Consider the following 72089-nt stretch of genomic DNA (forward strand, 5'->3'; position numbering starts at 1 on the left):
TCCTGAAGCCCTATTTATTGAGGGGAGATGTTCGATAGAACATTGCATCCCAAAAAGGTAAAGGGTAGTATTACAACAAAAAAAGTGGGTGTAACTCAGTCCAATCCCGTGAAGCACAATCCCAGAGCTGCACCTCTGTGGCCCAGCAGAGGTAAGTCCACATGCATCGCAGCGGGTGCAATGCCAGTTCAGTACCTCTTTACTCAAGACTTAAAGACCTGTGCTTAGCTCCTGTTCAGGGTGAATTCCAGCACTCCTTGTTATGTTAAACCTTCAGATTTAAGTTCAGGACTCTAAGGTCTCTAAGAGGTTTCATAGATTACTGAGATCTACAGTAATGGTTTGATTCCAATAAAGACACAAAAATGTGTGTCCTTCCAGGGAATAGTATAGCAAACGCTTCCAGGAAATTAATACTTTATATTACATAATTAAAAATGCCATTTCTCTTGAGATTAATTCCCACTTCTTCTTTCCTCTTTACAATTACTTACTGAAGAAAGAGAACAAATCTTACTTATCATTTAAAATAGGTTTCTCTCAACCAACCACAAAATATCCACAACTTTTTTTAGAAACTTTTTCTAACTGCCTTTCAATGTGAGGATGAACACAGGTTTGGTATCTAAAATCAAGGCTAATTTCAAGTTTATTATGGTAAAATTTCTATGTATTCATCTAGGTTTTTTTTTTGGAACCACCTTTTATTTATTTTACTTTTTATGTGGTTTATTTTTTTATTTACATATGACAGTGGAATGTTATAAATATAGAGTACAATTGTTCATATCTCTGGTTGTATGCAAAGTATATTCACACCAATTTGTGTCTTCATACATGTACTTTGGATAATGATGACCATCACATTCCACCATCATTTCTAACCCCATGCCTTCTCCCTTTCTCTCCCACCCCTCTACCTTATCTAGAGTTCCTTTATTCCTCCCATGCTCCTCCTCCCTACTCCACTGTGAATCAGCCTCCTTATATCAGAGAAAACATTTGGCATTTTTTGGGGGAGGGGATTGGCTAACTTCACTTAGCATTATCTCCTCCAACTCCATCCATTTACCTACAAAGACCATGATTTTATTCTCTTTTATTGCTGAGTAATATTCCATTGTGTATATATGCCAAGTTTTAAAAAATCCATTCATCTACTGAAGGGCATCTAGGGTGGTTCCACAATTTAGCTATTGTGAACTGAGCTGTTATAAATATTGATGTGGCTGTGTCCCTGTAGTATGTTGTTTTTAAGTCCTTTGTCTATAAACCGAGCAGGGGGATAGCTGGGTCAAATGTTGGTTCCATTCCCAGTTTTCTAAGGAATCTCCACACTGCTTTCCATATTGGCTGCACAAATCTGCAGTCTCACCAGCAATGTATGAGTGTACCTTTCCCCCCACATCTTCACCAACACGAATTGTTGTTTGTCTTCATGATAGCTGCCATTCTGACTGGAGTGAGATAAAATCTTAGAGTGGTTTTGATTTGTATTTCTCTAATTGCTAATGATGATGAACACTTTTCATATATTTGTTGATTGATTGTATATCCTCTTCTGAGAAGTGTCTGTTCAGGTCACTGGCCCATTTATTGATTGGGCCCACCTTTTAATAATAACTTTATTTCAGTCCACATTGGAGAGTTCATTCTCAGCAGTTATGTGAATCACACTTCTCTTGGGGCTTTCTTCCCCCTTAACTTTTAGGTATAAACATCACTGAAACTTTAATTTTATATCCTGTTTAGTCAAAAAACTGTACTTAAATATTTATGAATTCTGGAAACGGGGATGAGTTGGAGAGCTTATAGTTCATGGTTTCCACTGCTTCCTACGTTGCTTTCTCCTGTTTCACAGTAGTCTGTACTTGATTGTTTGACATTGGCATACCTGATCTCGGGATCCTCTTAACTTAATTAGCAACAGCAACAACAACAACAACAAAAAATTGCCTTCCTCTATAAAAAGGGCCAATGAGATAAGTAAGTAGTGTTACCCAGAAAGAGTATCTGTGAAATTAAATGACATGAATGGTTTTCATCATAACAAGATGAACAGCCTCAAGTATCCCATCTGATATCCATGTTGCAGTACCATTTTTCTCTACCTCCCCTTTTCCACCCCTTCTTTCTCCTCCTCTCTTCTTTACGTATAGCTTTCACTTCCTCTCCATAACTGTTATAGCAACTTTCTTCCTTTGTGAGATATCTTGTCTCTCCCTCTTCTAGTCCTTCTGACTCTCATGTCCTTAGAATCTAATGTGCCCCTAAAGAAAATGGTAATTTATCATCAGCTACACAATAATCCTGACAAAAGAATAAAATGTTAAACACAAAAAGGATGCCTCATCTTAAAACATTTCTTGCAAATGATGAAAATAATGCAACCCAAAACATGACTTCCTTCCAGGAAAGCATGTAACATCCAGGCGAAGAGTTCAACAGTTCCTCTTCAATGGAAAACCACTGCTAAACTAAAGAAGAAAGTTGTTTCCTTCTCTCTTCTCTCTGTTACCTCTAGGGACTATTTGGCTTTATACTTCCCATTCTTAATAAAGGTGTTAGAGTAAGCACTGTCATTTGAGCTTATTGAATGATATTTTCATTTATTGAGCAAACATGCATACCAGAAGTAATAGAAAAAGGAGATGCAAAAATAAGACATTTGCTTTTAAAGATATTACCTTCCAACAACTATCATTTGAATAAATGATACAAATATATACTGTCAGTGCTATGATAAGCCTGTTTTGGGATAGAGAAGGGGGAGTTTTTCACTAAGATTTAGGTGTAAGTGAAATGACACAAGTCATTTTGAAAACTGAACACCTACTAAATGTTCTAAACATGGAAAATTTAATGCTAGGGAAATGCAGAATTTTTTCTAATCACTTAAGGTGGATATTGGTGTAGGATAAGGATAGGTTGGGAGAAAGGTGAAGAATGGTGTAAAGGTAGAATAAAGGTGAAGGAAAACTGAAAGGGAAGAGAAATTTGTCTCAATTCCCTCTGTCTGCTGCAACACATTCAAATTACAGGCAGCATTTTTCTCTGACATTTCTGGTGGAGTTTTGCTGTTTTCCTGCTTTGGGCATAATAGCTCACCAAATTGCGCTGGATGGAGTATGAGATAATGGGGAGTGTTTAAGTGGCTGATCAGCAAATTGACTATTAGTGGTTGTTATGTGGAGTTAGAAAAAGGCAATTTACCTGATGGTGGTGTGCAGAAATCACCTGCTGAACACACAATAGATTCTTGTTTAGCAAAACATTTGCATTGTGTAACGGGTACATTCTGTTCCAACACGAGAATCTTCATAAGCCATACATTTGCTTTTGATACATAATTCCAGCATATTAAATTGCCCTTTTCTAATGCATCTAATGAAAATAAGAACAGCCTGCAGCATTGCATTATGACGCATTACTAAAGTATTACATTGCTGAAGCATTATTGAAATACTACCAAATTTATTCCACATCGCAACTTTGGTCTGGAAGGCAACATGGGGCAGTTTATATAACCCTTAGAACTAAGGGAAGCTCCTGTGATATATCTATCTGTGTGTGTGTGTGTGTGTGTGTGTGTGTGTGTGTGTGTAACTTTGTGACTTTATTACTTGAGGTTCTTTAGATAAAACCACATTAAACTCTTTGCATTGTGGCTTTGCAACTTACAAATAGAGAAAAAAAAAGTTTAGACAATCTCTGAACTTCCTTTAGATCCGACATTTCTGTATTCCAGACAGCAGCACAATAGTATGGGTTTTTGTTTCTCTGCCACAGTAAGGAGGAGGAGGAGGCTTACATAAGTGAAAAGCCCATTTATACTGTTCTCCATTTCACGATTTCCTCCCACACATTAGGAGAGTGTACTAGACTTTTAAGAGGTCCTTGTTGACCGTGTAATATTCCTTCTGTATGGTCAGGAGCCCTCAAAGATTTTTGTAAACATGCTCCAGACTTATTTTCCAGGACATTAAAGGAAGATGCCCCTTTTGTCAAGGATATTCCTTTTACGACACAACTAAAAGCATGGGTTTAGCTTTTGGGTAATGTGAGTAAAGTTGTTATAGTCAAACATTTTCCTGTAATAAATTTTGACTGCTGTAATTAGAACTTTTTTCTGTCATCATTATGTTCTAGAGACTGGGGCATGGGTTCATTTTTAGTAAATGGAAAGGGAAAGTAATCCAGGCAGAATATTCATCTTTGGAAGAGAACCTGGTAGCAATACACATCACCATCCCACCACAGACACTGGATGAATAAATACTCAGATGAGAGAAACAGAAACCACAGGTGGTAGGAAAAGAGTCTGAAGCAGGCAGAATGTGAAAGGAAGAGGCCAAATTCTGACCACAAGAGGAGTCACCAGAATCTCCCTTTGTGTAGTTTCCATGGAGCTTGTCTGAAAGGGAAACAAATGATGGAGAGCTTTTAGTTTCTAATTTTAGTCAAGAATCTGTCCTATTACACGTTGTCCACAGAAAGAAGAAGGAAACTCAAAGTTAAGGATGGAGAAAGCCCTTTTAAAGGGGATGGGGGACTTTTAGCTATTATTTATTCATTTTTCAGTATAAAATATTTGGATGATACAGCAATATGAAGAGTTAAATGGAAACGGTCATTTTCACAAAGAAGCTTAGGAATTTGGGGGACGTGCTTAGAAAACTCTAAGTTAGCATCTTCCTACTTTATCATATAAGGGTTTACACTTAAATATATATATATATATATATATATATATATATATATATATATATATATATATATATATATAAACCTGTCCAAATCACTGTGGTAAATACTTTCAAGGGCAACAGGCTAACCTTGGGACTTAGCCCACCCCTAGCTCAGTCTGACTATACCTGAGACTGAGAGATAACAGGTATTTTTTGTTGTTGTTCCATGTAATTTATTTTTAGAAAACCTATAAATTCTATAATCCATCTGATACTCTTTAATAGTGTGCTATGGAGAAAGAGATCATAACTTTGGGTGATATGGAGAATTATCATTTCTTATGTCACTGCAAAGTCTTGCCAAATATTGTTCTAAATTTATAGAATCATAAATTGATTTGATTTTAAAACTATCCACATCAATGACTTGTGTCATCTTAAATACCTTGTGATATGTTTTTTTTCCCTTTAAATTACAGTGGTTTGCTTTTGAATGAATCGACCATAAATTAATTTTTCTGTCTTTGGGACCACGTTTTTAATTCACTTTTTTTTAACAAAATAGTTATTAAGAGCCTACAATGAGCTCTGTTGTGTTTTAATAGTGCCTGTCCTATATTCCATTTTACAGTTCCAGTTGAAAGTTTGGTAGTTGAAAATTCTCAACTCTGGGAAAGTCCTCAACTTATCCTCTCTGGGCCTCACTTTATTTATTTGTGAAATGTAGATCATAATAGAACTTACTATATGAGGTTGTTGTCAAAATTGTATGTGTTTAAATACATAGAGCATTTGAAACTGTGTAGATACTGAATGCAGAGATATGGAATCTAGAATGGCATGGGAATTATAAAAAAAACCCATAAACAACAACAACAAAAAAACCCCGTCACTTTTGGATTCCATTGATGCTTTTTATTTGGATTGAAGGGCTGGTAGTAAAATATCTTGAACCTCTTCTGAAGCTTGTACTATCTGTCCAGTATTCTAGAACACACACTGAACTCAGAACAACTGAAGCTGTGTCAGGAGTTTATCTATATCTTAGCTGGCATCTATTTTATGCATTTTCCAGTAGTATAATAGTAGTAAATAATTGGATTAGGTGAATACTAAAAACTTCTAATTATATTTCAACTTAGATGTCTCATTAAGGTCTGTAACCCAGGTTTCCACAGGATTCACATTCTACATTGTTCTGAAGTTTAATCTGTCCAATTAAACTCATCATATTCTTTCCCCAATTCATTCCTTTTTCCCAGTACCATTGTTAATTGCCAATATCCTAATTACCTAAGCTGAAAATATTGGAAATCAGTGATCATTTCTTTGCTTTATCTATGATTTTCCAATTTAGACATCTACTCATTATTGTCTCATCCATTCTTTCTTTCATCTGTTATCCATCTACCCACTCTGTTTTTATGTACTATTGCCAAAGATGTTTTATATAGTTTCCTTATCTTTTTAAAACTTCTAGTTACTTCATTTCCCCTTGTAAGTCAGTTTGACTTAATTGGTAGCGTCAGTGTGGTTATTCCTCACTTCAGTTTTCTTTTGTATGTGAAGTCCAGACTCCTCAAGTTGACATTGATTGACTTCTAGCTCTTTCTCTTGTGTGTCTTTCTTTTCTTCCAACTCATTGTAAGATTACTTCAATGATTGGTGATTTCCCCTTAAGGAAGCTGTTCTAACTCTTTCTTATTTGGGGGGAATAAATCAACATTGGATTCTAACTTTAATGCTTCTTGAGCCCTATTTCTAAATTTCAATCACATATTGTCATATGGCAGAGACTGTACTTTCCCTTTGAACTGTATCTTTCCTTAGTGCACCCTAAATATTTTTACACAGAATATTGGTTTAGTAGGTTTACATTTACTGGAATTCGTAAGTCTGCAGTCTAAGGATCTATGGAAACAATTAAGCGAAGCTAGGAACATTGGAGAAAAAAAAATTGTCTTTATTTCACAAGCCCTTAATTGAAAAATTGTATTTCCTTCTGTTTTGAATTCAATAATCATGATAGTATTAAAATACTCATAAGCTTGTTACCAATACTTAGAAAAATAACTTTCTTATCACTTTACAACTGATGCTGCATCATTTATATTCATTATATCATTTATATTCATTCCTGTTTCAAAGTTTTAAGTAGATCTGCTTAATCTTATTATTTAATGCATTCGGAATAAAAATAAAATGCTATTTCTTTAAAAGTATTTTACTGGCTGAATTTAAAAATATTCAGTTTCCTTTGTGGTTCTGTTTTTTGTTTTATGCATTTAAAAATATTATTCCAAGAAGGTACCTATAGGGACTCATAGTTTTTTAAAGATATTTTTTCACAATACCTTTATTCTATTTTTTTTTTAATTTTTATTTTTATGTGGTGCTGAGGATCAAACAAAGGGCCTCACATGTGCTAGATAAATGCTCTACCATTGAGCCACAGCCCCAGCCTCAATTTTCTACCCCCTTACTCAGTTTATTACCCACTGAGTAGCCCTCAGTAAGATTTTTTTGTGAGGGTCTTGTGATTGGGGATTATGACAGTTTTGGGTGATAGGGGAGGGTCTAGGCACCCTGATAGGGTAGGACATGATCTTGAAACAATAGCTTTTCATAAGGGATGTAATTATGGTTGGGAGCAGTTTTTGACATACCAGGCCTCCATCTTCCAGGTGTTTGTCAGATGAGGCTCCCTCTGGTTTTCAGTTGCCCTTCATTGTCTTTCCTTGCTCACACGTTCCTGGCTGACTAGCCCCTAGCATTGGTATTGAGAAACTGATGTGACTCCATTTTTGAAAATAAATAACAGCAGCTTCTATGTCAAGGCCTGTCCTAAGGAAGGGGGTGTGACTCTTGTCCTTGGAAAAACCCACAGAGCCTTTCTAGGCACATACCCACCCTGCTGAGTTGTTTATCTGCAAATAACAGGAGAGATCTGCGGTGCCAGGTGTCCCTGACTAACTTAGGCTAGGTGAGGACCCATAGCAACCCTCTAGTATTCATCAATCAGCATGAGACAGGGAAAATACCTGGGATGCCAGATGATCCCCCAGTAATTTATGGTGGTTGATAACATGTTGGGAAACCATGTAGTTTAGCACATACACCCTTCATGGTTTAAACCAATCAGTTCAAAGGAATCCCCCTCTTGTACTAACCCATCACCCCTACCCAACTTGTTCCCGCCAGTCAATATGCTAATCAGTGTTAAGAGTTGTTGTTTGATTTTCCTGCGGTAAGGAATGATTTACTGTGTGATGTTGTGACGCCTAGAGTATCCCCCCAAAACCTATAAAAATCTCACTGAACAAAGGACCAGGACTCACTCCCTGGGAAAGGTTGTGAGTCCAGGCTCGAGCTTGCAATAAAGACTCTTGTGTGACTGCATGGGATTCAGCTCCTAGAGGTCTATTGGGGTCCCATGAATCTGGCATTACACTAGCTGTCTCAGACTATGGTCAGAGCTGCCAGACACACACACCAGATTATCAAACACCCACCTGAACCATCTATTGATCACATACTTTCTTGGAGTTGTTTTGTCTAGAATATTAACACAATTTTTAACAATGTAGTGTTTAATGTGGCTCTATTATCTATCTCTGAAGTTTTTCTCAGTATCTTAGTCCACTTTTGCTGCTATCACAGATCACTGAAGACCGTGTAATTTATTTCTCATAATTTCTGGAGGCTGGGAAGTCCAGGATCAGGTGCTGGCATCTGGCAAGGACTTTCTTGCTGTGCCATCCTATGGCAGAAAAACAAAAAGAGAGGGAGAAGGGGGCTAAATTGGCCTTTTGAAGCAAATCCACTCCATCCATAAAAACCATTCCCAGGATAAAAGTCTTCATCTATTCATGGGAGTAAAGCCCTCCTGGCCTAATCACCTCTTAAAGGTTTTACCTCTTAATGCTAATGCATAAGGGATTAAACTTTTAAAATGTGTTTTTGAGGGGACACAGTCAAACTTAGTTAATAACACTGGTTGATTTGCTATTTGTTATTATCTGGAAATTTTGAGTCTCATTTTGAATGTATCCTTGTAATGTTTTAATTACTGTCTGTACTCTAATTAGATAATATCTGTCTTGTGGATTATTCCTTATGACTAGCCCCTTGGGATAAAGGATGCTCAACTTTCAGATTCGCAGGAAAAACACAATAATAATAAATACATTTTCGTGAGTAAATTGAGGAAAGATTGTAACAAAGAGACTCCAAAGGCAATGTTTAAACATCTGCAAGTAATGGGGCAAGCATACATCCCTGACTTTCCAAAGTCATCTATAGTCCCAGGCTAGAAGGGCAAGTTTGCTCTCTTCCAGAGCTTTGTCCTCATCTGCATGGTAAAAACTAGGTGGGTACACATCTAGGTTCCAACCAGTAGGAAGAAGAACAAGATGTAGAGACTGCCCCACAGTCTGGGACTATGGAAAACATCATTTCCACTCATGGGCTACTTCAGAGAGCTAACCCTGGCCACACGTGACTACCAGAGTAGGATAAAATAAATTCTGAATATTTAGCATTCATCACCATATTGTTATTTTCCTTTTCTAAAGATATCAGCTTTCAAGTTAAGTGCTTTTATGCATATGTTTATTTTTACCCAGGAAGATTGAGTATATCAGTTTAATAACTGGAATTTCTTATAAATATTTTCAAAGTAAAATCTAATTTAATAGCAGTTATTATTAAAAATATGCTACATGCTTAGGAAATTTTTTAAAAATGTAACCGAGGGACCCCTCCCTGTAAGTACTTCCATGGGACAGAGAAACTCAGAAAAATACTACTTGCTTAAGCCAACTATATAAGACATTAATTAGAATTAATTTATAGAGTTAATTGCATAGAATATATAGGGATTTAGAAGGAGATAAATTAACTGCAATTTCAGTAGTCCCAAAAGGGCTCTAAGGGAAAGAATGATATGGGTGGGATAGCAAAGGAATGTTAAGATTCAGCAGACATTCAGAGATTAAAGTGATTCCATATTAGGAACAAAGACTATCCCAAGTCCTCTAAAACCATGTATGAGACTAACATGGAATCTGGCACATTTATAAAGCCTATTAAGTGAATAAAAATGGAGTAAGAAATTGTAAGATTTACTAATGAGATATTAAATCATCTTTACCTAGCAGATGACTAGCAGATAGGCCATTTGAGGTATGTTGTAAACAAAAAATTTTTTTTTCATAAGGAAAACATTGGGTAAACTGAGTCAAATAGACAATTACTACTGTTAGCAAAGTTACCGCAAATAGTAGTATAGAAATCTCTCCTCCCTCCCCAGCAGAGAGGCTCCTTGTGCTGCCAACTGTACGGCTGTTAATTCAGGTACCAGAGGGCAATGAGGGGATGGAGAAAAGACAAACAGATACACAAATAGAGTGAAAGCTGGGGCCACAGTGGTTGGTTTTCCATCCACTAACAAGGGATGGATAACCCAGAGCCAGTCAGCATATTTATTACGTAGGTTTTAATATCAAAGATTTATTGTGAGAAAGTTTCTTCAAAACAAGCAGAACCAAGGTCACAGTTATGAGCAGTCTAATTATGATTATCAGCTCATGCCCATAATTTTCTATGCCCCTGCCCCTGGCAGCTGGTGTCTGAACCTCAAGGTCAAGAATTGAGAGCTCCGTGACTGTCACAAAAACTCCTATTGAACAGGGCATCACCGTAGCAACTGGGCAATCTTTTAATCAGCACCTTCACACTGAAAGTTCCCAGGAGAGGTATCACCTCTGTCACAGGACAGCTCAAGGACCTTATTCAGTCACTGCTCCCGACATTCTTGTAGGACATTTTGTCCATAGGAGGGATCCTATATTGAATTTCTCTGTTTATGGATCACTTGCCTCTCCACAGTTTTTAAACATCTTGGAGCAGAAACAATTGTCTGATAAATAGTCATGTTTCACTTTTATAGTGTAAATATGTTGCTGTGAAGTGGTTGTCCCACCAGGGGATACATTTCTCAGACTCCCTTGGGGGCTTACAAGACCCTAGGACTAGTTCTGGTCTATAGAGTATACAATAGAATTACCAGATGACTTGTAGGTCTTACCCATGGAGACCTGGATCCCTTCTCCACGGGCCAATTGAATGTGGATGGTCAGGATGACACAGAGTGATGTTGAGGGTGACAGGTCCTAGAATGCTAGGGTAACCCACAGCTTTTCTACCCCTCCTCGCTCAACACAAAAATATAAGTGCGCTGTATGCAGAGGAGAAACAAGCTTTTGTTTTGTTGAGTCACTGAGATTTTATCTTCTCCCTGTTAATGCATGCAGCGCTAACCTTAATAAGGAACCACTGGATGCTGAAAACAATTGTTCTGTTATTTATCTTTGACTGTGCTGAGTAAATTGCTTTGCTTATGGCACATATGAAATAAATTCTTGTGTAAAGTTTCTACATTAAGTTCTCCAAAAGAGAATGTCAAGAATCCATTTTGAGCATTACTTTTTTTTTTTTAGTTGAAACTTTAAATCTTTGGTAATTGATTAAAAGCAAATAGATGGAGTTTATTGATAAAATACTAAAAGTGAAGTTAATTTTCATACACACACAAAACCTAAAGTGGCTTGTAAAGTCCAGATATCCTAGCATTTTTAGGGGAAAAAAAGGCAGGGGGGGGCGGGGAAATAATCATCTGGGTGTGCTGCACTATCCACCAGGTTGATGATCTTATGTCATGGCAGAGTTGTTTACTGGACTCTATTCTTTTCTGCTTTTTTGGGTCTCCTTTTCCCTACCTTGATTCTCTGGCTTCATTCCCTGTTCCTCTGTGCCTTTCCTTGTTCCTAGTTAAGGAATGGGAGGCTTCCCATTAGCTTTGAGATAGGGACTGTACCAGCAAGTTAAATGGCTGTCCTGCGTGCTCTGTTTCCATATCTTTTCTTCTTAGATGGTTTCTCAGTGGAGGCTTGTACTTTCCAAAGCTCCTCACATTTCCCCCTTCTGGTGTTTTCCACAATCCTGGCTAGCTCCCTATTTGTCCTGCTCACCAGTATTTCCAACATTCTTTTCTTACTTTTTTGTCTCTTGGCATTGACTCCTAGTATTGATCTTCAGCCTATTTAACAAGCAAGTGTCCTCCAATCTTCAAGGGAAGTGGCCCCATGTCCCTGTTGGCAATGACCAACAGGTTAGTTACTCTCTCTGGTAAATGTCTCTTACCTCATGTCAGCATATTTCTTCTTAGTCTAACTTCAGAATACCTGCTACCGCAGGGTTGGTTCTTTGTCAAAGCCTAACCTTAGGCTGGGCATGGGAGGCCTGGGAGGCTGAGGCAGGAGTATTCTGAGTTCAAGGTTAGTCTCAGGATTTAGCAAGGCCTTAAGCAACTCAGAGAGTCTCTGTCTGTAAATAAAATATGAAAAAGTTATGGGGATGTGGTTCAGAGGTTAAGGCCGGGTTCAATCCTCAGTACCAAAAAAAAAAAAAAACAAAAAAACAAACAAAACTTAACCTTAGAATCTTGAAAACATAATTCTATATTCTTTACTTTTACAGTTGATTTCTACCAAGTAGATATCCCTCAGTGAAGTAGCAATTTCATAATAGTGGAAATATCTAGAAAGCAGGTGAACAAATAGCTAAGCAGGCATTCTTAGCTATGAAGCTCAAAAGATAACCCAGGACCATTGAATATTTTTTAAAAATGTTTTAAAAGTTCATTAAGAATACCAAGCAAGATGAAGTAAATTTTTAAAATAGCTAACTGATATAAACCTGGATGTCCTTTGGAGGCCTCAGGATTGTGGCTGAGAAATGAAGATCTACCTATTTTGGAGGGGCGGGGGTAGATAACGGGGATTGAACTCAGGGCCACTTGATCACTGAGCTACATCCCAGCCCGATTTTGTATTTTATTTAGAGACAGGGTCTCACTGAGTTACTTAGCACCTTGCTTTTACTGAGGCTGGCTTTGAACTCTTGATCCTCTTGCCTCAGCCTCCTGAGTTGTTGAGATTATAGGTGTGCACCACTGTGCCCTGCTATGAAGATCTTAATATCATCATTCAGATGTACAATAATTATCATAACACTATGAAAAAATTTGAATTTCAAGTAAAAATTAATTCTGCCTCTAGTTGGATAAATTGCTTTACTTGGCTCAACCTTGATTTACCATGTATATGAAAGACATACTGTCAGCTCTTTCTATCTCACGGTGCTGTTCTGGAATCAGAGAATGTATATTAAAGCAGCAAATACTGTGCAGGCTTCTCATTTCTGCTTAGCTATGAACTTGCCATCTTCAAGATGAAACTGTGATCCTTTCTAGGACAGATTATGCATCCATTTGGTCATAGATCTTAACTTAGTGCCAGTCTGCACAAGAGCCTTAATAAATATTTATTGCCAATAATGAACAAAATCTTCCATTTAAATAGCTTTGTCTCATTTCATTTTATTGTATTATATAATGTTCTAAGTCTGTAACCCTACACAAGTTCTGTTTTTTAGAAAGTGAGTGGTTCATGGCTTCTAAACAAATGCATGATATAGTGCATCAGAGGTCTCAAATGATGCTAGCAGGAAACTCGAAATTAGAAAAGCCCTTCAGTTTTGACCCACTTTAGGAAAGAGGGTCAGATCTTTGTCCCCTGCACTGACCACTCATTTCTGCTCCAAAGAGATGTCTAACTGGTGAAGCAGCCCTCTCAGGTCTGGGCAGTTCCTGCAGTGTAACTCAACTCTTCGGTGAGCTGACAGTAGCCAAATTCCTGGCTGCTGGTAGAATGAGCAACTCAGTTCTGAAGTAGGTTGTGCACCAGGGGATCTGCCACTGTCCTTGTATCACTTAGCTATAACTGTTTCATATAGTGAGTTCAATTTCATCTAGAAATGGCTGTTGTAGGGCTCTGGGGGGAAAAACTCATCAAAGGGAGCTCAGTGAAATGAAGTTCACCACCAGAACATTTATTCTTGAAGCGACATCTGCATTCATTATCTTTGTCTTCCATTACCTATTCTAGATTACTAGTTACCCTTACCCCTGTTCCTCTTGGGAAGGATCCTACCGAAGATGATATAGCTTCACTTTGCTTCCTCCAAATGGGTAGGTTCCTCTGAGAGGGAACCCGGCCCACTTCAACATTACCTGCAACCGGATATCAAGTTGATCCAATTCTTTATTAAAATATCAAGTTCTTTTGACTTCCGGTGCCCCCATTCTTTAACCTACCTGTGTCAGTAATATTTTGGCTCCCACCTGAACCTAATTATTTCATTCCTTGAGAGCCCATTCAAGACTGCACACTTCCATAAGGAATTAGGCTACTATAAATGTTTGTTAGCCATGTTGGTGATATGTACTAAGGCAAAACACCTCTTCCAGTTCTCTTATCTAGCCGTGGAGTGGTTTGATGTTCCCTTAAGTGTGCCTTGTCTTGTCGGTGCTTTGATTCTAATTTCAGAACTTCACTCTATCTCAGCAACTTAGGAGGCTGAGGCAGGAGGTTTGCAAGTTCAAGGGTTCAAAGCCAGCCTCAGCAACTTAGTGAGACCCTGTTTCAAAATAAAAAGGGCTGGGGATGTGGCTCAGTGGTTAAGTGCCCCTGGATTCAATCCCCGGTACATAACAACAACAAAACCAAGAAAACCCCCCAAAACAATAGAATTTTACTTTCATCTGAGCAATTCACTGTTCCTGTGTGTTCTCAAAAGGGAATTTGTCCTTCTTGTGTTTAGCACTCTTTCATTGCTCTTTCTTCTCCTTTGGATTCTAGATCTGCATAAAGGGCAATGTTAGTGTCAGGCACCTGTTTTACCTAAAGGAGCTCATTTCCTCTAGCTCCCTTCAACTGTTTTTAGGCCAAATTTGTACACCCTGAGACTCTTCCCATAGGACACATTAATTCATAGGTAATTATTTGGCCTTTCTAGGTAATTGGCCCTGGTGAGTTCATACCTCTAATTTTCCTGGAATGTACTGAATTTGCGCCTCCTGTCTGGATCCCAGTTTAGCCACAGGCACTCTTTCAGATGTACACTACATTCACTTAGAATTCTGACTTGTATCTGATGATTGACAAGTTTTAATCTCAAATATTTCTATTAGAAGGGACAGGAGCTCTAAACTGATTGAAACCAAGTGAGTGGAAAATACACGTTGTATGGCCAGTTTGCTTTCACTTAATTTCTTAATCAGTTGCAAAACTTTCCATCACTTATTCTTTTCCTGCTTCTGGGTCCTCACCTCCCCTTTTCATGTTATTTTTGGCATTTTCTATCCTAAGTTGCATCTGAAATAGGCTTTTCACATATTGTTCTCATCCATGGCTTACATCCTCTTTTTCCAGGCAGCTCTATCTCAAAGAACATCAGAAGGTTAGAGAGATAACCTCTGCCTAATGTGGGAACCAACTAAAACTGCATTGTAATAGAGAAGTCGTTCTGTTCCCCCTCCTACTCCAGCATGGCTCCATGTAACTTTAGAGATGAAATAGGGAATTGCTTTTACAAAGAAAACTTAGATTTATGTGAGTATCTTTGTATTCATCAGAGTAAAATTCCCTAGTCACTCCAACAAATGATTCCCAAATATCAGTACTCTTTTATCCTTCATAAATATGCCAGTGTGGGTGGCATAACTGTTGTGGGTATGGTGATTGCCTCATGTGGCTTTGCAATATCAGGCTCCTTTGCTTCTACCAGTACAATTTTAGAAAGAAGAACTTGGGGATGAGAATAATTGGCATGTGTTGTCTGAATATGGATGTCCCCACCAAAATTCATGGTGAGACATAATTCCTCAAGGTGATGGTATTGAGATGTGCTTGGACTTTTAAGAGGTAGTTAGGTCATGGGGTCTCCATTATAATGAAGGGATTAATGTTCCCATGGGAATGAGTGAGAATTGATTGTTATAAAGCAAGTCTGGCACCTCTCCACACTCTGTTGCATGCCTGCTTTTCTCTTCCATATACCCTCATCTGTCTTTCTGCTTTTTTCTGCCATGTTTTGATACAGCTGGAAGCCTTCACCAGATGTGGCTGCCCAATTTTGAACTTCCCTGCCTCCAGAACTGTGAACTAACTAAATTCCCTTTCTTTATAAATTATCCACTCTCAGGTATTCTCTTATAGCAACAGAAAACAGTCTAAGATAGAGTGTCTAATTGACAGGCTTGGGCCTGGTAGCTGAATCTTCTGCTCACATTCTACCAAAAAGAACTTATTTTTATGGTCCTAAGTATTCAAAGTAAACTATCAAATTCTAAGTAAAATCAAAGTATTAAATACAAGATAAAAGTATGAGAAAGTAAATATCCAAATATTCTCTGTATAGAAGCATCCATAGAAAGTTCTATTTTTGCCATGCATTTTGCCAGGCCTGGGGAATGTCATCTACCTGGTACCCAGGGAGACGTCCTAAGTTTGGTGAGTAGCTAACCATCTTTATTCTATTCTCCCAAAGCAAGACAAAAGTTTTGGACAGTAACAATAGCTAAAATAAAGAGATCCTGATGTAAGCAAAGTAGTAATAGTAATAGGTAGGAAAGACAAAAAGACTTATTCCAGCCATTTTGGAGCTCAATTATGCCATAATTTATACTTACTTGCAAATTTTAACCCTTGCAACCATCCAGTGATAAAGAAGTTCAAAAAGTAATTTGAGTTGCTATGAATTCAGTCCATACTTTTTTGTAACTCTCACTTGTCTGAAGCATCCTTCATTCAGAACAGAATTACTGCTCTCTCCTGGAGCTCCCAATATGGTCATTCCTATCTACCCAATGAAGGTTGGGATAAAATCCTAGAACTCCATGAGAACAGAAGTGGTAGGTAGTCTGCGGTTCCTTGGCTACCTAGCATTCTATAGAGGTTGGTGTCAGTTGCTTTCAGTGCTCCCTTTTTAAATGGGGTCTTTGGAAGGGAGCAGAGGATACCCAACTGAGTTTGTGACAAAAGAGATGAATTGCCAGATTCAAATGTGATATAACTTGGTGCCCAAGGGAGGTTACGTACAGTGCTGGTGGGAAGTTGGAATCTCATTCTCAGTGAACCTGTCAAATATTGGAATATATCTATTTTTCTCAGTTTTTCTAGCTCCAAGCATGGCTTATGGCAAGTAGTCATTACTGGTGAATATATTAATTCATCGATTATTAAATCTTTTCTGAATTACACCCTATAAAATGATCTAAATGTTTTGCCAGGAGCATATAATTAAACCTAGTGTTCCGAAGCATGAATTAAGAAATCTTAAGCAAAGACTACCTTGTGCTTCTTTCTTACAACTCTGGTACTTCCTATTGTGACAATAGATAGTTTTAATTGTAATTATTCTAGTTTAAAATTATGCCAGGTATACATACTAGGAAGTATCGTGTTCATTTCTTAATATGGAAACATTTTCTACCTCTACTGATTACTTCTTCACAGTGGGTCATTTATAAACTCTGAGTTAACTGGCAGACTTAAGCAAAAAAAAAAAAAAAGAGTAGCAGTATAATCTGGTTTTTTTTTACTTATTCAAGCTATGTTTTGGGGCCAACTATAAAAGATGAAATAAGTACAGAATGTGTCGATCTTACTGATTTAAGCCCAGCTCATCAGGATTTTCACTTTCTAGATTTCACTAGAATAGCAACAGATAATTTGGGAAGATAAGAGAATATCTGAACCTTAAGGTATTTCCGGTTCTTTTGCTTCATCCAGAAATAAAGGATAAAAATAACCTCATGTATTTTGAGAAGTTAAAGTAAGGATGTTTGAACTAAAGAATGTGCCCAAAGAGTTAATTACTGGCTACGTCAGTTCTTTTTTGTCTCTGTCAATAAGAAGCAAGCACTAGAACATTCCACCAGTTGCACAGATCCAGCGTACACCAGTTGTAAAGTTCATGGCCAGGTCCTCCATATAAGGAAGTAGAATTCCTGCCCCACCATGGCTTTCATCAATTCTCCCTACTGTCTAGTATTTTTTGCTCCCTGCAGTGGCTTGTTTTGCTTTGACAGCTGTTTTGCCTGTCTTTTGGCCTAAATCCTAGACTTCAGTTTTGTTTCCTATCTTTGAAAGGTCCTTTTGACCCGAGAGCAATTACTTGCTGCAAATCTGTTGAGTCTCTTGGTTCTTCGTTTTTATTCTTAGCCTAGATGATGGCTTATAAGCCTCTGTTTTTGTCCAAAATAAAAGTGAGCTTTGAGAGAAAGCATGTGCCCTGGTTGTGTTATTTTTTTGTCTCTGTGACCAAAAGTCCCAACAAAAACAACTTAGAGGAGGAGAAATTTATCTTGGCTCATGGTTTGAGAGTTTCAGTCCATGGTTGGCTACCTCAATAGCTCTGTGCCCAAAAGGAAACAGAACATCATAGTGGAAAGGGATGGCCAGGAAGCAGAGAGAGATCTTGAGTATAAAGAACCAGTGTTAACATTGTCCCCAAGGGCATGACCCCAGTGCCCTATTTCATTTAGTCATGCTCTACTTGCCTATAGTCTTCACCCAATAATCCATTTAAAGTATTAATCCATAAAATGGATTAATCCACTACTGATCAATCTACTGATCTGGTTACATCTCTCATAATCATTTCACCTGTAAACATTCCTGTATTATATTGCACACGTGCTTTTGGGGGACACCTTATTTCTAAGCCATAACATTGATTCATATTCAAGTTTATTATGAATAAGCCATTATCCACCGAAACTACTATGCAATCTCTTTTGTGTGTGGAACCCCTTAGAAGCTTATAGTGCTCCCATCTTCTATTTCCAAGATGTTTATGTGACTCTGTGTGTGTGTGTGTGTGTGTGTGTGTGTGTGTGAGAGAGATGGTGCTGGGGTTTGAAACTTGGGCCTTACACATGCTCTGCAAGCCATCTACCAGAGCTACAATCCCAGTCCTTTCTCTAAGTTGTTTAAGGCACGTTTTTAGCTGAAGGATCTCAAAGACGATACATAAAAGCCAAGGCCCTTGTTGCAGTTATGGGGAACCCTGGCTAAACACCTTATATTTTCCCTGTGTTTCTTTCCTTATTCATTGTAGCAAATTGCTCTTTAGGTGCTACCTATTCACCCTTTCTTTCCTGTTGCCTTGATTACTTCCCTAGTTTAAGTCCTGGTTCTCTCCCAACAGATTACAAAACTACCTCATATTTATTTGACTTTCTTCCCATAATTAAGTCTTCTTTCAAAACATTCTACACTAAATCTTGTGATTTTTAAAACACAAGAAATCATGACCCTTCTAGGAAGAGAGACCCAGAAATGACAAATCTAAGTTTAATTTTGGGTCTGCAATTCACTATTTAAGTATTTTTAGATAAGTTTCTGTGTTTATTGAGCAATAAAATGGGAATGAAAGAGTTTCTCTTTAAGAGTTTTAGTGTAAAGTAAACAAGTAACAAATGTATCTAGCACAAGGTCTGACCCACCTAAACCACAGAAATATCTTTTTAGCTTTCCCTGTTATATTATGTCTTCTCCCATATATTCTAGCCAAACTGGATAAACTACTGTTGCTGAACACAGTAAAAAGTATTGCTGATTTTTCACAAACTACTCTGTGTACCTGGAATGGCCTCACCTCCTTTTTTGACTGATTGGGTTGTATTTATTCTTCAAGATCTTCTCTAATTCTACCTTCCCTGTGAAAATCAGTCATGAATACTATACAAGTAAAAATGCATATTAAATATAGAACAAAAGCAAATACTTTTCGTGGATGAAGAAATCCAAGGTCTATTATAATGTTCTTCTATTATTTGAATAACTATTTTTTTCCTAAAAACCTTAGAGTTATGAACTTTTTAGACATCTGTGTTTTGAGAAGTAGGAAGGTAGAGAAGTCTATCATTCGAAAATAGGGAGATTGTTTTTCTTTTGTGTGCCATAAAAGAATGTTCATGTGGAATGTCCCTAGAATACATCAGGTGGTCAAACCCATCTGAGAGGATCCTAAGCATCTGTCACTGTTGTGAGTTTGACAGAGGAAAGGAGGAGGATATAAACATAAAATTCTTAAGTGTAATTGAAAGAGCCAACATAATCTCTCAAGTTAAAAAACTTTGCTTACTATGTACCATTTCTTCTTGTTTAAACCAATCAACTCCCTAATTCTGGAAGCCTGTTTCCTTTTATTTGCCATCGAGGCCACCACCCAGACCTTGCCTAAATGGCAATAATCCAAGTGAAGGCTTGGTCTCCGTGAGTGTATAAATTTGGGTTCTGTTGAACTTAGATTCAGATTCTTAGCTTATTCTACCACTAACTATGGGAATTTGGAAGTAAATTTGTGTAAACAACTCTGAATTACAGTAAAATCTCTTTGGGCTTAAAATTTCAATTTGAGAAGGTAAGATACTAAACGCATGGCAGTTCAGGCATCCAAGTTGTCAAAGGACCCAAAAGGAAACACATGTTTAAGATGTTCAAAAATTCTCTTTCCTTCTCCTCCTTTCTGTTCTCTTCCCCTCTGCCACTCCTCTCTATCTTCCCTTCCCTCTTCCTCTCCCCCACATCCTCTCTCTCTTTTTTCCTTTATGTGCTATTTTCAAATTCAAGATAAAGGAGCCACTGGGAAGTAAATATCCAGTCAAATATTGAATATATAGAAACATCCATAGATGGTTCTGCATAAGAAGTTTTGCCACTGTCTTCCTTGTGGGAAAATTTCATTTATATTAGGTCTGGAGTAAGATACAGTATCTGGCCGTTGGGATGATATGTATTTAGCTTTAAAGAATCTCAACAGAAAGGATGGAATTATTTCTGCATTTGACAGGTAATTTTTATTCTATAGGTATGGTTTACATTTTAGTGAACTCTGTATGACAATTCATACCTATAAGATTTCAAATCATGTTTTACTCTGTTAATCTCACAGATTAAAATAAGTCATAAATGATTAGTACTAGAATATTAGAGTCCATGTTTACACACAGAAAAAAAGATATTGAATACAAACTTATCCTATAAGGGCCAAATGGTTGAGTCTTCTTTTTTTTCTGGTGTTGAGGATTGAACTCAGGGCCTTGTACATGTGAGGCAAGCACTCTACCAACTGAGCTATTTCCCCAGCCCAGTATATAGGCCAAATAGGCAATTGTGTACATTTTCCTAGATATATGGGGTTTATTATAACTCATTTTTACTTTCTGGCATAAGCATATTGAAAGTAATGTAAAATAAGTCTGAGAAAAGTAAGTTTAAAAAAAATTTGAATGAATTTTTAACTATGCCTACTGTTTACTACTTGTGACTTAGTGTAACAAGTGAACATGCCTGTGTACTGGGAATTTCAGACTGAGTAGCTGGATTGAATTTCTCTCAATTATAGATGCCACTTGTATGAATCGCATTTCTGTCATATGAAACAGTCACCATAACAAAAAATGCCAATGAAATGAAAATGATCTTTGCAATCATTTTATATTACTTTGAATCTGTGCAGCCAGCATGACTTATCCTCTCCCCCGCCTCCTCCGCCAAATGAAGAGGTATCTTAGGTTCTTGTTTTGACCGTCTGTCCAACATTGACTGACTCTAAAACATGGCAATTTATTTAGAGAAAGACCAGCAGCATTCATTTTATGACCAGTAAGTGTGTTGGATAGTTACACCACTCACTCCTCATAGTCTTATGGGCCTGGATTCTGTTTAATGTGACAGTAATACTTAAAATAGGAGCAGAGTATCCCGTGTTTATGTGGACTGCAGTTCGTCTCCATTAGACACTGGGAATAATTACGTAATGGTATAAGGTGTCATAGAAAGGTTTTATGGAAAAGTTATTCTATGTGGACCTTGAAGAATTGGTTGGATCCCGAGAACTGGAAAAGACATTTTAGACAGGGAGTAGAGGTGAACCAAAGACCTAGAGACGACTGAAATGAGCTCATGCAAGTTACAAGGCCTGTGGGGGAAAAAAAAAAAAAGGTGCATAATCCAGTGTGATGTTAAGGAAGGAAGGATGTCTGGAAGGGAGTGGGAGGTATACTGTGAAGGTCACATTGGGAGGGTTTTAAATTACAAAAGGAGACATTTGAGCTTTATTTTATATGTCATGGGACCTGGTTGGACAACTCTGTATTTTAGAAGATGGCGCATGCAGATGTTTAGAAGATGAATTAGAAGTGACTGGAAACAGACCAAGTCATGAGAATCGGCAAGACAAGAGGGCCTGTTCTAGGGTAGGGTGAATAAAAATGAGCAACTGATGTGCCACCCACAGACAGGGGTATAGGAAGATTGTACCACCAATCTGTCAATCAGTAAAGGGATCCCTAAAGAAGATGATTAAACTGGACTCCCTTTCTGTTACAATATGACCTGCTAAAACCTGCAATAAAAAGGGTAAGTTAGAACTAATTTGGACTTTCTCTGATGAAAACTCAAGCAAGAGTAATGTTTTTAAAACCTGATATATATAGTTTCTTGCCATTGCTGTTGCCTGATGACTAAGCAAGCTTGTAGTGAGAATCTGGTGTGTGGATGATGGATTGTGAAGACACCGCTGCACAAGTTATGCAAGATTATGGGTCATACTGATTATTTTTCTGCTTTCTGTAGGTGATTCCTTCACATGGGATATTATTTTACTCCTCAGGTGACACTTGAGACTGTTACAGAGTTCAGGATTTGGGAAATGTATTCTGGTCAGTGGGTGGCAGTGTTGCATAGTAGAGAGAGCATAGGTTCTGTGGTGGGAGGAGTTGTGAACAACCCTGGCACTGTGACTGCTCCTCAGTCCCCAGGTTCCCAGTCTGGATTATCCAACCACCTTCAAAATTTGCTGGAGTTTCCTTGTAACCATAGATTCCCATACTCTGCCCCTCAGAAATTCTGATTCAGTCAATCTGGGATGGGGCCCCCAGATAGTGGTGTACATATATTTTAACATTCTAGGTAATTTTGAGAGTTACTAGATTCCAAATTTAGCTGACTTAATGTTTTTGAATCTCAGTTTTCATGAACATTAAATGAGGCAATACAATTGAGGTTTATCAACTTTAAATCACAATAAAATATCAATTGTTAATTGAACGACTTTGTGAGATAGCTTTTTCCTCTTTTTTAAAGACTTCATCAATTTCTCATCAGTTGGAAGTTTGCATGAGATCACACTTGTTATATTTTTATGCATGGGGATAGCAGGGAGCAGGAAGAAAACTGATGAGTTCTGTCCAACTTAGTACAGAATATATAGCATTAACTGGGTAGCAGTTTTTAGATATTGAAACGTTTAAAACCTTTACTTGATTTTTTTTTTAAATCAAAGAAACAAACGCCGGTTTCAAAAATAGCAATAAAATGTAAAAAGACTTTTTTTTTGCATAAACTTTTAATACAAAACTCAAATTTATTATTGACACTGTGATAACTTAATTTACAAATATATTCTGACTTCGTTTTAAGAGCAATAGCTTAAGTTAAATACAGTGTTCTCTTTATCACTTCCAAGTCAAATACACTCAAACAAAACAACATTTAAAAACATTTCTCAATAATAACAGTGATTTCTGAAACAGGAGTCCAAGTTAAGGAGATTTCAGCAGCTTAATACAATCTATATGTAATAATACATAGCGTGTCAGTTGACCTTGAAGCTTACAGCGTATTGTAATCAGTCCCATAAATTTTATTCACAGTTTCTGTCACCAGAGTTACCTGACCATTTCAGTGTGAAGGGTTTTCTAATACAGAGGGTCTTCTGTATTTTATGACAGTACCATAGACAGTACCATAGTCTCTCTTTTCTTCTACAGTCTCTCAATTTTAGTCTTACTGTTGTTTTTTCAGCCCTGAATCTGGATGACTTCCATGGTAATCCATCCTGTGTCACTTGTTCCTCCCCTGAGCCTGTCAGGTCACCCCAAACAAGCCAAGTTGTCTACCCAGACAGCCACACTGGCTCGTTCCTTCCGTCCTTGATACCATCTTTCAATTCCCTTCAGTTAGGAATCAGTCACTTTAGGCTGTTAGCCTGAAGGTCATTCAGAAGATTTAAGTAAATATTTGATTTCAGGAACCTGGGATAAGAGTCCTTTTCCATAAGGGTATATATGATTTTTTGAGCTTCATCAAAACATGTGTGAGTTGGTGCTTTAATCTTCTTGGCTGTAGATTCTCGAGTACGAAAGTCAATATTGATCTAAAAAAGAGAACTTCATTAATTCATGTGCATGTCATATTTATGGTGATTTTATGATGCACCTATTGTAATTTTTGAAACACCTCAAGAAAACAGTCTTATGTCCTCATTTAACTCATTTCAAATCTCTTGTTTGACTACTCTAAGCCAGCTCTATGTGAGGTATGGAGGAGATAAAAAGAAATATCACAAGAAAAGTATCTGTTTCAAGTTACAAAAGAGGCAGCCATGAGAAATGTAAATATCTACGAAAGGTGGTTCACATATCAAAGAACAGTGATGTGGACACTTGAGATTTACTAGGTGAGAGGACTTCTTGTGCATCTACTTCCTGTTGGGACCAAGAACGTTTTACAGGAAGAGGAGCACTACTAGTGACAGGACGTATTTTAGCTGCTGCAGTTGCATGCATTATAGGAATCTGCATTTCATCCTTGCCCTGGATAGCTCATTAAGGATCCCCTGATGTGTGGTTCTGGCCCTAGTACCTGTGCTCCTTTCTCTACCCGTCCATCATGTTCAATAGTTTGCAAAGTCAATCTTTCATTCTCTGCACTGAAATCTTCCCAAATCTAGAGAATTATTTTGTAGTTGCACTGAACTATATGAATATGCCTAAATATGCAGAAGTAAAACCATGATACTCAAAAAGGATTTCATCTTTTATGTTTGAAGTTTCATGTTGACTTAATTCTTTTACACATAAGCTGATGATAATGGAGTTAATACTCACTTGTTTAGCTGCATCTGAATGCACAAATGCTTTATATATCTTCTCGGCCTTGCAATGCAAAAGATCAGACTCTGTTTTCTTGTAGTCTTCACAAGCCAGCCAGAACTCAATATTCTCCTCACTGAACTCAGACTTAAGAAAATTTCCAAAGACATCTTGACCAGCTAAAAACAAAGGGAACAATTGAGATAATTAAATTAATTGAGCCAATAAGTGAATAACTTGAAGAAATCTGTAAGAAAAATAGCCACTGCATTCTCTCTCAATAAAATAAGACCTGGAACAGCCAGGTCACAGTTTGTAAAGGAGGAAAGGCCCTAGAGATCCCTTTATTTATAGAAGAGGAACTGGAACCAAACTTGTTCTCAATCACATAGCTGCTTGGTATGCTTTGCTTCCTTTTGTATTTAAATCAAGAATTTGGCTCTGCCGATTTTAAAACAATGTCTTTTCTTATGAAGACCAACATCTTAGCCAGAATGTAGAGCATTTCAAGGAAGCAAACAAGAATTGCAAAGGGCATTAACATCATGTTAATAATTTCCAAATCCAGTTCATGTTAGATAATGGCAGACCTATATATCACCTATGCATCTGATATACTAATTACATTTGCTGCAATTACTGAGACTTATATGGGCTAATTCTGTGCCATTTATTTGTTTAGCTGAGTTGTATACTATGTCTGATAATAATATTGATGAGCTAGGTTGAACTACTTCATCCCCAAACAAGGCTCTTTAGGGTGTTTCTGGGGAGAAGAGGATAAGTTTACTCTTTAGATAGACAACAAGCTGCATGTCTATACCTCTTCACCTTCTCATTCCAGTAGAACTCTAATACCCATAATAAGAAGAAGGGAATATGATTTCATTCCTTCCCTTCTTTGGTCAGAAAATCTCTGCAAGACTCTTTGTGTTTAAACATCCTTTTACATTTTCTATGTTAGAACATGCATCATATAATCTATAAAATGCAATTATTCATGTTTTTCAACAACCTTCAAGGTAGAAAGGGACTATGTCTTTGCTTTTGAATACCTTTGCTTCTAAAATGCCTGTCACATAAATGTGGGATGAATGAGAGAATTAATGAATGTATGAATGGTAAAATACTAACTGTATGAATGAATCCTCTTTATATCCAACTGTAAAAATAGATTCTTTAGGCAACTTTCAAAATCAGAATTCACATATTAAGATACATGGTTTACTTTTAAAACTTTAAACTTCATGAACCCCAGTGTAATTTTAATTTTTTTTTCCTATAATCATCAGTGAAAATGCCTAATTGCCTTGGCAGGTTTGTCTAAAACACTGTTGTAGAATTAAGTGTTAAGTCAGCATATCACAAAGAGGCCTACTATGCTGAAGTTATCAATGTTTATAGAAATGTCAGACTACAACTTTTTGCATATTATGCTATTTTAATGAAGCCTTTCAATCTATTAGGGTATTGAGCTGAATTAAGAAGCATTCAATGATTAATGTACACTTACTTTGGTTGGCAAGAAGTTTTTCTAGAGATTGAGACCACTGTATAACTTCATCAGCAGAAAGTCTACAGAAGAAAAAAAAATTAAGCATGTTAGTAAAATAGTTTTTATGTAAGCCCAAATGTAATCAGAATGGCTGCTGCCCTCTGATAATTTCACAAACTAATATTCTAGTTACAAGACATTTTAGTAACCTAGACTTATAAGGATTTCTTAGAATTACCATAAGTATGAAAAAAAATCTGCCAATTAAGTTTGAAAAATTAAAATAGATAAAAATCTGACAGAACAAAGATAAATAAGCAAGTATATACACAGACATGTTAATATTTAATTTACATTGGTACTAATGTAGGCTAATCTTATTTGGCATATTACCTAAGAGAAACAAAACCCATGATGTGTAGTATTAATCTCTTACTAGGATAGAAATCTGGTCCCTAGACTGATCTTGTAAATGATAGTAAAATGGATTAATGCACATACATGTCTTTGGACTTGGAAGACTTCATTCCAGATTCCGAATGTGGGATCATAGATCTCAGGTATGCTTTCATGTCCATTCCACTACAAAAGACAGAAAGTGAGTACTTGGTATTTCTCCATTAGAATTCGTTTTATTTGTAAAATGAACAAAACATGGTCTAAATGCCTCTAAGGAATAAGGCAATAACAAAAGTAACTGATAGCACATTTTTTTATACTCAGATAGGGCTCATTTTTATGAGTCCATGTCTGAAAAAATTCTCACCTAATTTAATGCCATAGAACGATTTACTTTTTAATACAAACGAATCTTACTTAAAAAGCACAACAGGCAGTTAGTTGCTCTGGTCTGGCTGACCCAAATGCTCATATTCTCTTCCATTCATTCACACTCCCTCTGTCATTAGAGATAGTCTAAGCGAGACACTAGAGGAACTTACAATGTCTTTGGCCTCCTTTTTTGCGTTTTGTCATCTAGAAGTGAATGACGAGTTTCTTTCAAGTCCTTTGGGTTTGCAGAGAAGAACATTCCTGGGATTTTGTCCAGCCTTGGCGTGGAGATGGCTGCTGCTCTCATGGTCCTCTCTCAGCAAATGTCTGCTCGCCAATGTCTCTGCTGCTTTATATAGAGAAGGCAGACAGGCTCTGGCTGCACGAGGGAGGCTGTTTATCAAGTGATGTTACCACAGACACTGCAAGTTCCTCCTTCCTTGGTGAGTTGTGACGTGAGGTTGAAAAAAAAAAAAGCATACAGTGATGTCTTGTGGTTGAAACTTAACCATATGAGAGCAGGTCACTTGATTAGAAAGAAAACCAAACACTCAGAGACACACACATACACTAAAGGGCCAAAGCAGCCCCTGCCTTCGGTTTGAGATGATGCTAGTTTCCTCTTGAAAATTGTGCATTCCCTCAAAAACCTTAACACCAAAAAAAAAAAAAAAAAAAAAAAAAAAAACCAAAAACAATCCAATCAATAAATGGGACAAGGAATTGAAAGACACTTCTCAGAAGAAGATATACAATCCATCAACAAATATATAAAAAAATGTTCAACATCTCTAGCAATTAGAGAAATGCAAATCAAAACTACTCTAAGATTTCTGGGGTTGTGGCTTAGAAGTAGAGTGCTTGCCTAGCATACGTGAGGCACTGGATTCAATCCCAGGCACTACATAAAAATAAATAAAATAAAGGTATTGTGTCCATCTATAACTAAAAATATATTAAAAGATTTCATCTCACTCCAGTCAGAATGGCAACTATCAAGAATACAAACAACAATAAGTGTTGGCAAGGATGTGGGGAAAAAAGGCACACTGATACCTTGCTGTGGGATTGCAAATTGGTGTAGCCAATCTGGAAAGCAATATGGAGATTCCTTGGAAAACTTGGAAAGGAACCACCATTTGGCCCAGTTATCCCACTCCTTGGTTTATACCCCAAAGACTTAAAAACAGCATACTACAGGGACATAGCCACATGAATGTTTATAGCAGCACAATTCATATTAACTAAATTGTGGAACCATCCAGGTGCCCTTCAGTAGATGAATGGATAGGGAAACTTTGGTATATACACAATGGAATATTACTCAGTATTAAAAGAGAATAAAATCATGGCATTTGCAGGTAAATGGATGGAGTTGGAGAACATAATGCTAAGTGAAGCAAGCCAATCCCCCAAAATCAAAGGCTGAATGTTTTCTTTGATTTGAGGATGCTGACTCATAATGGCAAAGGCAGGGGCATGGGAGGAATGGAGGAACTTTAGATAGGGCAAAGGGGAGGGAGAGAAAAGAAGGGGGCAAGGGAGTAAGAATGAATGATGGTAGAGTGAGCTAGACATCATTACCTACATTCATGTATGAAGACACAAATAGTGTGAAAATACTCTGTATATAACCAGAGACTGGAAAAATTGTGCTCTGTATGTGCAATGTGAAATGAATTGCATTCTGCCATCATATATAACAAATAAGAATAAATAAATAATTTAATAATAAAAAAATAAAATTGTACATTCCCACAAAATGATTCATTTGGTGTATTTATTGTATAAATTTAAAATCAACTTTAGAGTTATATCCCCCTCAATCCTTTGGATAGTCATCTGATTTCAATATTTAAAAGGGATTCCCCTTGCCAGGAAATAGTGTGAAGAAAATAATTTTTGTTTATCTGTTAGGAAGAAGAAATGAGAGGCTGTCTTCATCTAGTCCCTCTTGGACTCTCATCTCTTATTTCCATGGCAGAAAGTTTTCATGTTGGAGTTTTCCAAGGGGTGTGCTAAACATTCTACTGGTGGTGTGTAAGATGATTTAAAAGAATACATCATTTTAATATTTATTAGCAATATAACTATTGAACTGTGACTGTTTACATATTTCTGCTTAGGAAAAGAAGAAAGTAAAGTTAAAACAAATCTATAAATAAAAATATAATTGATACACTCATATGGCATAATATATAGATATACTAAAGAATCACACAGTAGCTGGAAAAAACATTCAAGGTAAAATAAGAGTTCATTTCATAGATTGATAAATTGTACTTCTTATGTGTTGATCTTCCATTTCAAATTTTGGCAGTATCTCTGGATACAGCCCGTTTTAATAAACCTTTAGTGGATATTAAAGTCTAAAAAAAAGTCCAAGGAACTAGAAGAGTATCCACTTCTCAGAGTAGACACGTTAGTGTAATATAAGCTCCTGTAGAATTCATAGAGGTCTTTGGCTCATTTATAGAGAACCCAGTTTGACTTAAACTTTCTTTTGGATCTTGTTTTTACTGAGAGAGGCTTCTGTTGGATAATAGTTTTTGCTTAGGCTCCGGTTGGCATTGGGTAGAGCTGGTAAAAAGGAGTATATTCATTTTCCTGCCTTGATTCTATCATTAGAATAAGCAATATTAGAAGGAAATGCATTTGCAATATTATAAAATTTACGTACACACAGTCATGAGCATACATTATATATAACAGCATCCTTTGAGGTTAGAAAGATAGCAAGATGTATTAAGAAAGTGATGAAATGGTTACTTTGGAAGTGACCCAAACAGAACGTATAGGGCCCGTTTTGGCATAAAAACTGGTTTGTATACTTCCTGTGGTTTACTCCATACTTGATTTCCTGTTAAAATCTTCAGCATTGCTCCTGTTGATCTGGTAACCTCTCACTCCTCTAGATAATTTTGGGTCAGTTATGTTAGATAAAAATTATTTAAAGGTTATTTCTAATGTTCCTCTATGATTATCATTCAAATGTACTGACAGTTTCCTAAGTCTGTTTCTGAATAGTTCCTTTGGATGTTAAAATAAGCATTATAAGAAAAAACAGCAGTAGCTAAGGTTATGGAACCAAATAAGCCTGGGAAATGTTGGGTTCCTGGCTTTTTAAAGAATCATACCCTCTTTAAATAAGGAAAATAGTTTTTAGAAAATAATGTTCTCTTGACACCACATTAGGAAACTCTGGTCTAAGACCAGAATAAATATTTGCCTCTTATGTATTAAAGAATTGCTTTAAACCTCCCAAAGTTTTGCTACCATAATGTAGTCTTTCAGGCTCAAGCATTTGTAAGCAATTCCAATAGCCTGCTTCCAAGTTCAAATATAGAAAGAAACCCCTGAGAGTGGAGGAACTTCTGAAATTCCTTTATCCCAATTGACAGATGGAGCCTTCTCAGTGGTACAGCAATACAGATGTTCTTTAAATGACCACTTGCAAGTCCATGCAAGGTCTGTATGTGCCTGAGCAAGGCAAATTTGATTCTGTTCTATCAGCAAGGGCTGAGCAGTCCATGGCAGGACATTGAGGGTTCCCTATCAGTCTCCCGTGGTATCACCATCATCCTTCTTTGTGAAATTTATTAAGAAAAGACAAGCTATGGGGTGGTAAATTTAATCAATAACTTTGGTTGAGGTTGTAGAGGATTTCAATAAAGCCAATAGAAGAAACAAAGAGTCTCGCAAACAATTGCACTTTTTTTTTTTTTAAATTCTGTGAAACTGTGCTTCAGTAATCAGGTTGGAGTCCTAAGAAGATTTATCCTTCATGTAGTCTTATTTATCTTATAACCTTATTATAAAAACAGCTTTCGATTTACAGTGAACTTGAGTAGAAAATGCAGAGTTCCCATCTATTCCCACCCTTTACCATGCCCCAAACTCCACCACCAATGCCATCTCTCATCAATGTGGTTTGTTATAATCAATGAGCCTGCACTGACACATCAATGTCATACAGAGATCATAGTTTACATCAGACTTCACTCTTGGTGTTATGTATTCCATAGACTTTGATAAATGTACAGTGAATATATTCATCATTATAGTATTACATGGAAGTATTCCCTGCCCTTAAAGTCCTAGTGTTATATTTCAAAATACCTTGGAGACTGGTTCAGTAAAACACTTCAGATTGTAGCTATCAAATTTGATGGGAAAAAGGAGGGAGATTTTAAATCTTTGCTGAACTGATTTTACATTTTGTTTCTTGAATATTAGTAGAAAGAGCTTTGTCAATTGACATTATCAGCCTTGCTATCGATCACACTGGTGTTGAATCTTTATATTATTTCTGAAACTTTTGTTGTGGATATTAAGAATTGGGGGGCAAAGAAAACCATTATGAGATTGTCCCTTAAAGATAAAAATATATCTCCTGGACATGTCAGTGATATGAGCAGAAATTTTGATCCTTTGAAGCATAGTATCCTTGATTCAACAAATGTAATTGCATTCCTACAATGTAACAGACATGAAGTTCTGCAAATATAGAGGGAATGAATCTCTGTCCTGGGGGGTTCAAGGATAGCAGGGCAGAGAGCAGGGTGAATTATCAAAGGGAGAAGTTGCATCAGAGAGAAATATTCAGAAGAAGGAATGCAGGAATGATTAACTTTGGAAATATGATAAAGGAAGCAAATTGCTCCTGCATTTACTACAAAATCAGCCTGTATCTTTGCCTCTTGTGCATTTGCATTTATCACTCCTTGGAAAGTACAAAGGATAAAAAAGGTATCAATGGGGAGATGGTCTTCAGCAACTAGACAGCTCATACATGTTTAAGAATTGTGGAAGAGTGGATCCTATGTAAATACACTTTCAAAGGGGATCTGGAAGACTGCTGGATTAGCATAATCATTCAGTAATTAGAGAATTAAACTACTGGAGTCTTTTATAGTTCCTCACTACCTGGTTCACTACCTTGTATCACCACATGGGTCTTAATTTTGACTTCTGTAGACTCCTAGGTGGGTCTTCAAGGTTTATAGTTCTACCTACATGATTTCAGCTGAACTTCATAGAGTTTTTTTTTTTTTAAGTTTCAACAAAGGGGAGTTTGGAAGTTTTCTCTGTGTGTAGGGTTGGTGGGAACATTCATGTCTACTTTGTATCATTTGTGAGTGAAAAGTTAAATATTTTAGTCTGGATCACCATTTTATTTTCGAAATGAAGAAATCTGCTGATAGGCTTTTAATAAAAGCAGATATATGCAAGTTGGTGAATTTTTTTGTTTGAACATACATGTATTTTTTTTTATTGGTTGTTCACAACATTACAAAGCTCTTGACATATCATATTTCATACATTAGATTCAAGTGGATTATGAACCCCCAATTTTACCCCAAATGCAGATTGCAGAATCACGTGGGTTACACATCCAAAATTTTACATAATGCCCTATTAGTAATTGTTGTATTCTGCTACCTTTCCTATCCCCTACTATCCCCCCTCCCCTCCCCTCCCATCTTCTCTCTCTACCCCATCTACTGTAATTCATTTCTCTCCTTGTTTATTTTCCCATTCCCCTCACAACCTCTTATATGTAATTTTGTATAGCAATGAGGGTCTCCCTTCATTTCCATGCAATTTTCCTTTTCTCTCCCTTTCCCTCCCATCTCATGTCTCTGTTTAATGTTAATCTTTTCTTCCTGCTCTTCCTCCCTGCTCTGTTCATAGTTGCTCTCATTATATCAAAGAAGACATTTGGTATTTGTTTTTTAGGGATTGGCTAGCTTCACTAAGCATAATCTGCTCTAGTGCCATCCATGTCCATTCTATGATTTTGTCATTTTTTATTGCTGCATAGTGCTCCATTGTGTATAGATGCCACATTTTTTTTTATCCATTCATCTATTGAAGGGCATCTGGGTTGGTTCCACAGTCTAGCTATTGTGAATTGTGTTGCTATGAACATCAATGTGGTAGTATCCCTGTAGCATGCTCTTTTAAGGTCTTCAGGGAATAGTCTGAGAAGGGCAATAGCAGGGTCAAATGGTGGTTCCATTCCCAGCTTTCCTAGGAATCTCCAAACTGCTTCCCAAATTGGCCGCACCAATTTGCAGTCCCACCAGCAATGTACAAGTGTACCCTTTTCTCCACATCCTCGCCAGCACTTCTTGTTGTTTGACTTCATAGTGGCTGCCAATCTTACTGGAGTGAGATGGTATCTTAGGGTGGTTTTGATTTGCATTTCTCTGACTGCTAGAGATGGTGAACATTTTTTCATGTACTTGTTGATTGATTGTATATCCTCCTCTGAGAAGTGTCTGTTCAGGTCCTTGGCACATTTGTTGATCGGGTTATTTGTTATCTTATTGTCTAATTTTTTGAGTTCTTTGTATACTCTGGATATTAGGGCTCTATCTGAAGTGTGAGGAGTAAAAATTTGTTCCCATGATGTAGGCTCCCTATTTACCTCTCTTATTGTTTCTCTTGCTGAGAAAAAACTTTTCAGTTTAAGGAAGTCCCATTTGTTGATTCTTGTTATTAACTCTTGTGCTATGGGTGTCCTATTAAGGAATTTGGAGCCCGACCCCACAATATGTAGATCATAGCCAACTTTTTCTTCTATCAGACGCAGAGTCTCTGATTTGATATCAAGCTCCTTGATCCATTTTGAGTTAACTTTTGTGCATGGCGAGAGAAAGGGATTCAGTTTCATTTTGTTGCATATGGATTTCCAGTTTTCCCAACACCATTTGTTGAAGATGGTATCCTTCCTCCATTGCATGCTTTTAGCCCCTTTATCAAATATAAGATAGTTGTAACTTTGTGGATTAGTCTCTGTGTCCTCTATTCTATACCATTGGTCCACCCGCCTGTTTTGGTACCAGTACCATGCTGTTTTTGTCATAATATAGTTTGAAATCTGGTATCGCTATACCGCCTGATTCACACTTCCTGCTTAGAATTGCTTTTGCTATTCTGGGTCTTTTATTTTTCCATATGAATTTCATGATTGCTTTATCTGTTTCTACAAGAAATGCCATTGGGATTTTGATTGGCATTGCATTAAACCTATAGAGAACTTTTGGTAATATCGCCATTTTGATGATGTTAGTTCTGCCTATCCATGAACAGGGTATATTTTTCCATCTTCTAAGATCTTCTTCTACTTCTCTCTTTAGGGTTCTGTAGTTTTCATTGTATAAATCTTTCACCTCTTTTGTTAGGTTGATTCCCAAGTATTTTATTTTTTTTGAGGATATTGTGAATGGAGTGTTTTTCCTCATTTCCGTTTCAGAAGTTTTGTCGCTGATATACAGAAATGCCTTTGATTTATGCGTGTTGATTTTATATCCTGCCACTTTGCTGAATTCATTTATTAGTTCTAGTAGTTTCTTTGTAGACCCTTTTGGGTCTTCTAGGTATAGAATCATGTCATCTGCAAATAGTGATAATTTAAGTTCTTCTTTTCCTATTTTTATGCCTTTAATTTCTTTCGTCTGTCTAACTGCTCTGGCCAGTGTTTCAAGAACTATATTGAATAGAAGTGGTGATAGAGGGCATCCCTGTCTTGTTCCAGATTTTAGAGGGAATGCCTTTAACTTTTGTCCATTCAGAATGATGCTAGCCTGAGGCTTAGCATAGATAGCTTTTACAATGTCAAGGTAAGTTCCTGTTATCCCTAGTTTTTCTAATGTTTTGAACATAAAGGGATGCTGTACTTTGTCGAATGCTTTCTCTGCGTCTATCGAGATGATCATATGGTTCTTATCTTTAAGTCTATTGATGTGGTGAATAACATGTATTGATTTCCGTATATTGAACCATTCTTGCATCCCAGGGATGAATCCTACTTGATCATGGTGCACAATTTTTCTGATGTGTTTTTGTATTCGATTCGCCAGAATTTTATTGAGGATTTTTGCATCTAGGTTCATTAGAGATATTGGTCTGTAGTTTTCTTTCTTTGAGGTGTCTTTGTCTGGTTTCGGAATCAGGGTGATGTTGGCCTCATAGAATGAATTTGGAAGAGCTCCCTCTTTTTCGATTTCCTGAAATAACTTGAAAAGTATTGGTATTAATTCTTCTTTAAAGGTTTTGTAAAACTCCGCTGTATACCCATCCGGTCCAGGGCTTTTCTTAGTTGGTAGTCTTTTGATGGCTTCTTCAATTTCATCCATTGATATTGGTCTGTTCAAATTGTGTGTATCCTCCTGACTCAGTCTGGGCAAATCATATGACTTAAGAAATTTATCGATGTCTTCACTATCTTCTGTTTTATTGGAATATAGGTTTTCAAAATAATTTCTAATTGTCTTCTGTATTTCTGTAGCATCTGTTGTGATATTGCCTTTTTCATCCCGTATGTTAGTAATTTGAGTTCTCTCTCTTCTTCTCTTCGTTACCATGGCTAAAGGTCTGTCGATCTTATTTATTTTTTCGAAGAACCAACTTTTAGTTTTGTTAATTTTTTCAATAGTTTCTTTTGTTTCAATTTCATTGATTTCCGCTCTGATTTTAATTATTTCTTGCCTTCTGCTACATTTGCTGTTGTTTTGCTCTTCCTTTTCTAGGGCTTTGAGATGAAGTGTGAGCTCATTTATTTGTTGTTTTTTTCTTTTTTTGAGGAATGACCACCAGGTGATGGATTTTCCTCTTAAAACTGCTTTCATTGTGTCCCATAGATTCCGATATGTTGTGTCTGTATTTTCATTTATCTCTAAGAATTTTTTGATTTCCTCCTTTATGTCTTCTGTAACCCATTGATCATTCAGTAACATATTGTTCATTTTCCATGTGATGTAGGATTTTTCCTTCCTTCTTTTATCATTGATTTCCAGTTTCATTCCATTATGATCAGATAAAATGCATGGTATTATCTCCACCCCTTTATATTTACTGAGGGTTGCCCTATGGCATAATATATGGTCTATTTTTGAGAAGGCTCCATGTGCTGCTGAGAAAAAAGTATATCCATTTGATGATGTTTGATATATTCTATATATGTCAGTTAAGTCTAGGTTATTGATTGTGGTATTGAGTTCTATAGTTTCTTTATTCAACTTTTGTTTGGAGGATCTGTCCAATGGTGAGAGAGGTGTGTTGAAGTCACCCATAATTATTGTGTTGTGGTCTATTTGATTCTTGAACTTGAGGAGAATTTGCTTTATGAATGTCGCGGCACCATTATTTGGTGCATAAATATTGATAATTGTTATGTCTTGTTGGTGAATGGTTCCTTTTAACAGTATATAATGTCCTTCTTTATCCCTTTTGATTAACTTAGTCTTGAAGTCGATTTTATTCGATATGAGGATGGCCACCCCTGCTTGCTTACGAGGACTGTGTGCATGGTATATTTTTTCCCATCCTTTCACCTTCAGCCTGTGTATGTCTTTTCCAATCAGATGTGTCTCCTGGAGGCAGCATATTGTTGGATTTGTTTTTTTAATCCATGATACCAGCCTATGTCGCTTTATTGGAGAGTTTAAGCCATTAACATTCAGAGTTACTATTGATATATGGTTTGTACTTCCATCCATGTTTGATTATTTATCCTTTTATTAAAAAATTTAGTTTGTTTCTCCATGATTATCTTTCCCCTCGCCCTCTGTCTTTACTGAGGCGCTTCCCACTGATGGTTTTGGTTATTGTTTTTCATTTCTTCCTCGTGTAGTGTTTTGCTCAAAATGCTTTGCAATGCTGGTTTTCTGGCTGCAAATTCTTTTAACTTTTGTTTATCATGAAAGATTTTTATTTCGTTGTCATACCTGAACCTTAATTTTGCTGGATACAGAATTCTTGGTTGGCATCCATTGTCTTTCAGTTTTTGAAATACATTGTTCCATGACCTTCTTGCTTTCAGTGTCTGTGACGAAAAATCCGTTGTTAACCTTATTGGTTTACCCCTGAATGTAATCTGTCTCCTTTCTCTTGTAGCTTTTAATATTTTCTCTTTGTTCTGTATATTGGATATCTTCATAACAATGTGTCTTGGCATTGGTCTACTGTGATTTTGTGTGCTCGGTGTCCTGTATGCATCTTGAATTTGTATATCTGTTTCCTTTTTTTATTTCTGGAAAGTTTTCTGTGATTATTTCATTCAGCAGGTTACTCATTCCCTTGGTTTGAATCTCTGTATCTTCTTCTATCCCGATGACTCGTAAGTTTGTTTTTTTTTATGTTATCCCATAACTCTTGGATGTTTTTCTCGTGATTTTTTTACCAGCCTTTCTGAGTTGGCTGGACTGTTTTCAAGATGATATATTTTGTCTTCATTATCTGATGTTCTGGCTTCTACTTGCTCCACTCTGTTAGTGATACTCTCAATTGAGTTTTCAATTTGGTTTATTCTTTCCTTCATTTCTAGAATTATTGTTTGATTATTTTTTATAATCTCTATCTCCTGATAAAGATGCTTAACTTCTTCTTTTATCTGTTTATGTAATTCATTCTCAATGTGTTCTTTCGCTGCTTGAATTTGCTGTCTTGTATCCTCTTTAAGGTTCCATTCCATCTTTCTAAGGTGTTCCTTGAGTTCTTTATATGACCATTTTTCTGATGACTCTAGGTCCTCCTGAATATTTAGGCTGTCCTGCATTGTTTGTACTCCTTTTCTTCCTTGCTTTTTGAAGCTGCTCATGTTACTTCTTGTTCTGTTTGACTGCTGAGTTACTGTTTACTCCTATAAATTTATTTGATGCTTGGGAGGAAAGGTATTAGAAGGGAAGGGAATAAGTCACTAAAGAGAATGAGAGTAAGCAGGTAGAATTCAAGGAAGGGGGGATAAGATAATTGAAAAGAAATGAAAAGACAAAAGAAGAAAAAAATAGGAAATAAAAAAAGAAAAAAAATTTAAAAAAAAATTAAAAAAATTAAAATTAAAATTAAAATTAGAAGAAAAAAAATTAAAAAAAATTGTAAAAAAAAATTAAAAAAAAAACAATAAGAAAAATGAAAATGAAAGAAAAACCCAAATCAAAAAAAAGTGAAAAGAAAAAAAGAAAAAAAAAACTAATAAATGCAGTCTTAGAGTTTAACTTCTCTTCCAGTAGGTGGTGCTGTGCCCACCAGGCCAAGTTTCTCCTGTCAATACGTGGGAACCAATCACTGTGCAGCAGCTCCTCCCAGACTGGGCAAGTCTCCAATCCTGAGTGCCTAGGGCCTCCTCTTGTGTCTAGTCACTTCCCACTTTTCCTCTCGCCAGGCCCCTGTCACGGATGCCGCTCACCACAATACTGGCTACATGCCAGGTCTGCTGCTCCCGGGAGCCCTGTTTTCATGAACGACTGGGCACACTTTTCCAGTTTGCCATTCCCTCAGACCCTAAGTTTGTAGAGCTTGGGGCTGAGAATCCTCAGCATATTTTACTTGCCCTCCGGTAGCCACTCCCTCGGTAGCTGGTGCAAGAGACCACAGCTGTCAGCACTGGTGGGAGCGGTAGTTCCGCGCCGCGGGTCCCGCGCCACCTCTGATTCCCTGGGTCTGGCTATCGTGCTCACGGGAGAGCTGGGAGGGGCCCTTAAGGTTTCCCCGATGTGTGGAGAGGGAAGGCTAGGGAATTACACACCTGTAGCCGCAGGTTTCAATGAAGTTATCTCCTCCGCCGCAGTCTGATGACGTCAGTTCTCTGCCATGGTGGTATCTCTTGCAAATGGCGACAGTTCGTTTCCCTTTGCCGGACAACCAATGCAACGGGTGGGCCCTTACTGTCTCTCCCAAGCCCCGTTTCAAACCCGTGGCCACTACCTATGAAGGCTCGGTAGGCATTTACCTCCGTAGGATGAGAAGGGCTGACCAGTTGTTTCAGCCGGATGGATTAGTGCTGAGTCACAGCTGTTTGTCTGTGGGAAGCAGGCGAACGGGAGCTTGAATTCCAAGTTGGTGAATTTTAATGACCTCAGTAAATACAACAGAGCAAGATAAGAATCTAGTTTCTTTTTCTCAAAACCCTGACTTATCAACACTGCATATCTCCTTTCTATAATTCAAAAGTTTATAGAAAATTGAATGTGAATATTTTTTTAAAAATTGAGTTAGTGTGCTGGCCTCATGTGATTCTATAAAACCTCATCTTACCAATGAAGTTTTCATTAATAGCATCATTTTCCAAGTCCCTATTTAAAGCACTAAAGAAATGTTTGATGAATATTATTTCTAATATGCTTACTCCACTTTGGATTCATTTTAATTTATTTTCACCCTATCCTTTCAACAAGGAAGTTGTGTCTGATTTGATTTAACGGGACTTGCAAATAAAATTCAGGTAATACTGAAACAAGTGCCTCCTTATCAAGTCCAAATAATGGAGAGCCATGTCGTAAGAAGATCGATGATGGAATGTTCTGTTACGTAACATGTGACATAAACAGAAAAGCAAAGATGCTCAAAGGTCAGCATTGAGACAGTATCTTGCAAAGGAAGATACATTTTAAATATTAGGGAATCAATGACTGTGTTAACTCTTCTAATGACATTATTCCAGTATTTTGCTTTTGTTATTATGAAACATTGCCCTGGTTAACAATAGTGACTTATTTCCTTTGTTCTTTGTTAGTTTTTTTTCCCCCCTAGGAAAATCACTTAGCAAGATTGCCTGACACACTTCATTCTTTCCAAAGCCTTGCCACTTAATTACTTTCAAATATACCCTTATTGCTTTCAAATATATTAGCTGCACTCTCTTTGTGTCCATTCCAGTGGCTTGCTTTTGTGTCTGTTATGTATCTATTCTTTTTACCACATGTTGATGCTGGATCCACTGGCTGTGTACAAGTAGTGTCCACTCTTAGAATTACTGTGGGTACAAGTGGTCTGTGCTATTACTGTTTCCTGTGCCTGTTCCTCCCTTTTCAATTAAGCTTCATTTATGATCCTCTTTTTCTTCTACTTTAAAATCAATCAATAAATAGAAGGCCTTAAGCCAATTGAATTTTAGTGATGTGTGAATCGTTTTTTAAAACATATGTTTAATTTTTAGTTGTAGGTGGATGCACAGTATATCTTTATTTCATTTTTACGTGATGCTGAGGATCGAACCCAATGCCTTACACATGCTAGGTGAGTGCTCTACCTCTGAGCCACAACCCCAGCCCTGATGTGTGAATCCTGGTGCATTGTGCAGGACTGGGAGCTCAGTGCCAAGCTATAACTTTCCTTGTTGTGTGAGTTTGGTAAAATCAGCTTCCTTGTCAGTTCTTCTGGGTGGAAGCCAGAGGTGATCGTTAGCTGCTACAGTTGGGTAGAAAGAGTTTAGTCCTTTTCAAATTCTACAGTAATTAAAACTAGCCCCAGAAAAATTAGGATTTAGAATCTGTCATGGGTAGTATGTTTTCCATTTTTCTTTATATGTTAGAGCCCTTTGCCTAGGCCTTTTCTTTATAGAACTCAGTAAATTTGGCACCGCGGCTGCTCCTTCTAGCACTGTAGCACTTCATTTACTGGAATAATCCTCAGGATGTCCCTTTCTCTACCAATTTTTATTTTCACGGACTTCCTTTTTCTCTTAGTTATTTGTAAACTAGTGGGTTAAACAAATGTACAAATTTATGTTCAAATGTTAATGATGTGGAAAAATCATAGACTATTCTTGACAATTCCAATCTAATTTTCTTGCCATCTGCTTTGTAGATAGACATCATAGATGGACCCTGAGCATGCCCAACTGCTGATCTTATCTAGTTCCAGGCTCCATGCCAATCCATAATGAGGCTGGAAAAAGCTAAATTATTTTAGTTTAAATTGGGAGTGGTGGAAAGTTTCTGTTGTGGAATCATACTGAGTTGTGTTTTTTTTTTTTTTTTTGGATAAGATTTTTTTGTGATTCTAAGTATCTTTCTCTAATTTGAGTATTAGTGGCTTAGGTAACAGAAAGATAATTGGTAGCATCTTGGGGTAGCTTAAGAAATAAAAGGAAACGCTGAACAAATTAGCCCTTCACAGGTAATCTAAGCCTGAGCTTGGGTTGGGGTAGGGTCCCAGAATCTTTGTGAAAAATTGTCAATTTGCTCAGACCAGGGTCGGCTACAAATGAGTGCAACTTTCAGCAGTTTGTGAAGCTAATATCTCACTCTTCCAAACACAGAGACTCCTAAAATGTAAATGATCACTTATTCCTATTTTTCTCCTTCTGTGTGTTTTGTCTTACTTTTCAGTAGGTTGTGGAAACAGAAAATCAGCATAATTCATTTGGTGGGAACTCAGAAAAACCTATACTCTTGCTTTATCTTTTGTCTCAGATGATGGGGAAGATCAGGAGATATAATTTTATAAATTTTTGTTATTTTTCTTGTGAAAGGTAACTTTGAGAAGTCTTTGTCTTCTTGTTACCATTATAAGGTTTTAAATTCTACGTCATCTTTACTTGATGTTTTGTGTATGACTTTGTGGCTCCCCACCCGCCCCTTGTTGGTTCTGTTTTGACCACGTTCTTGGTTAAGACACTAAGATTTCAGCATATAAAATGCAGTGCATTGAAATACTAAAAGGAGCCTGACTTGCGTGGGAGTTGTTCCATTCTGCCAACCTGGAGTTTCTTTTCTCATATTTTGCTCCATCAGGGTGGAGGCATATTTGCCTTCCCATAAGAGAGTAAGCAGGCAGTGCAGACCTGGCAGGAGGGAGGGGGCAAGGGAGGAGGAGGGTAGTAATATCTGTACTCAACTTCAGCAGGAGGCTGGAGGTGAGCAAGAAAGTGGGGACACTAGGATGGAATGGGAGAAGGACTGGGAAGTCCATAATGATCTCTGGTCTATCCCTTTCCTAATTTCATGATTCACTATGGAACAGCTATCGATTCCCAAGGAAACAAACCACTTGAGTATGGCAATTGCAATAAAAACTATAAGACCCTGTCCATTCCTGGAAGTCACATTCTTGGACACAAGTATCTAAAACATGGTCACATTTTATAATTCATCCTCTATAACTTCAGACAGATTTTTCCATTCATGGAAAATTAAAAGCTACTGAGAAGATCTAAGAATTTAAGAAATTCCCCCACTTCATACAAAATTCCCCGATTTGGGGCAGTTAAAAGAGAGTAGAATAATTCAAAGGAAAAATGTCACTATTTCACTTCTCTTTTGTCAGAGAAGTGTATATATAACATAAAGTATCACTTCAGAATCAACTGTGAAATAGGTTTGAATGTTAAGGCTTCTTCTTTTTTAAAATTTTACCACCCTCTGGCAAAAACCCATACTCAATTGTCAAATCAAATGTCAACTGATCTAGAAGAAGATGGCCTGGGAAGCTGTGGATGTCTCTAAAATCATTTGAATGCACAACAGCTGTGAGATGAAGAGACGAATGCAAATGTTTACCACCTCATAGAAAGCTGGAAAAGATCCCATGATTATATCAAATTAAAGCCTCTGTTAGCTGCGCCTAACTCAATAATAGTTGATGTTAATGATTAAAACTGTGTCCAATATTATATATTAAGAAGTGCATTATACAGACTTATTTCTTTATCCTCAGAAATATTGTTCAGTATCTTTTTCCTACCTCTTTAATTCATCTTTTCTGCTAAGACCCTGGTATTTTTCTCTCCCTCCCTCTCCTCCATCCTTCCCTAACTTTATTGACTTCTGAATGCACAATTATGGCCAATTGATTTTACTGTGGAAATTCAACATTTATCAATAGTCTTCCTTAGTGAAACAAAAGAAAAAAATAAAGCACATCAATGAGTAGTTGAAAGCTTGGGGATTCTGAGGGCTTTGTCTTTCTATATTCCAATATCATCTATAGTCATTTCTGTCATACTTTACGAGCAAAGTACATTTCTCCTAAACACACTTTTTATATGATTTGAACAGGTAACAATGAAACACAACTTTTGTTGAAACATATTTAAAGAGAGACTGAATGTAGTTCCTATGTGGTAGGAAATAAGAATATTTTCCAAAATTAAAGAAAAAAGTGTATTTTTGAGTGGTGAATATATTTGGATATAAATTCATCACTCCAAACAGGAGAGGCTTCTCCATATCAGTTGCAGATTCTAATTCCATTGTCCCCTTTATTTACTTAGTAGGCCATAAGAATACTTTTTTTGGGGGGTAGTACTGGGAATAGAAGGAACCCAGGACCTTAGGCATGCTAGGTAAACACTCTACCACTGAGCAACATCCCCAGCCCTTTTATAAAATTTTGTTTTTAGAGAGGATCTTTCCCTGTCTCAAAATAAGTTCAGGCTCTCCTTGAACTTGTGACCCTTGTGCCTCAGCCTCTCAAGTAGCTGGGATTGCAGGTGTGTTTCCCATTCCTGGCAAAACTATTTACTTTTAAATATATTTTGATTGGCTTCTCCATTTCACTCTGAGTAAAAGCCAAACTTCTCATAATGGCCTGTGGGACCTGACATGATATATTTCCCTAAATAGTTTTTCTGATCTTAGCATCTTCTCGAACTTGTCTCTAGGAACACTGGGCCCCTGGCTACTTCTCAACCTGACAGGCCCATTTTTGCCTTGGGATCTTTGCATTGCCTATTTCTTCTGCCTGGAATAGCTCCAGATAATCATGTGGATAGCATCTTTCACTTCTTTCAAGTTGCTGTTTAAATTTCATCTTCTCCATGAGGCCTCCCGTGACCACCAGAATTAAATTCGCTGTTGACATCCTCTGCACCCTGGTCACTTATCTTCATCTGCTTTATTCCCTCATCCTACTTAGTAGCTTCTATTGCACTACTTAAATTCAGCACATTATGTTTATGTTCATCTCTGCCTCTCTATGCTAGAATGGAGAATGGACATCGATAGGGATTTTTGTCTGTTTGCTCAAACATCCCTAACCATACCTGACACATAGGAGGGAGTGGTTGAGTGAGGTGGTTAAGGTCTGAGACTTACACGAAATATATATTTGTGTCAATATATATTTGTTCAATGCTTATTGTATGCTAGTTGCTATGCTAGGTATTATAGAATCCATGGGAGACAAATAAATGGGACATTTCAGAATGTTTAAGTTTACAATATATCGTTAACATAGAGTACTCTGGAAGGCTATGAATTGGCAATAGAGGAGGCAGGGTCAAGAAGGATTCATTCATTTTATTCACTCAGCACATGAAATCTACTATATGCCTGTTTCTCCTCCAGGCACCTCAGAAGGGGATAGATTCAACCAGAATATGCTTTTTGCCCTTTGCCTTTTTCCCTAACTGCCTGAGCAGCCAACCTGGCTTAGGTTTCAAAGGGTGACAGCCAGAGGCAGAGGATGGTGGATCAGAAGTATGCAAGGATTTGAGTCCACGATTCCATCCTGATTCATAGACCTACCTGTTTCTTATATGGGATACAAATGAAATGATCTTACTTAACTCTCTCACCATGTTTTGTTATGATTTTCTTTTTTAAAAAATATTTATCTTTTAGTTGTAATTGGACACAATACTTTTATTTATTTATTTATTTTATGTGGTGCTGAAGATCCAACCCAGGGCCTCACATGTGGTAGGCAAACATTCTACCGCTGAGCCACAATCTCAGCCCTTGCTATAATTTCTATTTTTGTTACTTTAAATACATAGTCTATCTGAATTTTTTGCTATTGTTTTAGTTTGTATGTCTCCTGATTAACATGAAGGTTTGTATTTTCTGGTGGTTGCCTTCATAACTTTGACTTTATATCACATGCTGTATCCTTTATTTCTTAAAGTGGTGTCCCTTACTATGAGTTATAAAACATACTCTCAATGCTTACTACTTTTAATATTACTTTTCCTACTTCTCTCTCTTCCCACTACAATACAATTTTGGTATATGATATTATTTCTTAGGTTGTCTTGTGATACATTCAAGTATGTTTACCAATATATCCTGACTTACCATCTTTAAGCGATATCATTTGACAGAGATAAGAGATGGAAATTGGCACATCTTGCATTATCTCTGCTCTTTTTTCTCTTTCCAACTTTTGTTAGTTGGAGCATCAGTCCTGAGTAAATGGCAGATACATGAGGGGTTGGAGGAGAAAGATGGATTCCAGCCTTTCTGAAGGAATCCATTCCCCAGATAGAAATGAGGCAATGAAAAGCCTCCCCAGTTTTTTTCTGACCATTTATCTAGAATTTGTGCATTATAGGTATATTCCACAAAGCCAACAAGGAGCAGCTTATGACAGCAGACTCAGGAAGGTTTCATTCAGCTCTTTAAGGCAAGATCCCTAGCATCCTGTGCAGGGATAGCACTGAGCAGATGTCCTACATAGAGAGCTCACTGTATTTTGGACTATATCAGAATCCTTAGAGTCCCTGTATGCAACCATCAAACGCTCTGATAATATTGTCTCTTTTCCTCTGTAAAGTTTTCTCTGCGTAGTTGAAAACCCCACTCTCCACTGATTCCAGGGTGTGGCAAATGTTTCCAGGGAAGAAAAGGCCAGTAATCTCTGCCCTCTTACAAAGGGATCTTCCTTTTCTGAATTTTAATACATCTAGTTCTCTTTGCTTCAACAACTCTCTGAGGTCTTTAAAAATATGACATTTGGGGGAAATTTTTTTGGTTTTTGTTTTCTAATTTTTGAATCAGAAGCAGTATCCTATCACTGTTTATTATGTTGTACTCAGAAACGGTATTCCAAACCCTTACAGATGTAGTGAAATTCTAGATACATTCTGGGATTCCAAACTGAATTGATTTCTCTCTAGGGGTTCTGGAAGAATATGCAGACACTGCTATTTTTGTAGCTTTGTTAGGCAACAGCACCTTTCCTATCACACTGTAATTTTGAAAGTAATGCTTACTTGTCAAACCACTTGCATGTCTTCATGTGGAAAGAATATAGTCATGCTTAAATAGAATGAATGCAAAGGAGGCCAGCAAAGATTATAGCTCAACACCAGTGACAGGATGAGTTTGCTATTCTATCCACACGCTAAGGAACCAAGTGAGATGTGCCTGATTATTATGATTCATATTTTCATATATATGCCACCATCAGCTCCTGAGAAAATTGATCAGATTGAGCAGTCTGACTGAAAGGACAATATCATTTACTATTTCAAGCAGTCGTATGAGGTATGTGTAGTCATTCCCATTTAAAATAAGGAGATGGAGGCTCAAAAGATTGAATAATTTATCCAATATCACACAGCTAATATTCGGCAGTGAACAGAGGTCCTCATGCTGTGCTCAGGCCCTGTTTATTTCTCTGAGTCAAGGAGTAGCCTTCTCTTGATGAACTGTCTTTCCTCACTTTACTGGTGGTCTGATTCATGGTGTCTGTTCATGGCTCTTAACTTCTCCCCTCAGCTCTGGAGACCAGGCAGTGCCCTCCTGCCTGCATGGCCTTATCTGATTGGAAAAATATCTCCATTTCCTTTAGCTCCAATTTCATTTTCTACCACTTCCTTTTTTGAAGGGAAACAAACAAAAATAATAACAGAAATTCCTACTTCTACAAAAGAAATCAAAATCAAAGCAATTTATTTTACATTTCTTCTCCCTCAGTGTTACAGCTTATCTGTTAATCTATACAATTTTAGGTTTTCATATCTTGGGGCTCTACCTCTAATTTTCCTTTCCAGGAATTGAGGCATATGAGACACAGACACATACATGGTCTGTTCTCTCTGTTTAGTCTGAATTGTCATTTTGAGTCATTTAAAATGGAAGGATGGGTATCTCCAATAGAAAGTAAATATTGATATCTCTAATAGAAAATAAATATAAATTGGTTTAGATTGTTATCGCTATCCTGGGAAATTTATCTAGTCAAAAATGAGCCTTTGCAACCATAATACAAATAACAATAAATGCTGGTGATGAGGGGAAAAAAGAACCTATATACACTGCTGGCAGGAATATAAATTAGTACAGCCATCATAGAAATCAGAATGGAAATTCCTCAAAAAACTAAAAATAGAACTACCATACAATCTAACTATACTATTCCCCAGTTTATATTTGAAAGAAATAAGGTTAGCATACTCGAGTGATACATGCACACCCATGTTTAGCATGGCACAATTCACATTAGCCAAGTTATAGAATCAACCTAGGAGCCCACCAACAGATGAATGGATAAAGACAATGTGGTATATATACATGGTGCAGTCTTATTTATTCATAAAAAAGAAAAAAAATCATGTAACTTGCTCCAAATGGATGGCTTTGGAGATCATCATGTTAATCAAAATAAGCCAGACTTAGAAAAATAAGTATCCCATGTTTTCTCTCATATGTGGAAGCTGGGGAGGAGGGAGATGAGAATGTAGAAGGGAGTCTATGAGAGAAGAGGAAGGAGATAAGGGGATGAGGAGGTAAGGGGGGTACAATGGGGAGTGAAAATAAATGATCAAAACATGATATATGCATGTATTAGCATGTCACAATGAAACCCACTGTTGTGTGTAATTAATATGCACTAATAAAAAAAAACAAGACTTGGTTCACTCTATAAAACTGGGAAACTATTACCTGACTTTATTTTCCTCAGTGATAAAATTAGGAAAAATGGCATTCAGGTGGAGCTGTGTGCATGGTACATTAAGAATAAATGTTCTATGATAATACTCTCGTAAATTGGTAGAAATATGCTTTTTTAAGCATATAGTAATTTATGTATGTGTGTATAATATGTTCCGTATTTTTTTAAACAAGCTTTCAAGATTAAATATACTAGTCCTTGTACATTTGTTTTTTTCCCTCCAACTATGCACACACACTCCTTGGTAAATGAAGATGAAAGAAATGTTTCAGTTTGGGCTCCATAGGAAGGGAACTCTAAGAAAGAGATTTATGTTCAAGATGTTTATAGAGCATTGGTTTTGGATTTAATACCTATGGGGGATTATGGGAAGTATGGTAGGCAGAGGAAGAGTAGGGCTGAGCTGCAGTCGCTAGGGCCTCAGTCATGGCTGTGAGATCACAGCAGCCGGGCCTGCCTTCAGCCCTAGTGCACTTTCAGGCAAGTGGCTTTAAGTCTCCATGACTGGTTCTTGGTGCAGGCTGCCCCTAAGAGGTGGTGGGAGAGGTAGCTCTCTGCAGCAGAAGGCCATCTCAGAGTGCCCTCAGCTGAGAAGGTTAGTTGGCAATACTTTCAGCAGCTAGTAGAATAAATGCCTCAGTTTTGAAATGGGGAATCCTGGTAGCACACCATGCAGTGGTCAATATGACTTATGCACATTGAATACTTCATTAGGTTAACATTTATATTTTATCTATTCAATTTCATATAAAATTGTTAGTTTTATAGGTTAAAATGTTGAATATTGACAATTTAGTATGGTACTTAATAAACAATTTGGCTTTATATAAACCCCTATTATTATGATCATACAGTAATAGAAACACAATTAGTAGGTAGAGGAGTAGGTTTTATCAACTCCCATGGAATGGTTCTATAGAAAAGTCAATATCCTAAAAAATAAATTTTATTTTTTTGAAAGCAAACAAATGGTTTCCTGAAATTTTGTTTTTGGTTTTTTGTTTTGTTGATTTCTGTAATGGTCTTGATTATTTCCTTTTTTCTGATAATTTTGGGGTTCATTGACTTTTCTTTTTCCTACTTTGTTAGAGTGAAAGCTTAGAGAGTTGATTGGATCCTTTCTTATTTTCAAATATGGAGTTTTAGTTATAACTTTTCCCTGAAGTGCTACTTTATCAGATTTCCACAAAATTTATTATGTTGTACTTTTTTATTCTAATTTGTTATATATGACAGCAGAATGCATTACAATTCACATTATACATATGGAGCACAATTTTTCATTCAGAATATTTTTAATTTTATTTTTATTTTTTGGACCTGTAGGTTATTTAGTAGTATGTTATTTAGTTTCCAAATAGACTATTTCAAAAATCTTAATACTGATTTTTAATTTAATTCCATTATGCATAGAGAACATATTTAGTGTAACTTGAACCTTTTTCATATTATTGAGACAATGTATGGCTCAGAATATATTCTGTTTTTGTAACTGATATATGCGTACTTAAAAGAGATAGTAGTTTGGTATTTTTGTGTGAAGTGTTGTGTAAATGGCAGCTCAAATGGGTTGATAATTTTCAATTCTTTTATGTTCTTACTAATTAAATATATAATAGTTAAGTCAATTACTTAGGGTATTGTAATCTCCGGCTATAGTTGTGAATTTGTCTTTTTGCAGTTTTATCAGTTCTTGCTTCATTTCTTTTTTTTTTGGGGGGGGGGCTGGGACTGAACTTGGAGCCTTGAGTGTTCTAGGCAAGGGCTCTACCACTGAGCTACGTCTCCAGTCTGAAGTGCTTCCACGCACACTTTCTCTCTCTCTCTCTCTCTCTTTTTTGGTACTGGACATTGAACTCAGAGGTGCTTTACCACTAATCTACATCCCCAGCCCTTTTATTTATTTTTTAAATTTTGAGACAGGGTCTCATTAAATTGCTTAGGGCCTTGCTAAGTTGCTGAGATTGCCTTTAAACTTGATATCCTCCTGCCTTAGCCTCCCAAGCCATGGTACGGTTTTTAAAGTTGTAGTGTTAGACTTTGACTTTAGGGTGATGGCATTTGAAGCTTAAAAAGAAATAACAGAAACAAACAAATTGGCTTGCGGCCAGTCAAATGATTCGTCTGGAGTCAACCAATGCGTCATTGTCAGAGCCAGGAACAGCTCTTGGGAGCGTGACTTCCAACCACTTGTTTTAACCTCCAGACCACACTTTCCATCACTGAAGGCCCTGAATCAGGCTAAGGAAGTAGAGTTTGTATTGTTGAAGTACTTAGTTCAGGCATTAACTCTCAGACTTGGATGTGTCACAGAAAGAGCTAGAAAGCCATCAATATAATTTGTAATACCAGGTCCCCCTTCTTATAATTATTGAACATGACATCTTATATTATGGCTTGACCAATAAAAGAAACTCCTTTCCAGAGAATGATTTCATATCATGCCTTTCAGGGTGGTGCTGTGGGAAGGGATAAATCACGGAAGTAAAGTGATTTAGAACAGATAGGTCATCAAGAGACCTCATGCCATGTTCACACAGACAAGCTCTCTGTGCCAATTTTTCATTTGTTATGTGTACCTGTGATTCAAGGAAATATCTCCTGAGACATGCGAGAGCACTTTACTCTTTAAGATTTACTGTAGCAGTAATTGTACACTACCAGCTAAAGTAATAATGACTGCTAATAATAAATGTCCTGAGATAACAGATAACCATCTTATGCATTTTAGGTTACCAAAATCTTTATGATGGGATTTAATTTTTATCATAATACTTTGAGACCAATTTCATTGCCCCATTCAATATGTTGGATGACTGAGTTTCAAAAAGACCAACTTTTCTAGCTTAATGTGTCAAAATTTGGAATTGAACTGCATCCTGGTCTCAAAGTTAATGCTCAAAAATCACTGCTTTGTGTGACTAAAGCTGTCACTGCTTTTAGGTGGCCTTTCCCCTAAGTGCATTGAGAATCTTCTCAGTGCAGTAAAGAGAGGAACTTTCCCATCAAGGTTTTTTCTCTTACTCAGCTAGTCCTGAGCCTCCTCTTTTCATCTTTGTCTGTACCAAGTAGAAATCTGGTTTGGGGCTTCTTTCAAAGCTTATAATCAGAGCTCTTTCCTGGCTTCTAATCTCTTGACAACTTGCCTTCCTGGAGATTTATCTTCTGAGACTGAGTGGGGTTCATTTCTCCCTCTAACAACTTAAATGACTGCTTTCTTTGCCTATGCAGTTCACAGAAATTTTCATTGTTGTATGAAGACTAGTTTTTAACAACACATTAATTAAGCCCTTTACCAAATTTTCGAGTATAATTAAGAAATTTTACCTTTTTCAGTTGGAAATTAGGATGACAGTTTCTCATACTCATAGAGATGACAGTTTCTCATACTCATTTCTCATAGAGTTTTAGGACTTTGTTGGTGAGTTGTTGGCCTCATTAAATGTCCCTGATCAAAAATCACTCTATTTTTTTAAATTTCAAAATTAAAACAATTATTTTAGGTGTATTTTGGTGTGTGTGTGGGTGTGTGTGTGGATTCTTGACAAGATGCATTGGATTTTAAAGTCAATATTTCATGATCATTTAGTAGAATGATATGTTGTAACAGAATGAAAACATGAGAAGAGATTTGATGGCAATAAGCTGAGAGAGAAGCAGGAGACTGACTTTAATCAAATGATTCCCAGGCAGTTTATGAGAACCCTAGACGTTGGGGGTTTCCATTAGAAAGATGTTAAAATTTAGTTCTGTGAAATCTAGGGGCTTTCTGATGTTCAGCTGTAACACATGTAGACTGAAAAAATGAAATCTTGTTTCATAAGCATCCTGTGTCAGTTTCTTTGCAGTGCAGGAAATAGGTTCAAAAAAAAAAAAAAAGATAAGAAAGATATACAAAATAACTCTGCAGGATGCCCTGCATACCATTTCACACCAATGTGGCCATTTCCAGGAATCAATAACTGATTATTTTTCACATGATATATCTAAAATACAGTGTTGGGAAGATATCCATATTCAATCAAATTCTTAATTATCTTTGCTGATACGATCATGTTGTATTTATTTTTTTATGCTGACATATAGACATATATATCTGCATGTGATGTTTGCTTTATCTTTTTATATTTCATTCAAAACAGTTCTTAAAATATTGTAATTCACTTATATTTCATACTAGACCTGCCTCTTCCAATTAATCTCAAAAGATCTTTACTAGAAAGGTATGTAGGTTTAAAAATGTATGTTATGTACATTATAAATCTTTGGGGCATGAACATATTTTTATTTATTTTTTATTTTTTTTTGCTTTATATTTTTTATTGGTTGTTCACAACATTACAAAGCTCTTGACATATCATATTTCATACATTAGATTGAAGTGGGTTATGAACTCCCAATTTTACCCCAAATGCAGATTGCAGAATCACGTCGGTTACACATCCACAATTTTACATAATGCCCTATTAATAATTGTTGTATTCTGCTATCTTTCCTATCCCCTACTATCCCCCCTCCCCTTCCCTCCCATCTTCTCTCTCTACCCCATCTACTGTAATTCATTTCTCTCCTTGTTTATTTTCCCATTCCCCTCACAACCTCATATGTAATTTTGTATAGCAATGAGGGTCTCCCTTCATTTCCATGCAATTTCCCTTTTCTCTCCCTTTCCCTCCCATCTCATGTCTCTGTTTAAAGTTAATCTTTTCTTCCTGCTCTTCCTCCCTACTCTGTTCATAGAAGCTAGCCAATCCCTAAAAAACAAATACCAAATGTCTTCTTTGATATAATGAGCGCATGAACATATTTTTACATGTATCAATTCATCTTTAAGACAACACTGAGATAGCCTATTCCATTGTAAAATAATATCTGAGACTTTTTTTTAAATCTAAAGTTCACACATCTAATAACATATATTTGTATATATACATATAATACACATATATAATACATTATGTGTACATATATGTATATGTACATATATGTATGTGTACATATATGTATATATGTAAAGATAGCTCACTATGTACTTTTGTGTATACTCATCAATCCTTCCAATGAGCGTAGGAGGCAGGGACTATTTAATCTCCATTAAACAGATGAGGAGATTATAGATTTGAGAGATTAAGCAATTTTCCTGAATTTACACAATTAGCAAGGTTTAGGACTAGAATTCTTGGCTCTGGAGGTCTGATTTGATCCTCAATGTCTGTCTACTCTACCTGATTTTCTTTCCCTGGTTCATTAGCCCCATCATGCTATTACTTTACTATTACTAAAGCAAATTCAAATTGAGTATCTGTTAAGTGGAAGCCAAATTATGATGAGTATGTCTTAACGACTGACTAGAGGACAATTAAAGAATCAGGGGCAAGTGCATAAGTTTTAATGTGTATCCTGGTTTCTCACACCCCCGGTCTTCATCTCCATTAGTCATATGGGCATCATCCCTAAGGTGGCAATTTTGTAAATACTAGAATTTATTGGTAAAACGTTTACAGCATGATGGTTAGGGTAGCAATAATCTATACAATTGTAATTCTTTTACATGATTTTTTTGTTTTTACTTGTAAGACTAAAACTCACAAACAATTGTTCCTAAGGATCACCCTGAAGTAGGAGAGACAAGATGTTTCAGCAGGTCAGCAATGAGCGTCTGGAACAGCCTCTTATTGGTTAAGCAGGGGTGGAGGGGGTGAATCGAGAGTGGCCTATTTGTCTTAATTATTCCAAACATAAACACTACATACTCGACAAAGCCTTGGCTTAGAGGCAGCCATGAACCCCCTGCAAGGGAAGTGGCAGTGTTACTCTGGAGTACCACACCTTGGCCTTTCTGTCCTGTACACTGGGTTCAGATTTCCCTGTACACGTGAGGACATGTGCTTAGTGAATCAATGCTTGGTGCTGGGAGGTCACTTCTCCTTCTCAGTATCACTTCTGACGTTCCCCCAGTGACATCTGATAGGAGGGAAGTGTTCCAGTTGACAGTTTCCCAAGTTTTCTTCCAGGGTTGTGGCAACTGTGGCCATCTGATTTCTTTGACTAAAGAAATGGCTCTTGGCTCTGAAGTTTTGAAAAATGCCAGGGTGAAAGCTGGTGAGGACAGTGAGTCATAGGTCAGATCCGTTAGGATGGGTCCCTGCCCATTCACCTCCACGGCAGCATTCTTTCCTCCAAAAGGAATCCTTGCATCTTGAAGCAGTGAACCTCAAGTTGGTAAACATACAGCTCCGAAGGTACAGCTGTAGCTGCAGGCACAGGTTATGTCCTGATGAATGCATTCATGCTTGGGAGTTAGGAAATGCTCCTGGAAACCCTAATCTGGAAAATTCCCACTGAAAAGGTTAAACATAAATCATAGATGTAATTATGAGTTAAATGAAAATTGCTTTGTAACACCCCTGTTGTCTCTCTGAATTACCCTTATCCAGTCCTGCTCACTGGTTTCCTCAGTGGGGCTCCTGGATGTTTCCAGAATTAAAACATTCATTCCCTGTGACTTTTAGCCCATTACTGTGATAGGTCAGGGCAGGATTATCACTTCAAGCCCCAATGCTTACTCTGAACACTTGCTAATTTCTGGAACTTTGCAGCTCATCTTAAAAGTGGATTTACTTTTCTGTTTGTTATTAAAGTGAGTTCAAACTGAGTCTTGGTTAAGTGGAAGCTAATTTTGAATTATGGGAAGTACCTCTTAAAGACTAACTAGACTACTAATAAAGATTCAGGGGAAAGTGCAGGGGTGGAGAGCTGCGTAGATGACTCTTCAGGTAGCAAAGTGGCTCAGGCACTGATGTCCAGAGCAACTGCTCAAGAAAAACCACAGCTTCCTCACAGAAGGCCTCCCTCATCCTGTCTTCCTTTGGCTGGCAGTGGGCTCCGAAGAGGCTCACAATTTCTAAGTAACTAAAACTAGGGCAACAACGGGAGCAGGCTAGAGGATTTTGCTTATTTATTATGTTGTTTTTTCCTTTTGGTTAAAACTTGTAGTTACTGAGAAGCAGTTTTGAAGACTTCTAAGGAATAATACAGGGGAAATATAAAATTTTATGGTAAGAGATAAATTCAAATGAAAGAAAGGAGTGTACTACTTTAACTTCCATGGTAAATTCTTAGGGGTTGAAATAATACTGTCATCTTCTATTCATTTCATTAGTACACCATTTAAAGGAATAGTGGATTTAAAAAATCTATTCAACCAGGTGCTGTGGTGCATGCCTATAATCCCAGTGGCTCGAGAGGCTGAGGCAGGAGGATTGCAAGTTCAAAGCCAGCCTCAGCAATCTAGGGAGGCCCTAAGCAACTTAGTAAGAGCCTATCTCTAAATAAAGTATAAAAAAGGGCTGGGGATATGGCTCAGTGGTTAAGTGCCCCTGAGTTCAATCCCTGGTACCAAAAAAAAAAAAAAAAAAAATCAGAGAAAGTGCTGTTCATTATACAATTGCTTAATGCATAGTTCTATAGATTAGATCCTAAATGTTCTTCAAAGGTCCATGTGCTAAAGGCTTGTTTCCTGGCGTAGTGCTGTTGGAAGGTGGTAGAACCTTTAAGAGGTAGGGCCTAGTGGTAGGTGTGCAGGTTACTGGGAGCATGGCATTGAAGAGGGTAGTAGGACCCTAGCCCCTTCCTTTTCCTCTTTTTTGTATTCTGGCCATGAGGTGAACAGTTCTGCTCTGCCATTTGCTTCCACCATGGTTTGCTGCCTTGTCACAGGACCAAAGCCACAGGGCCAATTGATCATGAACTGAAACCTCTGAAACTGGGACCCAAAATAATAATAATAATAATCTTTTTCTTTTTATAAGTTGATTATCTCAGATATTTGTTTTAGTAATAGAAAACTGACTAACACCAATAGTAAAAGAAAATCAATGCTATTAGAGAAGTATAGAAAAGTGAAATAACATAGAAAAGATGACAACCTACACCACAGAGGTATTAAGTTGAGCTCCCATAGGTTGTTTGTCTTTTTATCTTGCTTCCATTGTTCATGGAGACAAGAGATGGTTGGGTTAGTCTATTTAACTAGAGACAATTGACTGAGAATGGGATCAGTAAAGCCTTTTGCTGTTATAGTTCAAATAAAAAATACTTTCAATTAACATACAACAATAGTGATTTGGAAGACTTGATTCAATGATGTACTTGATTCAATGATGTAGGAGAAATTAAATTCAAGGTCAATCAAGAGTCATTTAAGAACTTCTATTCTGATATAATTTTGGACTTATAGAAGACTTGACAGGATAGTTTAGCATCTGTGTACAATTTTCACTCAGTTCCTCTAACTTTATCATCTTTTATAACCAACTGGATTTTTACAATTAATAAAACTAAGACATTAGCATTGATATTATTATTAATTAAACTACAGATTTTAATCAGATTTCCCCAACATGTTCCACTAGAATGGAAAACATTCAGATTGGCAAAAATATGGTCTTACTTAACCTTCAGGTTGACAACAAATTGAGAACTTCTGATAATGCATACTAGCTGTAAGGATGTACAGTTAGTTGGAGCTCTCATATCAGTACTAACACTTAGGCAAGTAATTCAGTAGTATCTAGAATTGCACTGTCAAGTAGGGTAGCCACTATCCATGTGTACCTGTTCCCACACACGGAAGGTGGGGAATTGAATTGAACTACAAGTGTATAATACACATTTGTCTTCAAAGAATTAGTGCAAAAAGAAATAATGCAAGCTATCACATTGATGATTTTTATTTTGGTTGCAGTTTGAAATGATAAAACTTTAAATTCATTGTACTAAATATCCTAAACCATATTGCATGTTATGTTTATATTATAAAGGAAATATGTTTCACATAATATTTTTTGAGTAACGTGTAATACTTGTACATGACTATTGGGTACAGTGCAATATTTTAACACATGTATATAGCAGATACTGATCAAATTGGGATAATTAGCATTTTCATTTCCTTATCATTTCTTTAGGTCTGGAGCCATTGAGTTCCTCTCTTCTAGTTCTCCATAAAATATATAATCTGCTATTGTGAACTCTAGCCACCCACTGTGCTGTGGAACACAAGAAATTATTATTTCTATCTTACTGTGTTTCGGCTCCTATTATCCAGCCTCCCTCTTGTAACTTATCTTCCCATTTCCTACACTTTTTCAGAAGTAATGAGACACACACAGCTAGAGACAGCTAAATTCCTCTCGTTTTTGATAATGAGAAGAACACTTAAAGTTTTTTTTTTTTTCCCAGCTGGTGTCTTTGTAACAGTCATTTGTGCTATGCTATTGCCTCTGTAATACAAAGAATGGCAAAAACTCATGTTTGGTAGAATTTCAGAGAAATGAAAATGCTGGCCATCGATGGAGCATAGCTTGGAAATAGGAGCTGAGCAGTTCTGCCAAAGTGTATGTAGAAGGTAGTTAGAATATTCTTGTAAATGTTTTATTTCTTATCATTTGACACAAAGATGCATCTGTTCATTTTGTTTTCCTTGCAAAAAAACCCTTTCAGCAACACCAAACTAGAAAGTTTATGCTTAATTAAAAATAACATTCCTATTTCTGTTAGTCAATAAAATTGATAATAGAAGTGAACTTGCATAAAATCAAAAATTTCTAGCTACCATGGGGTGGGGGTTGTCTATAGCATTGTCGCAGACCATATGAAAAAGAGAGACACATCATGCTGAGGAAGCTCCAGGCTCTCCTGGATAAGCGAGCCATTGTTTTATGAAGACTATGCAAGATTATGCAGATGAGCATTTCAGACATTAATGAAAGTCCCTGTGCTGTGAGTTAATGGAGCCTAAAATCCATGAACTGCTGTGATCCTGTAGAAACTATCTTCAAGTGCTGAGGTCATTTCACATACTTACTGGAGAGTGACTCACAGTTCCTCTAATGTACTGGCTCGATAACCCAGTACTCCGAGTCCTTCAGGCAATCCCCACAAACAGGTCCTTCCTCAGTCTACCATCAGCTTCTGTGCAGACACATTGTTACCTTGGCTACTGACTCAGGTCATGATTTTGAAGCAAATCTCAAATATGGTTTTCAAGAGGGATTGCATCCCGAAATCAGCAGCCTCTGCTTATCCTTCTTGGCCTCTTATTTTGACTATCATATTTTTGTGTGTGTTTTCTTCACATTGCTGTTAATTTAAAAAGAAGAAGTGATAAAGATGAAGAAGTTATTCTGCTCATTGAAAATATTCCCAACAGTCATTTTAGCTAAACTTCTTGGTATAGGAAATTTCCTCAGTAATGGAGATTCTGACTTGAGATCTCACAGAAATGAAAGAAGTATTTGAAATAATATTTATAGTTTTCCAAAGTCCATTGCTTTCTATTGTAAAATTTTAAAGTGTTTAAAGTATTATCAAAATTTCTTTAACTTTTTTTAATAAGAGAGAGAGAGAGAGAGAGAGAGAGAGAGAGAGAGAATTTTTTAGTATTTTTTAGTTTTTGGTGGACATAACATCTTTATTTTATTTTTATGTGGTGCTGAGGATCGAACCTAGCGCCCTGCGTATGCCAGACGAATGTGTTACCGCTTGAGCCACATCCCCAGCCCTCTTTAACATTCTTATTTCAAATAATTAGCCTTATAGCTCTGATAGTAGGGCCACATATATTAATCTTTTTCAAAGATTTAATGTACTTTGGTAAATATTTTTTGTGTTTTCCCCATGAAATGGAGAAATTTCGCAGGCTTCTTGGGAGTTGATGGATAGGGATTAATGAGACCAATTCTTACTTAGCCCATGATTCTAGATTCTAGGATGTTCATCTTTTTTTTATGGGTTCTTCATTAGACTATGAACTTCTATTATTAGAAAAACTAGCAAAAATGATAATAAGTTATTATTACTGGGAATTTTTAAGCTGTCCACAGAGTTGCTTTCTTTTTAGGAAAGAACATACAATGACTCACAGGTTCCTTGCAGGAGCCCCTTTAGAGGAAAAAAGGAGTTCAAAGGGACTGTCCCATGGATAACTCTGTGGAGGACTGTGAATTGATGCTTGTTCAACAGGGGAATTTCTTAAATATTCTTAAAGCTTTACCTACAGCCACACCTATCAGCAGTTTCTTTCTTTCAGCCAGAAATATTTGCAAGTTCATTGCATCTAAGATGTGAAATATGTACAATTTTCTCTTAATTGTTTTTATTCCCCTAAGAGATCTGCATTGAAATAAGAGGACTCTTCATGTTTGCTTGATTACTCATTTCCTGCAGATGTAAAACCTAAAAGTTGTCTGAAATGAGCACAGTAATAAATTGTGCATTATAAATGTGTTTCAAAGGATTCAAGTTCCTCTGAAATATTTGTTTAGTTAAAGGCCAAAGAAGGAATGAATCCCTAGTTTCTCTTTACTCCAGGAAATTTCTGTTTCTAAACATCAATGAAAATTTTTTATGCCACTAAGTAGCAAAAATGACAGTATTGGTGTTGATTAATTTTGGACTTTATGATTTTTAATTTCTACACTAAATCAGAATTGCACAGGTGAATTTTTGATAACCATTGTTCATCATTGTTTAATTTAAAGCCATAACATTTTAAACATTTATGGGACTGGTTTATAATACTGAATAGTATTTGATATATGTACCTTGTCTCTCAAGTTTTGGATAAAAATCACAGGTAAAATATTGTGAAAAGAAGAAAGCATCCCCATCTTTAAAAGTTATATAGAAAATGTAAATTCATAAACATCCATAAGAAATCATTATGGTATTTAATCACCTTTATAATTTAAAAATGAACCAAAATGAAGGTTTTATAGAAAAACTGAACTATATTCTTATGATTTGGTTGGATATCTGTGGCATTTACATGAGTAGAATAAAAAGAACAAAAAGATAATTTTCTCACGTAGAAGACAAAGATGTTGGTTAGCATAGTTAAGGTAGGTTTTATGCAGTGACTGCTGGTAACAGGAGAAGGAGCAAGCAGAATTCCATTCTGACTTGCACACAGGTGCCTGGACATTATAAAGGAAAATAGATCAGGATGGGTAGAGGCAGGGATTGAGCGGAAGCACCCAGAAGTGAAACATTATAAAGGGATGGTCAGTGTCCAGGAGAGCAGGCTGGCTGTCTGCTCCTGGCAGTGATAGGGGTTAGGGATTCTGTCTTCTCAGAGAGACTTGGAGACAGAGGCCCTGTCCTTTCTGATGCTTACATTTCAAAAGAATAGCTCTCAGATCCTTGAAAAGGACATTCCTGAGTTGCAGGAGATACATATATAACTCAAAAGAATATATTCACAATAATTAGTACCTTCTAATAAATTCTCTAAGAAACAGATTCAGGACCTGCCATTGTGTATTGGCTAGTACAAATAGTAAATCCTTCGAGAGTCCTGAGGTTACCCAGACACAACTCAAGACAGTTGGGTCAGCCCTGGGACATGGCAGTGGACACTTAGAAGCTATGCTAGGCTTGGTCAAATGGATTAGTGTAGGGATTGGGGTGGAGACCTTACATGCTGAGAGTGCTCTGCTTTTCTCTCTCTCTCTCTCTCTTTTACTCTTTCTCTTTCCTCCCCCTGCTTTGTTTCCTCTAATGGTGTCAGGATGCACAGAAGGAAACAGAAACTACTACTGTAGATATTTTAAGCAAGAAGAATTTTAATACAGGACATTGTGTGCCTAAACAATTACTGAAAGTGATAAAGATGATCCTATGCTGGGCTTTAGGACAGAGCCCAGATGGACTCCACTGAGAAGTTACGGCCTCTGAGGTCTTCGTTAGAGCTATAAGTTCAAGAGCGATTCCTGGAGCTATTTTGTAGTGTCTGCATGCTGACATCAAGGAGCTGGCACTGCTACCACTGCAACTGTCTACCAACACTAAGGACACTGGAGAGCAATCCCCTTAGCTGCAGGCTAGGCATTGTCTCAGCCAGGCACTGACCCAAGTAGCTGTGGAATGGAGGCTGGAAGATTGCTGCAGGAACTCCTCACATTTCTGTAGTCTTGTGTGAAACAGAAGTAAACACATAGCTTTGACCTTGCTGCTTGCTTCCAAATCTTCTAAGCAATAAAAACGATTTTGCATCAGTGCTTTAAAAGGTATCTTTCTATTTTCCCCTTCCTTTTTATCCTCTCCTCTAATGAGGACACACTTATTCCATGAAAAGCTCTAACCATTGCTGAAATTTAAAAATTATACATGAAATAGATAAATCTCATACTAGGTGAATCACAGGTCAGAAGGCACCTGAAGAGTCACTGTCCCACAGGTTATGTGCAGTGATAGAATTGAACATTCTGGCATTTGGGAGAATAAAGACAGATTAGCTCTAAATGGAATTAGGATAGTTGTAGCTATGACCCTAACACTTTCCATGGAAAGATGCATGCAGTTGTCCAGGGGGAGTGGGTGGAGGGTCCTCTTAGATAGAGGGAAGTGTCAACTAAAAAAAAATGTAGGTTTTAGAATGTTTGGTGAGCACCATCCCAATGCAAGTTTAAGAAGCTCTAGCTAGAAAATCTGACCTACTCCTAAGCAGGAGGCTCTGATCCCTGAAAGAACAAAAATATCTAAATAAAGTATTGGCTAGTCTTTCTCCAACCTTGCTTTTTATAATAGGAATTCAGTGTATGACAGTCATAACTAAGATTTGCTTTCCTGATAATTTTTTCTCTTGAACCGAACTCAATATTTATTTCTTAAGCTTAAAAGAACACAGACTGTCTTTATTATTATGGGAACATTAAACATTTAATTTTCTGATTCATTTAACAAATAATAAGTGCCAATTTTGTGCCGGATGTAGTCTTTCTACAGAAGAAAAGCAGATGATTGTGTCTGGGATGGAAAGTCTTTAGTGAGGAAACAGGTGTACAGATATCACTACAATCAGACAGTGGCTCTGAAGGGGTGTGTAGGGAATGCCACAGGAACTCAGGAGGTGCTCATGCCACTGGGAGGTAGTGAGGGCTTCCTGGAGGAAGCAGCATTTTAACTGAGAGACAAAGGCAGGGCAGGAATTTTTGGATAGTTTAATATGGAAAGGGCAAAGGATATTGTAGGAAAGAAGAAACACATTTTCATATCTCAGTGAGGAAAAAACTGAATATTGGGGAAAGAGATATGAGAACATGATGGGACCAGGAGGATATACAGGAACATACAGAAGATCAGCTACTGACTTCAGGAGCTTTAGGGTGCGAAATTGGGAAGTAGATGCTACAAGTACTGTGAAAACTTGGAGATGTGTCCTGAGGTCCAGAGAAACCAGTGAGAGTGCATGAATTTGATTAGGGCTTGTATTTGGAGAGGGGATGTTGCTCCAGGTGTGGTGAGCAATGTGAACCTCTCTCCCAAGGTCACTTAGTGTAGTTGATGGAGAGTAGGGCACAGAACCTGTCTTTAGTAGAGAGGAGTCTTTGGGATGGCAGAACTTAAAGTTGGACATGTTACTGGCACTTTTTATGGAAAGTTGAAAAGGCCAAGTGGCATTTATGGAAGTAAGATAGAAAAACCTATGCTCGGGGGTGGGGGGGTCAGTAGGTTCAAGTCCCAGTGGCATCTATAATTAGTTTTGTGATACTGGCTATGTCACATGTCCCTGAACATCTAGAGCTATAGTGAATGACGTGAGAACTGTTAAAACTTCATAATCAGATTCATTCCATTGTTCTTCCTTTTTCTTGTCCCTTTTTGTTCCTCTTCAATCCTCTTTGTCTATTCTGGTGATCTTTCCTCTGTTTTGATCAAGTTCCTACCTTTCTCTTTCTCTCTCTTTTTATCATCCCCCTACCCCCACCTTATTTTGGATTAGTTTGTACTTATCAGAGAAAACATTTGACCTTTGACTCTTTGCTACTGGCTTATTTCACTTAGCGGGATAGTCTTCAGTTTCATAAAGTGTCAATGGATTGAAGAAGGTGTAGTGGGGGTGGGGTGTTGGGGACTGAATTGGAGCCCATTGTGCTTCATGCTTTGGTGATTATGTCAGGGTACATACTAAAAAAGGGGGGCAGGGAGAAGGGAAGGAGGGAGAGAGAGAAATAGGCAGAATGCAAAAGAAAAAAGTAAATAAAAAAAATAAAATGCTACCCTAACAAAACACACACACACACACACACACACACACACACACACACAACAGCAGCAGCAGCAGCAACAACAACAACAAACCCAAAAAATAAAAAAAAAAAAAGCAAAACCTTCATAATCTACAAGATCAGTATTTCCGGTCCTAAATTTCTATATGTCTTTAACAGATAGAGATCTGTTGAAATGTTTAGTGGGTTTTGCTGTCATGCTCTTGTATTTGGCCTTCAAAGTTTGGGTGAACCAAGACTTAGATCCAAAGGTCTTGGATTTAAGTTTCAGTGCTATCAGTACTGGCTTCATGACCTTGAGAAAGTCGTTTATCCTTCCTGACCCTATTTCCTTAAATATAAAGCTGGGGTAGTGTTTGTCTTGCCTACCACAGGTTGTTTTGAGGACCAGATGTGATGACTAAAACATTGTGTAGTCTATAAAGTGCCAAAGGAAACACTCTACAAGAAAGTAGCAGTCCTTACTGTAATTCCTTGGGGGGAGATACAGTGTGTACAGAGGCAGTACCTGTGAGAACAGAGAGTAATAAACATAAAGGAAACATTTTAAATAAAATGTAGCTAAAAAGTAGTCAGTGACTTCTGTAAGAAAGAGAAAGAAGATGAAGAATGGGAGAATACAGTTGCTCACTTTGACTATGTGGATCATTAAAAAATTGTAAAATCTCTGTGCTGGACATTGTAGGTTTATTTTAATGCAAAAGGTAGTGTCATGCGGTTAGTTTTTGAAGTGTGGCTCAATAGCAAGCCAAAATGAAAATTTTACTTGTGAATTTCAAAAAATCATATAAAAAACTACCAGTGTTTTAAAAAGTCATTTGCATCTCTGTATTTTTCACTAACATTTTTTATATAAAATACTTCAGATGATAAAAATAGATAATTTATTGGTTTACTCTGGAAAGAATACAGAGAAAGGTAAGCTACAAAACAGTCACGTTTTATCAGCACATTTCTAAATGCCTTGTGTATAAAGTTGGAAATCTAGAAGTGCAAAAGAAGCATCTATAGAAACTGTAGCAAGCTCTGATATAAAGTTCTAGCCATGGTTCTGCTCACGGACTCCACAATAGCTACCATAAAGGGAGCATTTCAGACTTAGTGCTCTGTAGCTCTTCCCTCAGAAATTCCTCAGTCCTTCATGCATAGTTGGAGGAATGCAGACCTCTGGAGGTTGTATTTTATGGGTTGCTATGGAAGTGTCTAAATATTATGAACAATGCTGTTGTATATGTATACAATGGAATTAGGGCAGCTAGAAATTATTTTCATATCCCTGAAATATAAGCTTCCAATTTAAAAGAATGGCAGGAGTTGTTTTTTTTTTTTTTTTTTTTTTTTTTTTTTTAATAAGTGAATTATCCTTTATTGAATGTTTGGATCCTCAGTGGCAAGTCTTGGGATTTCCAAAGAGCTTTCAGGGCAGGGAGAGACCTGAAGACTCTCACAGGAAAGTATAAGCAGAGCCTGGGGCCAGAGACCCAGGGCAGGAGCAGTGACGAGCATGGTATCCTGCAGGAGCTACAGTATAACACTGGTGTTACAAGCAGAAGTGCTTTAAAATCTCCCCCCAAAGGTGTGTTTGGAGGGAAACAAAATAATACAATTCTAGGTTCCAGCAGGTCCCCAACAGCAAGAGAAGCCCCCCTCTTCTACCTCCCTATTTTGCACCATGGGATTCTGCACTCTCAGCTCCTCAGGGTTACATGTTTAATTTTTTTTTTTTTGGATTCCAATAAATGTTTATGAAACTTAGTTGTAATTTTAATACCCACTGTAAAATACACTGCTCTCTTCCTCCCACCTAGACCTAAGGTAGGGTTCATTAAATAAGAAAGACAGTTCTCTGTATGCATCTTTTTGAATAACAGTTCTCTGAATGCTCTCTTCTTCTGTAGATGTGCTAAAAGACAGTTTCCTCTCTGAACATTTCTAATTTGTGAATTCGAAATGCAACAAGCCCACGTCACACGCTGCCCCAAGTGAACAGGAACTAACTGCAGCTGGCTTTGCGGCTTGTTTTTTTTTTTTTTTTTCCTTTTTCTCTCCTCTTTCTGACAGCTGCTGCTGAACATCTTCCTTTTCATGAAAGAGGGGAACACATTTCTCACAAGCCCTTCTGTCTCCACCAAGAAAATCAACTTAAAAAACTGAAAATGTAAAAGGACTGAAGTTTTACTTTGCAGAGTGGAGGGAAATCCACTGGTCTCAATATCTGAGTAAAGTATCCATCTTATGTTGCATCTCTATTTTCCCTGCCTGTGAGGAGAGGGAGCTCTTCTTCTGCCGCAGTCTGGCTGGGCACAATTCAGGAAGTTTGAATTGTGGAAGTTTGCTGGCAGCTGGAAGTTTGCTGGGGCCCCTTTGGCTGTGGCTCTCAACACTCTTCCCTGTTTTCTTTTTGGTTCCTTGCTAAAATAGCATGAAAATAAAATCTTATTTATTTATTTTTATTCTGATTAGTTACACATGACAGCAGAATGCATTTTGATACATTGTATACAAAGAGAGCACCATGTCTCATTCCTCTGGCTGTACAGATACAGAGTCACACTAGTTGTGCAATCATACATGTACATAGGGTAATAATGTCCGTCTCAATAAAAATAAACTTTAAAAAGACTGTTCCTATTGACATAAATTTTTAAAAATATAGTATATGCTGCCGCCACCTCCATTTTTTTTTTTTTTTTTTTTTTTTTTTTTTTTTTTTTTTGGTGGTGCTGCAGATTGAACCCAGGGCCTCATACAAGTGAGGCAAGCACTCTACCAACTGAGCTATATCCCAACCCTTGCCACCTAGATATTCTTGTATAGAATACTCTCTTAAAAGGCTAGGAGGTCTAGAAAAAAAACATAATAAGGAGAAGTTGTAAAATGTCTGTTAAATGAAACATCATCTGAGAATCATTCCCAGACTTGAAATTGACCATTTTCCTTCTTCTTTTGAAGTCCTTAGTGTATAATGAAAGAAAGTCAGCAAAAGGGTTCAACTGTAATCCAGAGTAAATATAACAGACTTAAGAACTAATCAAATTCTGCAGCAGTCTTGGTATAGTCTCATACCCAAATATTATTTGAAAGGGGGCTCAATAGTCTAGTATTCAAAATAGGCTTTGCTATAGAGATTCTTGTTATATTCCATGTAATAAATGCTTTATATTCATGGAGTCTGTATAACTTTAGTTTTCATTCAAATATCAAACAAAAGATAGAAATGTAAAGGACAAATATAAAAATAAAAATAACTTGGTTTTCATTAGGAACTACTCAGAAGCTTCTTGCTATTGCTTTCTCCTCATGAAATAGAAATTCAAACAATTAGCATAAAGCTCTTTAAATGTCTGACATGAAAAATAATTGTTTTGAAAATATTAGTGGTAGACATGTGGTGATAGGTAAGTGGTTTTCAGTAAACACATTAACAACCAGCAGGGTTCTGGAGTGCAGCTGTGGTCTTCCTGCCTGGTGAGACATGATTCTACTGAGTGGACAGAAATCACCTACAACTCACTGTTTCTAGGTTAATGAATTTCTCAAGAAGGAAGTAGGTTAGTTAACTGTGTCATCTGTGAGCAGCTTGAACATGACACAGAGATAGCCAGTATTTTATATGCTCCATCAAATGACAGGGCGCATGGTGTCATTCAATATTTTGGAGAGATGCAAGGCCTCACATCATCCTTTTGTCAAAGATTCCTTATCTCCCCTTGATTGAAGTCTTCAAAATGTTTGCTCCAGATGAAAGAATAACAGAATATATTGTGATGATCAATTTAGTTCTTTCTTGCAGTCTGTGAGGTAATGGATTCTATGCCAGTGGTTCTCAACCAGGAATGATTTTTGTCCTCCTTGGGATATTTAACAACTTCAGAAGACATTTTGGATCATGGTGACTAGAAGTGGGGGGCAAGGATAATGAAAGTGTACCCCAGCACTGGATGGCCTCCACACATAAAATCAGCTCCAGTGTCAACAGGGTCATCGTCCAGAGCCCTGTTATAAATTCTCAGAAAGAACTAATTTCATATCATATATATATATATATATATATATATATATATATATATATACACACACACACACGCGTGCACACATACATACACACGTATGATATAATTTTGAAGTATTTTCATTCTTTTATGATTAGAAGACTAAATGTTTTAATTTTCCATGTTTTAGAGTTTTGATATAAAATCATAGTTATGTTAGACAGTTTGAATCTGCAGGACCCGATTGTAGTTTTTGGGGTTTTTTTGTTTGTTTGTTTTTTGTTAGTTTTTTGGTACTGGGGATTAAACCCAGGGGCACTTAACTACTGAGTCACATCCCCAGCCCTTGTTATTTTTCATTTTTAGACAAGGTCTTGCTAAATTGCTGAAGTTGGCCTCAAACTTGTAATCTTCCTGCCTCAGCCTCCTGTGCCACTGGGATTATAAGCATGTGCCACTGCATCTGGCCTGAATGTATTTTTGAAGACATTATAAGGAGATTAATTTGCTCTTCTGTTTGCTCACTTATAAACCTCCAAAATGAGGCTATCTCCCAACCTGACAACTAGTCGAAAGAGAAATACAGGAAAAGAAGTTCTAATCCACATTTAAGATACAACCACTGAAGACACCATCATAGTATTTTGCTGAGTTATTAACCCATCTGAGTTTTCTTCATTTTGTTGGAGGACGAGAGTGGCATGAGATACATAATATTATTACTGCATAGTTAAGTATCACTGCAATTCTGCTTATAAGCTATAGAATTCTGCATCCATCTTGGATTCCAACCGTGAGAACTCTCCTCCCACCCATCTCTTTCATTGCAACAGGGGGCAGGGAAAAGGAGATCCGGAAAAGGACTGGAAAGGCTGTGGATGCAATTCACTCACTTCAGAGAAACAAAGCGGCAGTGCATGGCTTTGCCATAGCATGAGGCCATGTTAGAAGAAACCTCATTTCACAGAAATCAGCTGATAAAAAGCTCAGTCCCTAATTGGAATTGGCCCATATATGTCTGTCCATATATAGCTTTTACCAAGCTGGGGGTAAAAATAGTACTGCATGTCAATAAATTAAATTGTAGTAACTCTGACCCTCCATCACTGTTCTTGCAGAACATTCCTGAATTATTTCTGGACTCTTCAAGAGTTTCCCACATGTATTAACCACCTTCATCACCTTCTCTGTCCTGTACTGTTCCTCTTGGTTGGTATCCATTGCCTTTATGCTCCCGAAATGCACCTTTGCTAGTGGTGCCCTTAGTGGATCAGGATCCTGCTCAGGAGCCCTGTCCAGATTCTCTGAGCTGGGAGTTGTGGATCTGGTTCTAAGCAGTCAGTGAAAATGTTCTGCTCTCCAATTTCATGCTTTCTTCTGACCCCAGGGCCCACCCACAACATTGTCATCCCTGGGGATACATGACGTCTTTGTAAGGGCAGCTCCTTCAGCTCTATATCACCCATAAGCAACTCCAAAATGAGCAGAAAACCCAAGTACAAGCAGAAGCCCAGACATGGGGCTAATCCTTCTCACCCCAATAGCTGTTCTAGTGTTGGTAGAAAAACTAATAGTGATATTTTAAACAATTTTCCATAACTACTTCTTAGTTGTCTTTCAAATTCTTTGGTGTTCAGTTTCATCCATCGCATGCTATTAAACGAGGGGGAAAAAGACTTTTTTAGAAAGAGGAATGGATTAAGGAGTAAACATTATAGTTCATATGTCATCAGCCAAGAGCAATGTTGGATACAAAGAAGAATTTTGTTTAGCCTAAAACGTTTTAAGAATCCAGGTCAGTGGAGACTTTTACTTTTAGCTACGCTGAAGAACTGAGGTTTTTACCCTCCTCCTCCTCCTCCTCCTCCTCCTCCTCCTCCTTCACAGGGGTGTACCAAGGATTGAACTTGGGGTCACTCAACAACTGAGCCACATCCCCAGCCCTATTTTGTATTTTATTTAGAGACAGGGTCTCACTGAGTTGCTTAGGGCCTTACTTTTGCTGAGGCTGGCTTTGAACTCGTGATCCTCCTGCCTCCCAAGCCGCTGGAAGAACTGAGGCCTTTTCTGATTACGACTTTTAAATTCTTCATCTCCAACATGATCACTCACTTGAATAGCAGACTCAAGTGTGTGAATGCCAACTCACAGACTCCATTTGAGTGTCAGAGAGGAATCTCAAAATGTCACGTTGAGGACTGCACCTCCACAATCACCCTGTTCTAACTCCCTCACACTTCCTTGTCTAAGTCTGTGGCAACTCCAGTGTTCCTATTCCTCAGGCCAAAAGCTTTGGAGTCACTCTTGATTCCTACTAAGATTTATCTTTCTCCCTCCATGAAACCCATTACCAGTTTTGTGAATTCCAGTGCACAGAACTTCTGTTACCTCCACTAATACTGTCCTCAGACCAAGCCACCGAGATCTCTCATCAGGCTTACTGTAATACATCATGAAGATAATTATAATAAGTCTTCTGACTAGATTCCTGCATCCATGTTGGGCTCCTAAACTAGTTTCAACACATATTCTATAAGTTAGAAGGCTTAAAACTCTCCAACAGAACCCAGTGTCACTCACAGTGAAAGTCAAAATTCTTTAAAGGACCTGGAAGGCCCTTCAAAATATGCTTCCGATTACCTGTTAGACCTGGTCTCATCTCCTATCTAAGCCAGCTTCTTGAGTATCTGACCTGTGTAGTCACATGAGGTCATGTGTTCAGATGATTCCCACCCATGATTTAAGGCTCATGAAGTTCTTAATTCTGAACAAGGGCCCCCACTTTTTTAAGTTTGTGCTGACACCTACAAATTGTGTAGCTAGCCCTCCCCTGGTACTCTTCTGCTCACCCCTACCCTCAGGCTGACCTCCTGAGACCATTCTGAACACTCCAGGCATTCTCTTGCCTCCGTGGCTCTTTGGACATGCTGTTCCCTCTGCGGTGCTGGCCCCTTCACCCAGGGAGCTTCTGTGACTCAGGCCTTCGTCTTCACGTCTTTACCCATGTGCTGACTTTTCAATCACACCCTAACCACACTCTTCATATTACAAACTCTTTCACCATTCTCTATCTGATGTGTTTTTCTCTCACTGAACTGATGACCTTCTTAAACTTTTTGAAAATTTTCTTTGATTATCATGGTTGTGTATTATCTATACTTGCTCTCGATTATAAGAAGCCTCATGAAGGCCATGATCTTTGTTCTTTGCTCTCTGTGCATGATGAATAAGTATGTGTTGAGTCAACGTTGAAGATTGGTAGCAGGGAATAAAGCTTCAATAACTAATCGTGTAATATAGATTAATGTGTTATGTTTAGTTTTATTGCAGAATGTGACTCTCAGCCAATCATTTGTTGTGTCCATATACTGTGCATCTCATTCTAATTCAAAGAGTAATGGGTCAAGATCCTCTAAGGGCTACCGAAATATGATAAAGTTACAGTTTATCTAAACATAGGCAACTTGAGGCCGATTTTGAAATATAACATATATTGCGGGGAAGGGCATTAATGGTTTTTCAACATAAAAAAACCTAGTGAGTTGGGATTCCTTATTATAAGCAAACAAAAAAATGTACCCCTGCATTCCTCAGCCCCATAAGAATAATGAACTTTAAGTACACAAAGAACTTTCTGCTTAGTAAAATGGAAACCTGCTGGGGGTAAAGGCCCAGTCAAGGACTGAACCAAGGCAGAAGTAAAGAGCTGGTTCTGACTTAGCTTTACTGAGTTTCATTTCCTTCAAGTGAGGCTGCAAGCGTGTGGCTCTCCTCAGGCCCTCTCAGGTTATGCTGCAGACCCAGGCTCTCCACAGCAAAACGGCACATCTTGTCCCCTCTTGAGCCCTTGCACCAATATTTACAGAATGATGACAGCTTACCAGCAGGACTTGGCCCTTTCTTTCTGGGCAGTAGTTTTGCTTTTTCTTGAATTACGTTATGAATCATATTCTTTGAGCCTTTTCCTATAAGATGGTGATCTTCTCTTACTGAAAAGATAGGCACAATTAGAGGAGAATTACTGCAAATCCATACTACCTCATCTGTCCAGCCTTAGGCCTCCGTGCCCACATATTCTTTTTCTTCTGTTCCCAGAGATGAACTGTCTGTGCAGGCATCCATTGTCACCCACTCCCCTTCTGGAAGGATATTGTTCCAGGAATACTTCCTTCTCTTGGACTTCCCCTTTATTACCATGATCTTTCCCATCAGCTTATTAATATGCATTGTCTTCTCCTATCAAAAAAATTGAGTTCTCTGGATCCCTTTACTCCCTGTCAGCTACTGCCTCCTTTCCTTTCGTTATAGTGCATCTCCAACTATGCTTGCTGTCTCCACCAATAAAAAAAAAAAAAAAAATAGATCCATTTTGTTCTGAATTAGGTTTTGTTTTTAACATTCCATAAAAGCTGGATTCCCTGTGTCATTAAAACCAAGTATTGTGCTCAAATCCTTCTCACCGGATCCATAAGGAGAATCTGATTTGGTTGGTTATCTTCTTCCCCTAAACTTTTTTTTGCTTCTCTTCCAGGAAAAGTCTAGTTTTTCTTTACTTCACTGGTCATTCCTTTTCATTTTCCATTCTTGGTTCCTCTTCATCACCTAACTTAAATTTGGATTGTCCCAAGGCTCAACCTTCAAATCCTCCTTCTTTTCTCATTTTTCTTGAGTGACATTTGATTCTTACAGTTTTAGTATCATCTATATACTGAAAACTCCCTACATTTAGATCCGTCCCTTTTACTCAAGACTTAAATATCTTTACTTAAATGTTTAAAATTAGGATCTCCATGTTTCGCATTATTCTTAACTTGCTCTTGACAATTTTTTTCTACTCTCCATGGATATAGAGGAGGCTTTTTCTAGGTACTTACGCCACAATCTTTAAAGTCAGTCTTGCTGCTCTCACATCTAGTCTGTTGTACATCACATTAGCTTTGTCTTCAGAATATATTCAGAGATGACAATTCCTTCTTATCAGAGTTCACTACTACTCACCTGGCCAAAGATACCATTATTCTTTGCTTTGATTGTATAGTTGACCTCTTAGATAAACTTTGTATTTTCCATCCTTCATCTTTAGTTCTATTCTCAATGTACAACTGAGAGAGATCCTTAAAAAAATAAGGGTTGGTCATTCCTCTGTTTAAGATCTTCTATCAGTTCTCTACTTGACAAGAGAAAAGCCAGAGTACTAAAGTGCTCTCAGCATTGTGATCCTCTACAATTTCTTTGATTTTATCTCCTTTTTTTCAGGTTTCACTAACCATGCATCTTCCTTGGCCATGCCTGGTATCTTGGTTAATCTTCTTTCAATGTAACAGAGTAACTGACTGGATCATTTATAAAGAAAAAAGACTTATTTAAGTCACAGTTCTGTAGGTACAGAGCACAGCACTGGTATCCTCTTGATGCTTGGTAAAGACTACATGATGGGTCATGACATGGCAGTGGGTACCACATGGCAAGCAGCATAAGCAAGCTAGAGAGAGTTTGCTTTTATAACAAAGCCACTCCTGACATAATCCATCATCTACTAGTTCACCCACAGGGCCCATGCTGAGGAGGAGGGCTGCTGTGACAAGTGGAATACGAGTGAAAGATCAAGAAAAAGGTAGGAAATACTGGATGTTATTTCACAGACTACTTTTCCATGATTGAATCTTCCCCAAATATAAAAATATCCTAATTTTCAGACATATCCATATAATTTTCTTTTGCAAAGCATGACACAAACTGATCAATTGGGGGATAAAAACCTAAGGTCACGCATGAATGATCCAGGTGTCTTCTGAAGCCCCTTGTGATATATCTGAG

General features: G+C 37.3%; 1 protein-coding gene across 1 annotated transcript; it reads right to left on the reverse strand.

The window, feature by feature from the left end:
• Positions 1 to 23061: 23061 nt before the first annotated feature.
• On the reverse strand, positions 23062 to 27110 carry RGS1 (regulator of G protein signaling 1; the record flags this gene model as incomplete). Its single annotated transcript, XM_081299483.1, has 5 exons — positions 23062 to 23819; positions 24553 to 24716; positions 26051 to 26112; positions 26534 to 26614; positions 26974 to 27110. 5 exons carry the CDS (start codon positions 27108 to 27110, stop codon positions 23634 to 23636), a joined length of 630 nt encoding a protein of 209 aa, XP_081155609.1. The 3' UTR covers positions 23062 to 23633.
• Positions 27111 to 72089: the final 44979 nt, after the last annotated feature.

The sequence above is a fragment of the Spermophilus citellus genome (assembly GCF_964194105.1).
Source record: "Spermophilus citellus genome assembly, chromosome: 6".
Classification (NCBI taxonomy): Eukaryota; Metazoa; Chordata; class Mammalia; order Rodentia; family Sciuridae; genus Spermophilus; species Spermophilus citellus.